Source organism: Alexandromys fortis, unplaced genomic scaffold (genome assembly GCF_014885135.2).
Source record: "Alexandromys fortis isolate MF-2015 unplaced genomic scaffold, M_Fortis_MF-2015_v1.1 scaffold_32, whole genome shotgun sequence".
In the NCBI taxonomy this organism is placed as follows: domain Eukaryota; kingdom Metazoa; phylum Chordata; class Mammalia; order Rodentia; family Cricetidae; genus Alexandromys; species Alexandromys fortis.
The window spans coordinates 6,358,545-6,429,740 of NW_026067938.1; the positions used below are offsets into that span (position 1 = coordinate 6,358,545).

At 43.3% G+C, this 71,196-nt stretch overlaps 2 protein-coding genes across 3 annotated transcripts; one reads left to right on the forward strand and one right to left on the reverse strand.

The window, feature by feature from the left end:
- Positions 1-4,016: 4,016 nt before the first annotated feature.
- On the reverse strand, positions 4,017-16,090 carry Rwdd4 (RWD domain containing 4). Its single transcript, XM_050147271.1, has 8 exons — positions 15,789-16,090; positions 13,544-13,624; positions 9,552-9,661; positions 9,322-9,472; positions 8,237-8,354; positions 5,788-5,837; positions 5,653-5,655; positions 4,017-5,062 (listed from the first exon to the last, which is right to left on the reverse strand). Exons 1-8 carry the CDS (start codon positions 15,810-15,812, stop codon positions 5,030-5,032), a joined length of 570 nt encoding a protein of 189 aa, XP_050003228.1. The 5' UTR covers positions 15,813-16,090; the 3' UTR covers positions 4,017-5,029.
- A 164-nt stretch (positions 16,091-16,254) lies between these two features.
- Trappc11 (trafficking protein particle complex subunit 11) lies at positions 16,255-55,266 on the forward strand. 2 transcript variants are annotated; one of them, XM_050147269.1, is made up of 30 exons: positions 16,255-16,411; positions 19,133-19,358; positions 20,157-20,326; positions 21,563-21,633; positions 22,763-22,877; positions 24,752-24,851; positions 25,193-25,266; positions 26,556-26,652; positions 28,924-29,057; positions 30,121-30,268; positions 31,705-31,798; positions 32,459-32,538; positions 32,641-32,719; positions 32,795-32,849; positions 33,160-33,305; positions 33,926-33,987; positions 34,091-34,223; positions 36,011-36,141; positions 39,525-39,680; positions 40,985-41,172; positions 41,279-41,427; positions 43,317-43,438; positions 43,879-43,998; positions 45,483-45,548; positions 45,655-45,811; positions 47,925-48,036; positions 49,679-49,770; positions 51,355-51,488; positions 53,269-53,436; positions 54,337-55,266. In XM_050147269.1, exons 2-30 carry the CDS (start codon positions 19,155-19,157, stop codon positions 54,379-54,381), a joined length of 3,402 nt encoding a protein of 1,133 aa, XP_050003226.1. In that variant the 5' UTR covers positions 16,255-16,411; positions 19,133-19,154; the 3' UTR covers positions 54,382-55,266. The 2 variants fall into 2 exon arrangements, with proteins under 2 accessions (XP_050003226.1, XP_050003227.1); XM_050147270.1 differs by having other exon boundaries at positions 54,343-55,266.
- Positions 55,267-71,196: the final 15,930 nt, after the last annotated feature.

Below are 71,196 nucleotides of genomic sequence, written 5' to 3' on the forward strand. Positions count from 1 at the left end.
TGTGCCCAAGAGAAACACCTTCAGTCTGTACAGGGGAAGAACTTCAGTCTCCTGTTCACACCTACTGTTAATCCCACAGATGGCGAATAAAGACCCCTACCACAGTTCAATTTGAAATCAAGCCTTAATTACATGCACATTTGCAGCAAGCTTTAATTAAATACCAATCAGATGGATGGGCTCGGGCCAGGTCTATACCCAGGTTCCCAGGAAATGGCCCAGAATCAGTTTGCAGAGGCTTAAGAAGGAAAACCCATAATTCATTGCATTTCCCATCGGGTCCAATCAGGAGCAAGCATACATTCTGATGGACCTCTAGTCTACATCCAATCAGGAGCAAGCATACATCCTGATGTACCTCTAGCCTGCATCCAATCAGGGATAAACATACATCCTGATGGCCTTCTAGTCTACATCCAAGCAGGGGCAAGTGTACATCCTGTATTTTCCTGCCTGTGAACTTCCCACCCACATGTGATCAGCACATTAGGTGCCAATGGGTCAAACAAACTTGTCAGGGGAGTGAAAACCTGCTGCTTGAATCTCCCATAAACAACAGCCTCCAGCATTTCTGGAACTGTCTGTCATTGGGCAAGGGACTTGCAGTCCAGAGGCATTTTTTTGTTTGTTAGGCATAATAATTAAAACTGAAAATGTAATTATGGCTCGCACACTACCATCAACGAAAGTCTTTCCTCTTAAAAAATTATTTGTTTGCCTGTGCTGTTGGTGCACGGACTTGCGCAGGCCCAAAGAGTGCCTAAGATTCCTTGGCGCTAAAGTTCACAGGTGGAGAAAGGAGAGCCCAGAGAGTGCTCTTTAAAAGTCAAGGACAGAGCCTCAGTAAGCTCAACCCTGGTCGGGAGGTGACAGATGCAGCAATTGCTGCAGGAAAGCCTGCAGGATCACTTCCTGAATCCCAGAGACCTGGACCTCAAGGAGGAAAAGCAGGCAGTGTGGGGCCGGTTCCTGTCTGTCTCATCCACACCTTTGGCCCATTAGAACAACTTATCTTAGAAACTAGATTCACACAGGAAACTCAGCAAGTGGAAATGGTGGGAAAACGAAGCCCATTTTCTGATTTTTGGTTCTCACCAGTTAGAGACGAGAACAAAGTATTTATCTGCCTTCGCCCAGAGGTTCCCTTGGGTTCCTCACATCAGTAAAAATCATCACACAAGGACTGTCCTCGTTATGATTTTAAAAATCAAGTCTTTGTGCCTTCACGGTCAGTGGCTTTCAGGTTCTTTATACCTCTGCTTCCCTAATAACTTTGACATCTTGACTCAGCCACCCCCCCCACTTCCCCCACCCAACTCCTGCCCAGCACAGAAATGCAAACAGGCTTTCACAAGGAAGAAAACACCCCCATAAAAGGTAGAGGGCATGATGGCATTTTCCTGCCCAGTCCAAGTCTTCCATTCCTTAAAAAAAAAAAAAAAACACCCTAGCAGCTCCTCGATGGAGGAAAAGTGCTGGGTGAGTCCATGCAGTCCCATGCTCCAACCCCAACCGCAGAAGGCCAGGCCTACCAGGAAACACCTCCAAAGCCCTGTGCATTGAGCCCTCTGCTCTCCAGATTCAGCATGAGATGCAGCCTTGGGGGTCTGTGCAGTGACTGCCCCAGACTGGATCCCAGGGGCCCATTTCCCTAAATGAGAGCGGTCAGCAGGTGAGGCCACTTGCCACCAAGCCCTGAGGATTGAGTTAGATCCCTGGGACCTACAGTTGGAAGGAGAGACCCGACTGCCACAATTGTCCAGACCTCCACAAGTACTGTAGCAACCTCCCTCGTCATCTTAAACAAATGTTTAAAAAGGAAAAACAGAGAGCCAGGTGGTAGTGGCAGATGCCTTTAATCCCAGCACTCGGGAGGCAGATCTCTGTGAGTTCGAGGCCAGCCTGGTCTACAAGAGCTATTTCCAGGCTCCAAAACTAGAGAAACCCTGTCTCATAAAACCAAAACAACAACAACAACAACAACAAAAAACGAACAAAACCCAGTAAATAAATAAATAATGCTAGCAAAGCCCCTCCATTCTTTCCTCATGAATGTATCATAAACTGCAGTTTGAAACACTCTGGATTTTGTGGCTTAATGGGAAACATTGAATCCTGGAATGTAGTTTTCCTGGGCTATCATTCTTGTTCTTACTTTCTGGAACAAAATAATCTCCGCTGATGGCAGGAGTTTTTAGCTTCTCTTTTCAGAAAGGCTCTCCGTAGCCCAGATTGGCCTCAGGCTCTCAGATTCTAGTGCTCCAAGGCAAGAGCCTCCAAACCCAGCTTAAGTTTGTTATTTTGATTATCCCTCAGTCCTGGGGAAGCACACACCAAATCCTGGTGTACTTGTCTTTAGAAGCAAAACCGAGGCTTGGGCTTATATCTAGTCATTAGCAGAGTTTGGGTGAGTGGGGGAGCGGGAGGGAAATGGGAGGAGAAGAGGAAGTAGAAATTTTGAATGGTATTATTTTTAAAGCAATAAAAAAAGAATAAGCCACCCACCCAAAAAGGTCTACAACCTTACAGAACAGCGCCACCAGCTGGGGAACAAGTGTTCCAACACATGAGCCTGTGGGGTCATTTCATCCTCAAGTGGGGACAATCACCAGAGGACAGGCGGTACTTTTGGAGAGACCATGTAAATTCAAGATGGGAGCTCTTCCTCGGGGCCTTGCTGGAGAAAAGATCTCAGCTGCTAAACACACACAGACAGGTCTGGGATAAGTGTAACTGACCCTGGCCTTGGCCTCTTTTCTTCTGAGGCCGGGAAGTTGTGGAGGTGCAAGCTGTTTTTAACTTCCAGATAGTAATCCCCGTCTAGGAATCTTCGGGAATTCCTTCCCTTCTCCTGAGCTCTTTCGGGATTTCTCCTCTTTGAAGATGACACCCGCATGGCCCCCAGCAGGAGCACACATCTCGCAGCGTAACATTATAATGCAGATTTATAAAGTTAGCGATTCTTTCTCAAGTGATTTGAAGCAAAACAAATAGAAAACAATCACTATGATTCCGACTTTATTGCTTCTCAGGCATGTCATTCATACAGTCTTAAGGAAATAGACTCTGAGAAAATATACCGGGGGCATATCCGGTAACGGCAGCATTGACGGAAGAGTTCAAGTGTCCACACAGGTAACGGGAGGCACCGCTGCCACCAGCTGCCCCAGAGATTTGTACAATTCATAGAAAAAGAGTAAAAATAGTTCATTGGCATTTAACTAGATTATTCTTTGTGATCTAAGACCCACAATAACTTTGACCAGTGTAATAGCTTTAAAACAGAACTAAACACTTTTTTTACATTACAAGATGTTTCTAAAAAAAAAAAAAAAAAAGAAATCAAGATGACAGTAAAAACTACACAAACAGAACCTTGGAAATAAAAGATGTCATAGTCTGAGTGTCTTCATTGTCAATGTTAACCCATGAAGCCACACGGGAGTCAGCTCTTTCAAGAGCGAGCAGACGCTTTCAGTGTAGGAACACTTACTTTAGAGCTCACACGGTTTACCTGAAGCCAAGGGTAACTCTGGGAAATCCATGGACACCTCTTAGGCTGTTCTCATGCTGCGCCAAGTTCTTTAAAAGTTAACTGTCGGCTACACTACACGGTACAACTTGGCATTCTGACAACGTTGAAGCACACACAGTCACCACACCACACAAACACACACACACACACACACACACACACACACACACACAGTCTCCAGGCGAAACTACCGTAGGTTTCCTTTCCTAATGAGTTTAAGAACCAAGCATGTCCAACAACAGTTCAGCATGTGAAAGACTTGTGTGTCAATTATTAAAAAGACACAGAGGCTGGGGAACACATCTGGATATTTGAAAAGACACTATAAAAACAAACCCACTGAATAGCAGTGGTTTAAAAAACCCACTGAAAAGCAGACCCCCCCTTCCCCCACAACAACCAAGCAGTACGCCCAGGACTGGAAATGTGTTTTATGCTGAATCCACTGAAAGACTTTAGTTACCAACAAAACATCACAATAGCAGATAATAGGAATTTATTAAAACCACCGTCTCCAACAATACAAAAATTAAATATTAAGGCATCTTCTACTCATCCTGGCATTTGCAGCAAAGAGAAGTATTTGAAACAAGAGCTAGCACTTATCCAAATGCCTTCTGAAGTATTTGGCAAACCTGTTGTTTTTGTTTTGTTTGTTGTATATCTATATATTTGTGTGTGTTGCCTGTTGAGGCCCGAGATCTGTTATGTGTCTTCTTCCTGTATTGCTTTCTACTATTTATTTGAGATAGCGTCTTTCACTGAACCGGGAGTTCAGGGATTCCGCCAGACTGGCTGGCCAGCAAGCACCAGGGATCCTCCCGTCCCTGCCCGCCCAGCACTGGGTTTCAGGCGCATGCCCGGCTTTCTCCGTGGCTGCTGGGGACCTGAGCGCGGGTCCTCGTGCTTGCACGGCGAGCCCTTTACTGACTGAGCTCCTTCCCAGGCTCTCCGTTTTCTTCTTATATTCTTTCTATTATTCATAGAATTGGAAGATCTCATGGTCAAACACCTTCACCCAAGCTAAGAGAAAAGTAGAACTAGATATCAGTTTATTAAGGGGAAGCAAGTGACTGCTGACGAATGAGGAACTACAGAAAGAATCAGAACCCTCAGCACCAGTGCTGAGATTGCTCTGTAGCAGCTTTCTCTTGGTTATCCAAGCAGAAGGAGATGGCGACTTACGGGGAGACGCCTGTTGCTATGGTCATGCCATGGAATACCAGCGATGCTATCCCGGGCACCACTGACTCACCCCTCAGGGCCATCCACTGCCGACGATGCTCTCAACGGCTACACTTTCACCTTTCACGAAGGCGAGCTTGTGAAAATAATTTACTACAGCCAGATCTCGTCGTGGACTTTCCACTTCTATTTTTAAAGACACATACAAAAGAGCTATGTCTTGTAAAAAGCCACTCGGTGCCAGAAAAGGTAAGGAGCCATGTTGATCCGGGCTGCCTTGCAGAGATGCTCTTGCTTCTTCTGCAGGGGCTACTCATCGTCTTTAGAGCCAGTTTTGCTTAACTTTTAAAAAGAAAAAAAAAGATCTACGTATTAAGCGGAAGTGATGATAGTAGCTGAGGTATTATTTCCATCAGAATCAAAAAGTAAATAAATAAACACTCGGAAATCAAGTTCAAGTCATGGGAGTTTAAACTGTAACCATTCAGACAAGTACTTTCTACCTCTAGGCTGTATTACTTCCAAGAGGTTTAAAAACTTAGGAGTTCCTTAGTTTAGCTAGGCTTGCTGGGCGATGAGTCCTGATTCCCCAAATGCATGCCAAAGAACCCGGCTTTTTATGAGGACGCTGGAGATCTGAACTCAGGTCCTCATGCGTGCACAACAGGCAATTTACGGACAGAACCATCTCTCCATCCCTCAATAAGAACTACGTTTTCTGAAAGAAGACTTGGCACAGTGCCAGCTCTCCATTTCTGCAGCTCTCTTTAGGATCTAGCTCGACAGGAGATGTCTAGATTCGCACACATCTATTCTACAGTGGGGCTGACCCTGGGGGACATGGCAGCAGAGACAGGAGCTACGCTTCCTACTTAGCTTTAATGCTCTAAGACCGAGGAAGCAGAGAACGCGAAGGCTTCAAGAATACTTACATGCTGAGTCCAAAAATGTAAACAGATATCCGTGAGATCCCAAAGGAGGCAGGAAGGAAATGGAAAACAGACATCTCATTATTTGATGGCAATAACTGTAACAACTTTGAAGACTTGAAAGTAAGTAAGCTGTACCTTCACGACATCAACCCAGTTCCAGCCTCGAGGGAGCTCCCCTTTGTGATCTAGAGGACAAAAATCAGTAACCTTAGTAAGACCGACCGCTGGTTGTAAATGAATCGACATCCTAGCAAATAGTGTTCTTTATACTACTGCACACAACAAGTAGATGAAAGTGTGCAAGACAAACCTGTTACCAAGGAAAAGTGAGGGGTGCGATGCCACACTGCTCCGACGCAGGTGGAGAGTTTTACCTCCTACAAGGCCAGTGTTTTTGTGGGTAGGACGCGGGACTAGCTCTGTTTCAGGATTCATATCAGGGCACTTGGCTCCAGACAAGCAAGATGACACTGATAAATGTTTGGCTTCAGGACTCAAGGGGAGTGAAAGTTAACTTATGGACAGCTTGACCACGCGCTGGTAAAACGTTTTTCAAAGGGAGCTTCACCCTATTGCGGTGTTCTCAACCTGTGGGTCATACCTCCACAGGGGTCACTTACCAGATATTTTAGATATTTACATTATGCTTCATAACAGTAGCAAAATTACAGTCATGAAGCAGCAACAATAAATAACTTTATGGTTGGGGGTCACCACAACATGAGGAACTGAATTAAAAGATAACAACAGCATTAGGAAGGTTGAGAACCACCGCTGTATTGAGAATGTTTGGATCAAAGCTTATAAGGACTCATATGAAAATGCATAGTTTACAAAATGCTTTCATCCTTTTAATATTCAAATTTAAAGAACAAGTTAACAAGTAAACGATTTACTTAAAAATTCTTCAATATTAGGGCCAAAACGATGGCCCAGCAGGTGAAGGTACACGCTGCCAAACCTGACCCCTGAGTTCATCCCTGGGCCCCTAAAATTGTCCTCTGATCTGAGGACAATTTTACATACATGCCATGGTACACATGTGCCCACACATGACACATATGTGCACAAAGTAAATAACATTTAAAATATAATAACAAAAATTCTTCTATTTCAAATGGCTTAGCTTTCTTATTCTTCATGTAGGTGGCTAAGCTCATTTTATGGAGCCTTAAAAAATTGATATTTGAAACAAGTTCTATACAGATCTGAAAAAATGCTCCAAAATCGGAAACTGTTTTAGATTTTGGAACATTTTAGATCTTGAATTATGGCTGTTCAATCAGGAACTATGACAACATTCCTGAATCTGGAAGGCCGTGAGCTCTGAACACTTCTGGTCCCAAGCACGTGGACAAAGGGTATTCACCTGTATTGACTGTCCAGCAAAGCAGTCAGAAACCAATGGTTCTCTCAGAGAGAGGCAATTATAGGAGCCCAGTCCCTGATGCTCACGGTTCTGTTCTCTTTCAGATCAGCAAGAATCTTATGTCACAGATTCTGAGGGTACAGTGCAGATGCCCAGGCTATCCCATTAAAGTTAGCATTAAAGTTATGCTAAAATACTCCAGAAAGACAATAACCAGAATTCTAGAGAATAGACCGCAATAGCTAATATTTTTACTTCAGGTATTTATGCATTACTGCTGCCTGATCTGAGGTGAACAATGCGGAGACTTTTAGACCACAAAGTTGCAGTTTCAAACTGTTGTTTATGAAGACCAACACAGTGTTGGTTTCCTTTTATTCTACCATCCACAGACATTAAATAAAATAACCCTAGTATCCCTTCACAAAAGAAAGGGCGGGGGCCAGAGCACTTGCTGCCCTTCCGGGATGAAAGACAGATTCCCAGCATCCACATCAGCAGCTGCCTGCAATTTCAGGTCGAGGGGCTCCAACACCTGTTTGGGGCCTCCACGAGCACTTCACAGACACGGTGCACATGAGCCCACGCACATCTTTATGTAAAAGTGTGTGTACACCAACATTTTCCTTTTCCTTGATCGGGAAAATTCAAACTGATGTCTATCTGCAAATTTCCAAGTTAGAGAAAAAGGAGCAAAAATGACTGTTGATTGAGCTGGAGTTGATATTCCTTTTCCAAGGAGTCTGCTATCAGACACGTGGGAATTCTTTTCTGAAATCTCATTGTAGAATGAAGTTAACAACAGGCAAAAAACATTAACTGCCTGTGCTCAGATGGTACTGATGCACCAGACTGCAAGTGAAAACTTTTTATTTTACACAGCCCTTAAACATCCAAACCTGTCACACAGGTAAATAAAATCCCACACAATGTTACAGCGTTCAAGTGGGCCACATGTTTTGTCCATTTTTCCAATGTTCCTCAGTGGGAATGTTTATAACTTCTCTGTGACTCATTGTCTTTTTCCAAATGATGATGTCACGATGGAGCAGCAATAAATAGCAGTATTTTTTACTGTGACTAACAGGTCTCTGATTCAAATGTTCCAAGGATAGACTAAGGAATTAATCCTGTAACCCTAAACATAACAAGCACCCCCACCACAGTGAAGTTCACCCATGTCCCATGTTAAGAAAGACAAAGAACAATGCATACCTGTCTTATCTGCCAGCTTGCGTTTCTGAGCTTTGGAAAGTTGTTCTTTCTTGTCTTTTTTCTTACTTGATGGGGCTGTGCTGGGAGTTTCAACCGAGATGATATTGGCTATGGATGTCTATAAGAACAGAAACAGATCTTAGACTTGCACCTTAAAACTTACTGGATCAGACTCAACATAGCTTCTTCTCGAAGGGGGCGGCGGTGGGTTTCTAAATTGACAAAAACCAAAGGTGTTACTGCTGTTATTCACTTATTCAGTCAGGTGTCCTTATACCTCACTGGCCTTGCTCATTTTCAAGGACACAACAGTGGGGTGGCAGTTCAACTGGGACCCCGAGAAGGAAGTCTGATCACCCATGTTATGTTGAAGATTCGAGGTTCCCACAAAATTGTCTAAATTACCGAACTTGCTGTCATTATTGGTACATCTTTAGAAAACTCATACATTCCACCCAGCTCTTTTGGTTTCCTGAAGAAAATCTTTAAATTATTTGGACTTGCATAGTTAGCAGCTATGATAGCTAAAATCTAAAATACTTAGCACATGATGAGTATTGCTGTGACTGCATTATACCATTTATTTGGGCCTTACCACAATAATATAAAGTAGACGCTATTATAACTCCATTTGACAAATGAGATTCTGAGCACAGAGGTTAAGAAAGTTGGCCAAAGTCACAGGGTTAAAAAAGATGGGCAGGGAAAATTTGAACACGTGTTGGCCTCAAATGGAACTAAGATGTGACGTTTTTCTTTCTTCCTCTTTTAAGACAGTATCTTACTTACAGCCCAGGTTGGCCTTGAAATCACAGACCTGGCCTCTGCCTCCTCAGGACACATTCAATTTTAATGGTTAGAAGTATTTTAATCTTTGCTGAAGGGTAAAATGGACAGAACATAATTCCGTTTTCTCCACAAAATAGAAGAAATCTAAGATTCATTGTTCTTACTTAAATCAAATGTAATTCTCTGTTTAAATCTAACACAAAGTCTTAAAAAAAACACACACACACACACACACAGCAAGAGTTAATTAACACGCCCAGACCAAAACCAGCTGGCAGAACCAACCACACACTCACTGGCGTAGAATTCCCGGGATGGTGGTTCTCCATGAACTGCTCTTTATTGTCCTTTGCATACTCGAACAACGTGTAGGTCATGGCGGTGCCAAGGTTCACTTCTACCGCTTCCTGTAGCTTGGCTAAGATGCTCTGCTTCACAGCCGAGGAGCTACAAGGCAGAGATATCAGACTGTCAAAGTGAGTCAAACAGAAGGCAAGGACCAAGCAATGAAAACTAAACTACTCACATGGTGTTGTTAAAAAAGGCGTTCATAGATATAACCGGAGGCGTCTGGGGATAGGTCTCTGTCCAGGAAATCTCTATTAGGAAGGCTTTGGGATCACCATCTTCACCTATCTGAAGAAAAGGGAATCTTAGGCTTGTGGAAAGTGACCCAAAGACCTAAATTACGACCTGCAAAATGATTCTTTCCAACATTCGCGTTCAGACTCAGAAGCACATACGCTGAGAAGTTCAGAGGTTCTGGGGAGGACTGGCCAAGGTGAGGGGACTAGATAGAGTTTCAACTTTAGTCCTCTGGGGCTTCAGGGAGTTCCATTGCTGCAGAGGGCCCATTTCTCAGTCAGCGGCCAGCTGGACAACGCCAAGGATACACTTTACATGTTTTGTTTCTGAGGCTGCAGTTAAGACAACAACAATAAGGAACGCGATGACAACAGAGCTGGGGGTGGTAGCACTGGGAGGCGGAGGCAGGTGACTCTCCTGAGCTTGAAGCCAGCTGGGTCTCCAGAAGACATACACAGAAGAAACCATGTATCAGAAACAAAACAAAACCTAAGCAGCCAATGGACAAAAGTAATTACCCACAAACTTGTAACAGATTGTCTTTCAGCTTTCCAGCTGCTAAACAGCAGCAGGCACAAAAAACAGGCCCGTACAAGCTGTTCAAGGGACAGGAGACCAGAAAACACAGTGGAAGGCTGAGACAAGCAAAGCAATGGACTCGGGGGAGGATGCCTTAGGCCAAGAGAATTCTTGGTAAGAAACTCCTGTTAAAAGTTCCGGGTCAAGTTTTTAATTTAAAACAGTTTTAACTCTTAAGGAAAAGCTAAACAGGCATGATGCATACTCACTGATACGCATTTACTACACACGCGGTCATTTCCCTGTCTTTCCCGTTAGCACAGAGGGCAGCACTTACTCCTTTAACATGGTTTTCCCCACTCTGGTTTTTGTTGAAGCATTTAGAAGTAATGAAACATCTTTAGTTATTAAGAGTGAAAAAAAAAAAAACCTTAGGATATCTTTTATAGCCCCAAGACAATCATCCCACGTCCAACAACTCAACATTGATATAAAAAACCTCATCTAATATATAATTTATATTACATTCCCCAACTATACCCAAAGTGTCCTTTAACAAATGTACTTCCAGCCCAGAAAGCTGAAATTCTCTGAAGGTTTACTCTGATTGGTTGTCTACCTTAATGGAACCTTTTCCCTGGCTTTTGAAAGTCTGTTATGACATTAAGAGCTTAGGCTGGTTTTTCTGACTAACATCCCCAAATATAGACAACTACTTCCTCTGTTCAGGTTCAGATGGGGCATTTTGTGCGGAGAGGAGGTGTGGGAGCTCGTGGGCATCCTATCAGGATTCGCCACTGGGGCTAATTTCTTCAGCGGAGAGGGTAATAAAGAAAATCCATGCAGTAATAACACACAAATACGTCACTACCCTGTTTCTTAGCAACCTTTGCCTGGAGATTTTAACGTCTGTTAATAATGCTGGCCTGAATCAAGCTTCTCACTCAAGGGGCCTGCGAGACAGCTCAGAGGGGTAAAGAAAGGCACCTGCTGTCAAGTCAGATGACCTGAGTTTGATCCCTGGAACCCACATAGTGGAAGAGGACGACCAACTCACATGCATTGTGGCATACATGTGCCTCTCCCTGAATACACACACACACACACACACACACACACACAAACACACACACACTACATCCAAGCAAAATACTCATATACACAAAATAAAAATAAATCTTTTTCAAAGTGGACTTGGGTTATGGAACTAAGAATAGAGCCATCACTCTACGGGCAAGAGAAGCCCAGGAAGAAGCCTCTTTAAACAGGCTATTGCCGGGCTACTTAAATGCTTCAGAGTGTTAAATGCTCTGAACTTGTGGTTCCATGTAAGAGGGAAGCTGAAAAGGCAGAAGTAGAAGCGGGGTGGGGGTGGGGGAGTCATTTAGGAGCCTACTAAACTGTTCTATTGGAGAATAGAAGGTCAGACGGGAGGATCCCTGACTCTCCTCCTTTGACTGTGGACATGCGCTATCCAGTTCTGTGTTTTGTTCTATTGCAGAGTGCACACGCATATCCTGGACCATTCTGCACACTGTGCTCAGTAGATAACTGACGCTGTTACTGGAGACAATTAGGAAACCATATGGGAATTCTCAATGTCCCTGGTAAAGAAAAGGCGGCAGTGGCTGGGGAAATCTCAGAAGGCAGCTAGCCGGATTTAACCAGAAGGACCAGGTCTTAATTCCATCATGAACTTTGGCCCTTAAGAGTTCCCTAGTGGTTGTGATGTTGATAGTGACAACTTGATGGGATTTAGAGTCACCACAGAAACATCCTCAGGGCATATCTGTGAGGGATTTTCTGGATTGGGCTAAGTGAGGTGGGAAGGCTCACCCTGATGTGGATACCATTCTATGGGCTGGAGTCAGGAGAGACAGAGAAGTGGGCAGAAGCAACGTTCTCTGTCTCCCGACTTTGGGCACTGTATAAGGAGCAGCCTCCCACGGGACCCTCCTTCTGTCATGGCTTCCACTAGTGGGCTGCACGTCCAAACTCTGAGCCCAGGGAAACTCTTCTTTCCTTAAGTTTTTAACGTTTTAAAAAGATGTATTTATTTGTTCCTACTGTGGGATTTGTGTGGGGCACACGTGTTCCCCAGTAACAGAGGACAACTTCCCGGACTGGTTCTAGCTCAGGCCGTGGAGCCTATGAGGTAGTGTTCCTATCTCTCTGGCCTGGCCCTCAAGTTGCTCTGTCAGGAATTTTGTCATGGCAACCAGTAAAGTAACAACTATAGTTGTCACCCAGATGGAGGCAGTACAAAGATGGTGGGCCTGAAGAACCGGGGACTGTCATAGAGCAGTGGTTCTCAGCCTGTGGCTCTCCCCCCCCATTTTGGGTCAGATGACCTTTGCACAGGGGTCACCTAAGACCATCAGAAAACAAAGATGTTGACATTATGATTCATAACCGTAGCAAAAGGACAGTGATGAAGCAGTAGTGAAAATACTTTTCTGGCTGGGAGTCACCACGACATGAGAAACTATATTCAAGGTTCACGGCATAGGAGGAAGGCTGAGAATCAGTGCTTAGAGCATGTGTTCCCTAGTCACACTTGGGAGTCTGAGATAAAAGAAGCAAGAATTCAAGGCTAGACGTGGGCTACGTGGTGACACTCTGCCCTAAGCAAACGAACAAAAACCCATTTCCCGTTAGAGTCTACAGGTCAAGCAAATTTGAGGGTTCTAGAGCACCGTCAGCTGTGACAGAGTCCAGGAAGCTAGAACTCAGGGAAGCCATCTTTAAGAGAGAGGCACCATATAGTACTTAAGATTTCTTTTACCTCTAATGTTTTATAATCAATTAAAACATTTTTTAAGGTTCTAAATTAGGTTGGAAAGATGGCTCAGTGGTTGCCCTTCCAGAATACCTGGGTTCATCCCGCAGCACCCACATGTCAACTCACAACTGTCTATGAATCTATAGAGTTCAAGGGGATCCAGTGCCCCCTTCTGGGCTCTGTGAGTACCTGACAAGTACGTGATACACTGACATGCTTGCTGTCAAACACCCAGACACATAATAAAATAATATCTATGTTAAAAAGGTTCTGTATTAAGTTTTCAAATGTTACCAATAACAATGTCATAGAGATAAGTTTCATTTAACTGTGTCAGGAGGGCTGGAGAGATGGCTCAGTTGTCAAATTACTGGCTGTTTTTCCAAGAGCCCAGTTTGGTTTACACCATTCATGGCTTACAACCCTCTGTAACTCCAGCTCTAGGGGACTGGATGCCATCTTCTGGGCCCCCAGAAACACACACAAAACATTTCTAGAAAAATAGAAATTTCAGAAAACACAGGAATATAATAAAGTTAACTCACTAAGTTAGAAGATGGAGCCAGACTCTGCAGCCTCCACATCCCCTTCCCTAGCAGAGAAATACATGCACTGTACATGCTGTGTCTTACCCTGTACTGAAACGAAACCGGACTTAATTCCCGGAAGCTTTCATCTCCTTCATAAATAGAACGTAAAGCTTCTAGTTCCATCTGAAAAAAAAAAAAAAGGATATTGTTTAGTGGTGTATCTGGATTAGAAAGAGATGTCTTTAGCTTGCTATTCGAAACCACTCAACTTTGTAAAACTTATGGCTTAACTTATTGGTCCTAGCCGCTTATGACATATGTGTATATACCAACACAGAACAATTATACTAGCAGCAGGTACCAACACAGGACAACTATACCAACAGCACATACTTTAAGACTATCTGTTGGGAACTGCTAAGGGTTTTTACATTGTATCAGCTCACTTAATTCTCACATCCACCTGTGAAGAGCTGACTACCATACTTCCTTCTCCCTATTGTGGAGGAAAGATGTGGATTAAAGCAGTTTGAGAATATTTTGTGTCCCTCTCCTGAACAACTCACCTGAGGTATAGAAAATGCACTAATCGTGGAAAGGAGAAGTAGGAGGCACAACAATTTCCCATTTTTAAAAGGACATCGGTTGCTGTGTGGTGGTGGAACAAGCCATGAATCCCAGCACTCGGGAGGCAGAGGCAGGCAGATCTCTGAGTTCAAGGATATCCTGACTACAGAGTGAGTTCCAGGACAGCCAGGGCTACATAGGGAAACCCTATCCCAACAACAACAATCTCTGGGAGTTCGAGGCCAGCCTGGTCTACAAGAGCTAGTTCCAGGAGAGGAACCAAAAACTACAGAGAAACCCTGTCTCAAAAATCAAAAAAAAAAAAAAAGTGTACCTATCTATCACCTCAAATTTTCAATCATTTATTTGAGAAATGCAGAAGTTGCTTCTCTCTCTCTCTCTCTCTCTCTCTCTCTCTCTCTCTCTCTCTTCCTCTCTCTCCCTCTCTCTCGTTTTTTTGAGACAGGGTTTCTATGTGTAACAATCCTGGCTGTCCCGGAACTCACTTGGAAGACCAGGCAGAACTCTCAGAGATCGGCCTGCCTCTGTCCCCAGTGCTGGGATTAAAGGCGTGCACCACCACTGCTGACAGAATGCAGAGGACACTTTTAAACTAGCCGTGCTACTGTGTGGCAAGACACCAGACCTTGCTCGTCTCTTTTTAAGTTTGTATCCACTTACTAGTCGTTCCTCTTCCCTTTCTCTCTATCCTCGCCCCTGAACTCATTAATGCTTTGGAGTCCCAGAACTGGCAGGAGTGTTTAGCGGGTTATTCAGACACCAATTAGTTTGTTGGATTTGGGGGTTCTTTACAGAGAAAGAGCTTTTATTAACACCCACGCCGTCAGAATGCTAACTTTTAAGCAACACACCCAAAACAGTAAATTACTACATTCGTCTTCCAATCAATCCTTAATGCATCACGTTCATTCACTCTGGGACACTCTACAACGGCAGACACGCTTCCTCACCTGAACACATTATAGAGTTAGAAAGGTCGATGACACGTGATTAATAGCATGCATCCCTTCCAACTCTATATCTACATGACATTTTGCAATAAAAAGATCAAAACACATACTATACAAAATTCTGAGCAAAAACTGCCCCAAACAGATTTTATATTCCCTTAATAACTGATTGACAAGCGATTTCACTAAACATTCTGGACAGAAAGTGAGACATAAGGGCCATTCATTTCCCTCCCCAGAAATTTTACTTTCTCAACCCCCTCCCTATGAGACCACAGGTTTTTCGAGACTGGATTTCTCTGTAGCTTTGGAGCCAGTCCGGGAACTAGCTCTCGTGCACCAGGCTGGCCTTGAACTCACAGAGCCCCGCCAGCCTCCGCCTCACCGCCAGCCTCCACGAGAACTCGGATTAAAGGCGTGTGTGCGCCACCACCGCCCAGCTAAATTTTAAAATTTAAAGGATTTTAAGACAGTATAACACGTAAGCGCTTAAGCCACACGCGGGACTTAAGGTCAACCAAGTGCACCAGGGTCGTGGACCAAGGACACTCATCTTAGCTAGAAAATCTGGGGATATCCCCGGGGTTGCAAAAAAAAAATGAGGGGAGCGGGAGGCTGGGTCGCACGTGACCCATTCATGCTCGCTGGCCTCGCTGCTGACCGGTGCCGTCTGGCAGTGGATCCGCCAACGTGGGGCACCCGACTGGCCAGGCTGTGAGGGCTCTCAACGCAAAGGACACGCGAGGAGTCCCGGGTGCCCCACGTTGGGACCTGCGCCGGGACTGGGGTGTCCAGTCCTGGGTTCTCACCTCCTGGTCCTCGTTGGCACCCATCGCGCAGGGCGCACAGCGTCTGCGACCGCGAAGATCAGGCGGAGAGCCGGCGGGAGGCCGGAGCACCCCGTTTCCGCGCCTCGGTCTGGGGAAACCCTCCTCGCAGCCGTGGGTACGAGCTCGCGCCCTCCCGACCCTCGGCGGCACCAAGCCGCTGGCAGTCGGCTGCGGGCCGGGAACCCAGGATCGCGTTAGGTGGGACCGGGAACCCCGACCGCGTTAAGTTGGGGGGGGCACCCAGACCTCTGATCAGCCGCGGAGGGGCGGTCACGAGAGGCCCCGCCCCTTCACGATCGCTTCTCCTATTGGCTCCTCCTTTCCCCGCCCCCACTTCTTTCTCCTCTAGGAAATGGAGCCCCTGCCGTGCTAGGTGCTCCGTTCTGCTCCAGGACTGGTTGCGAGTACTGTCACTCAGGCTCAGAAAGTGCTTCCTGTGCCAGCGGAGGCGGGGAAAAGGAAGTCTCGCCTTCTGCCGCCGGCTGTGGGGCTGTCGGAACTCGGTGGCCGCGTTCCGTGACGCCCCTGCCTGGCTCTCCCGGTGCTCTCGGGGCTGGCGGCGACTCGCCGCTGCTGCAGCGGACCCAGGGCGTGCGGCCTGGGTGAGTTGGGCCCGGAGACTCTTGCTGGCCAGACCAACCCGGCTGGCTTGGGAGGCCTGTGTTTTCCCTTGGCGTCCACGGGTGCAATCTTGGCAGTTCTCTTTCAGCTGCAAAGAAGAACGCGCTTATTTCTAGATAGAGAGCTTATTTCTGATAGGGGAAGACGGAGTCAGTTTCTAGACCTGTGAGGTTACTCTCCCTTCCAGCTGTGGCTACCAGAGCCGAATGCTGTGACCCTGGGGACGGTGTCTTTTCTCAGGTTGTGTTGCTTCTCTTCCTCTGCAGTGTCGATCATGCACCCAGCGATCGTTCTTTGAGCTTTTTGCAGTTGGACGTCTCTGAGTCCTTGCTGCTAGCCGACGTCTTGTTCCCTGATCCATCTGTCCATTGATAGCCGTCTTCGTTAGTAGCCACTTGATTGGGTTAGCTTGTTTCTCTCCTACGCTAGCTGACACATTACTTCCGCTGCACTAACCAGGTGACCTGGTGCTGAGTGAGGTCTTACTTTGTGCTTCTGCCTGTCTCCTCCCTGTCCATAGTTTGCTTGGTTTCTCCATTTATTTTCCCGGAAGTCAGGAAACGACCCCTTTCCTGCGTGTCATTGAAATCTATTCAGCTGGTAGTTGTCCTGTCCCATCCCTTTGAGATCCACGGCGGCGTTAGCAGGGCCATTGCAAGTGCCAAAGCTCGTACGGCAGAATGTGGCAGGGGTTGCTGGCGCAGTTTCCGTGATGGTGTTGGGACAGATTTGCTGTAATTGAGAGCGGCACTCTTATTTGTGGTAGACAGTAGCCATGGGTGACTATCGAGCACTTGAAATGGGCTAGTCTGAACTAAAGTGGTCTGCGAGTATAAGATACGACACCAGAGTTTGAAGACAGTGCACAAATAGGTTTTGAAAAGTTCATCGATGAGTTATAGGCATGTTTGTTGGAGAATATTCTTGGGTTACAGTTTCTCTTTTTTCTTTTTCTTCCTTTTTTCCCCATTTTTCTCTTTCTTCCTTCCTTCCTTCCTTCCTTCCTTTCTTTCTTTCTTTCTTTCTTTCTTTCTTTCTTTCTTTCTTTCTTTCTTTCTTTCTTTCTTTTTTTGAGGGGAGGAGGGGTATGAGGTGCCATAGCCCTGGTCCCTGAAGACCAGGCTACTATGGAATTTGAAGCTATCTTCCTGCCTGCTTCTGCCTCTGCCCCTTGATTGCTGGGTTTTACAGGAGTTTGCTTTCTGAGCCTGCTTCTCTTTTACTTTCCGATGTGACTGCAGGGAGTTTTCACATGATTTATGTGACTCGTACTGTAATCCTCTCAGGCAGTACTAATTTAAAAAACGTCGTCAGTCCTTTCTGCTTCCCTTTATGACCACGCCATATCCAAGGGCCACAGCTATTTCTCCCGGAGCCTCTGGAAGTATTAAGGGAACTGGATTTTTCTCCCTCTTGTCTAGATTGTCTGGTATTACGGAGCCATATTATGTTGTGAGCTCTCCTGGGCTATTTCACTCTTGGTCCTGAATTCTCTGGAAGCAGTGTGTTTCTCTGTCCTCACAGCACAGCCCTTCCTATGAGTCTTTGAGAGCAATTCTGCAAGCTTGTGTTGTAGATACGCATCATTTCTGGCAAGTGTTCCAAATCACTTTCTGATACCCCTTGTTCCTTTAGTACTTAAGCATGTGATAGTTAATTAATTAAGATGATTAACTTTTCAGTTAGAAATAGTCCACAATTTTGGGAAAAGTGGCGTTTTGCACTTCAGTTTTCCCAGGGACTGCATTGTGTTTTGTATAATGTGATAATGCCAATCACTTTAAAGGAGCATATGGGAAATCCTTTTGGAAATAAGGAATCATTTTAAAAATACGGTGATAATTTTGTTTGGAATAAGAATATTTTTATACAATTGTTTCTTTTTTTGGTTTTTCGAGGCAGGGTTTGTCTGTCTAATAGCCTTGACTGTCCCGGATATATAATCATTTTCTAAAGTCAGTGCATATCTGCATCCAGTGTCGACTTAGCTACAGGACACAACAGAACCATGTTCTGTATGTGTTTCTACCCATTATTAGTGTTTCTCTTACAGACTTTCCTTTACCTATTGCATCATCTTACATTATGAAAACTGAGAAACAGCTCTTAGGTAATACACACATTGTTTGAATTATCTTCTAAGCACTGAGGAATTAGATATTTGCAATTCCAGAGAAATCAGAGGAAATTGGATATGTGTGTGTTACATATAAGTCAATAACTTTTTAATTTTATTGATTATGGTTGGTATAGAGCACATAACTTGAATTAAAAGAAAAGCATTTTTAAGACAGTCTTACTATTTTGCTACCAACTGTCCTGAATGCTTTATCCTCCTTTTTGGCCTCCTGGGGGCTGGGATTGCAGCATGTGCCAGTCTAGACCTATTTTAATTTCATTTCTTCTCTGCTTTCTTAGCTTGTTTGGCCCAAACGTTGCTATACATTTTCAAAGATAACTGTGAAGGTAGCAAATCTGTCTAAAAGTTGACTACAACCTCTTTTGTGAAATTTAAAAGAAAAAAATGCAACACAATTAGTAATTTTAATAAATCTAATTTAGGAATTAAGGTTTTTATTTTACTCTCTTCTGTATGCGTGACTGTGTACATGCAGAGCCGTTTCTCTTTTTATAATGTTTATGTTAGATATTGTTGTCGGTTCCTTTAATTAACTATGAATATCCTGACATTTGTATTTCAGATTTTTCTGTGACGTCTTAAGCATGAGCCCCACACGGTGGGACTTCCCTGTGGAGTTATGTTGTCGGCCTATGGCTTTTGTTACACTTACTGGCCTTGACGTAGTTTATAATGCTGTGCATCGAGCAGTCTGGGATGCTTTCTGTGCCAATCGGAGAGCTGATCGGGTACCAATTTCTTTCAAGGTGCTCCCAGGTGACCATGAATATCCAAAATGTAGATCTAAGGTAATGGCATTAGGATTGCTCATACTCATTCATAGTCCCTGTCCTTTTCCCACCCCACTCCCCACCCTGTTCAGTGTGTGTGTGTGTGTGTGTGTGTGTGTTGGAAACTTGGGAACCCCCTGAGTGTATTAGGGCAAAGGTTACTGTTGTGTCTAAGGAAAAGCAGTGTTTATGTACTATGGGGTATATGCATATATTTAGTAACACTTCTTCACTGTGAGCCTACATTTTTCTTTAAGAATTTTTTATTTGTGTATTGTGTTTGTGTGTGTGTGTAGGTTCACTGACAGCTCTTAGTGTCAGTCTCTTCTTCCAGTGTGTGGGTCCTGAGGACTGGACTCAGGTAGTCCCAGGCTTTGCACAAAGTGCCCTTTCCATCTACCCCCATCCCTTGTCTTTTCATAAAACAACCATGGCAGTCTGTCTGTAAACAGATGAAGTGCAGTGGACTCCCGATTGTTGTAACATTTTACAGGAACAGAGATGGGTGGGGTAGAAGTAGACCTGGGAAAGGCCGAGTCCCTCTTTACACATAGCTAGACCTTGGCGTTTTTAGGCTCCTTGGTTTTGGCCGTTCTTCCTCCCATGGAGGGGTAGCGTTCGTGCGGTTGAGAGTCCGTTCTAACACCTAGACACTCACAGCTGTTACTAATTTCTGATGGCTGTACCGTCCTCATCTTAGACAGGGCGGCATGCATAGTGAACGCAGCAGATGTGTATAAAGTGCCTGGCACTCCGGAGACGCTTCCTGCTGCTTGCTCCTCTTACCACCTAACTCAGTTTTGTCACCGTCGGCAGAGAACGTCGTACGAGTGGTACATTCCCAAAGGGATCCTGAAGACCGGCTGGATGAATAAGCATCTGAACCTGGTGCCGGCTCTGGTGGTCGTCTTCTATGAACTGGACTGGGATGAGCCTCAGTGGAAAGAAAAGCAGTCTGAGTGCGCGACCAGGGTGGAAATCGTCAGGTACGACGCTGCTGGGCCTCTGGTACTCACAACTGTCTGTCGTTCACTGCCTTACTTGTTTGTGACATCAGGGATTGTGTCCATGGCCTGTGTGTGCCAGGCAAGCAGTCAGCCCTGTTTGCAAACACTTGAAAGTAATTCAATACTGTTTAAACTGCAGTGGTTACCTTGGAGACTGTTAACCTCATTCTGTTTCTAATAAGTATTAACTATATTGTACTAGGAATGTGAGGAAATTTAGAAGGCACGTTGGCCTGGTATTCCAATTTTTTGTTTATACTATGCTTTCTTTGGGAGATAACAACTTACTAGCAGACCTCAAAGATATATTTTATTATATATTTATTGTGTGTGTGTGTGTGTGTGTGTGTGTCTAACCCTTGTGCATGCATGCTGGTGCTTGCAGAGACCAGAAGAAGGCATCACACCCCCTGGGCTGTAGTGAGCTGCCCCACAGTGGCTGCTGGGAATTGAACTCTGGTCCTCTGGAAGAGCTTCAAGAGCTCCTAATTGCTGAAGCATCTCTCTTGGACTCGCATAAGCACTTGCCATCTCTCTAGCACTTACGAATTATTAATAATTTGTTATTGTGTGTACACAGTTTATATTTTTGTTCATGCATGCTATGACGCATGTGGGGGTCAGAGGACAGCCCTGGAGAGTTGGCTCCTTCCTTCAGCTTTTGAACATATATTCAGGCTCTAACTCAGGTTGCCAGGCTTGCGTAGCTGACATAGATGCTCTGCCCGTCTCACTGGTCCCCATAATGCTTTGTGACCGTGTAGTTCTAAGGCAATTATTCTGGATGGCTGATATGTCACTATGAAGAAGTACATTAACTGTAATTTTTATATAGAAGTATATGTTAAAATTTCATGTTAAAATCATCTTCACACTTATTTTGTTTGGGAGGCAAGTCATGTGTGGGTCAGAGGACAACCTGGGGGAGTTGGGTCCCTCCTTTCAAAAATTATGTGGAATCAGGGAATCAATTTAGGTCATCTTGCGGGCCCTTAGTTTCACTTTTAGAGCAGATTTTAGTAAGATAGTAAGCTTGATGTACATTATACTCTGAAAATAGAAGTCATTATTTCCTTTGTAGGAAATACTCTGATCTTGATGTGTTTTAGTTGGAATCTGTCTTCGGTTGGATGGTGTGTTTATGTGAAGCCTGACATAGATCTGCTAAAACAAGCTAACTGCTTTAGTAACCATGTTGTTATATTTCCATTGCAGACAGAGTTTGCAAGGGAGAAATACAAAGGTCGCAGTCGTCCTGATTCAAAAGAAAGCGCCTTTGCCTCCAGGTATCGGAAGGTCATCAATTGCTTTATGCCCCATTACTAATACCAGGAGGCAGATTTTTTTTTTATATTTAAATGTTTTGTTTGTTCATTTTGGGGGCTGGTAGTATGCCAACTTCTAAAAGGCCAGAAAGGTGGCTCAGCAAGAAAAGGCACTTGCCTACCACCCGAGTTCTGATTCCCAGAACCCACGTGGTGGAAGGGAAGAATCAGTTCTGAAAGTTGTTCTCTGACCTCCACAGGTGTACTGTGGCTCAGTGCAAACATGCGTACATGCATGTGCACATACATATGTATACACACACAAAACAAATAAATACTTAAAATGTCAGTAATACGCAAACTAATATTTTTTATAAATAATAATAACAAATGAAGTTTTTTAATTTATTTATCTACTTATTTATTTATTTATTTATTTATTTATTTATTTATTTATTTATTATGTATACAATATTCTGTCTGTGTATATGCCTACAAGCCAGAAGAGGGCACCAGACCTCTTTACAGATGGTTGTGAGCCACCATGTGGTTGCTGGGAATTGAACTCAGGACCTCTGGAAGAGCAGGCAATGCTCTTAACCGCTGAGCCATCTCTCCAATCCCCAAATGAAGTTTTCAAATGCTCAGACTTGCTGTTTTATTTCTGCTTAACCCCTCACATATGCATGGATCAATTGACTAAAAATAGTGTTATTTACTTGTCTGATTCTATTTAAAATTTGCTCTTACATAAAGAAACATAGGGTTTGTAATATTGTCCGGAGAAATGCTTCATTTAAATGACTCTTCCTTTACCTTCCCAGATTTTCCTGAGTTAGACTAATTTTTGTTGCCATGTTGGAGCTTGTAGCATTCTGAGGTTTTGGAAACTTCCTTCCTAAATAGTTGCCCCCATTTTTATTTGTCTTTTCAGGCAGCCATGTGATGTGGTTTGTCCTGTCTGCCCTGCTCAGGAGGAAATAGGAATGTAGTCACTTCTGGGAGCCCTAAGCCCTTGGGGAGAGCAGGAATCCTACTCACATGGTGACAGGGGCTTGCAACTCTATTCCTGATTACAAACTTGGGTAAATTTCACTACAGAAGTCTAATGCCTTTGCTTCGTTTCTCTCTGTCTGGGGCTTGCTGACAGGAGAAGACGTCGTCGCCTCAGAGCGGGCTGCAGCTTTGTGCAATGTGTGTGAACTCTCAGGCAAGTCTCTGTTTGTGCTGCCCCACACTGACCACCTTGTGGGCTACATTATAAGGTAAATCAAAGTTTTCTTGTTCCTCAGGAATGAAAAGTTGGTGGCTTAGACCCTTTTATTTACAGACAGCAACGAAATGTTCATAATATAAACATCATGGACAGTGAAGTTCAGCTAGGCAGACCACTAACTGAAGAGTCACAGGAGCTAGTGGCCAGCCTGGCACAGTAGCAAGTTCCAGGCTGTCGGGGGCTGTGCTGCGTAGACAGGCCCTGACTCAAAACAAGCAGTGAGGCTCGTATTGCATTTCTCTAACTGTTTAACCTGGTTTCCTTAAAAGCAGGGAAGGGCTTAATTCCATGTCTTTCTCTAGGTTTTTGTTTTAGAATTACATTTATTTATGACTCACTCAGGGGAGAGGGCCATGCCCATGCCGCAGAGGTCAGAGGACAACTTACAGGAGTCAGTTCTGTCCTTCCACCATCTGGGTCCCTGGGGTTGAACTCAGGTTCTTGGGCGTGGCAGCAGGCACCTTTACCTGCTGAGCCATGTCACCAGCCCAAGTCTAAGCAGGTCCATTTGTTCTCAGGTCTCTTCTACTTGGTTGTCACATGTTCTGAGTGCACAGCCTGTTTGGAAACTGAAGCAAGCTTACCTTTGATGTAGTCAGAGCTGATTTCTTAGGGAAGGTTATCTTTTCATCTTTAGAGTAACCTATAAAAATATTTCTCACTATAGTTAGGTGTTTCACAATCAGTCCCTTATTGTTCTCTCTTGTAAAAATTTAAGGACAAGTTTATATTAATAACATTTGTTTCAATATTAGAATCTAAACTTTATTTTTATATTTTAACATTTTCTAAAACTATACTTTTGAAAATAAAAGATTCTGCCCTAGAAAATGCAATTTCCCAAGCATTCAGGAGGCAGGGTCAGGGAGGAAGATTGCCAATTTGAGGCCAGTCTGGGGTACACTAGTGAGTTTAGAGTTTTCCAAGGCTACATAGTAAGATTTTGTCTATAAAGACGTGAATAAAATATTTGATTTAAAATTTTACTTATTTTCCTCAGATGTGGTAAAAAATCTTTTGTTCTGTTTTGTTTTTGATTTTTAGAGATAGGGCTACTTTATGTATTCCTGGCTGTCCTGGAACTTGTTCTGTAGAGCAGGCTGTCCTTGAACTCACAGAGATCCCCCTGTCTCTGCCTCCTGAGGGCTGAGATTAAAAGTATGTGCCATCACAGTGGTAAAAATCTTTTGAATATAGGTTAAAGTTATGTTTTATTCTGAGTAGGAGAAGCTTGCAGTCACCTGTTATTGCCTATGAATTCCCTTTCTGTTGTGCCCTGCTCTTGGTCTTGCAGGCCCTTCCTTTCTCCAGAAGGGTGCGGAGTGCTTACTGGTCCCTGCAGCTCTCTTCTGTGGTGTTCATGTAACCTCAGAGTTGTTCAGGGAAGCAGGACCTTAGTAAAACCAATTCTATCTTGTAGACCAGTTGTTTCTAATCTCCCCATAAGTTTTCTTATTTATTCTTTTAAACTCAAAATACTAGAAGATTGAAAAAAAGTAAAATACAATTTAATTTGAAATCTTTTTTCAGATGTTTTATAAAATTATAGTAGGGACGAAAGTATTCTTAAAGATCATCTGATATTTATGAAGTCCAAGTATTTCATCTGTTGTATTCAGTGCTGTAAATGATTTTCAGAGGCCTTAGGGCGGGTCTTGATTTTAGACTTTTTTCTTAGAAATACAGTGCTTCATTTTTCACCTTAATTATCAGTAAAGCCCAGTGTTGATGACAAATGTCAGTTCTCAACAATGCCATTCTTAAAAAGAGTTTGGCTTTGAATAACTGTGTGTGTGCGCGCGCGTGTGTTATATATGTATATACAAATACATATTTGTGTGTACGTTCATTGTTTCTTAACAGGTTAGAAAACGCGTTTTATGAACATGCCCAGACCTATTACTACACCGAGATCAGAAGAGTGAAATCTCATAAAGAATTTTTGAATAAAACAACACACCAGGTACTTTGAAAAATGAATGAGAAGCAGATTATTCGTTTCTGGTTGCTTCGTGGATGGTTCTTATTTCTGCAGTACTGATATTTTAAGTTGTTTTAGTATTTGAAAAGGTTTTTTTTAAGCTCTTAAAAATGGGTTGGTTTTCAAATTGGAATCTTTTCCCCTTAAAGGAGTTTCAAACTCCTTTACCTGTGAGAAGAGCTCTCGGGAGCCTTTTCAGCTGTGTCCTTGTTGGAATCACTGTGAATTTAATTTTGAATAATTCTCTTTGTACCTTAATGCATCATAAAAATAGCATTTTTGCATTAACAGTTTCTATATAATCATTCTTTAATCTCTTTCAGCTCTTGTTTGTTAGGCATCAGTTCAAAATCGCCTTCTTCAGTGAGCTGAAGCAGGACACACAGAATGCTCTGAAGTAAGTTTCTGTCTCAGATTAAATCCTCATTACCTCAGTGCTAATAACCAGCTGTGAATCTCGGTCACCTTGATTTTAAGGTATTCATGTTATATTCAGATATTTAATAAGTAGTTTTTTTTCCCATCTTAATGCTGGAAATAAGTTGTCATAAACTTCCTGGTCTAATTTAACTACATTTCATGATCTAAAAAAAAGAGTTTCACAATTCTCTTAATTTTTCTGTTTTTATTTTTCTATTTGTATATTCAGTAAAATTCTTGAAACTAATTTTCAAAGTATAATAAACATGAAATATTCATTTATTCAACTCAAATAGGCTTTATCATTAATTGTTTAGTTTATTGCATCATTTTTCATTTAAAGACCCTGCTGGAGCCTTGAAGATTAGTTGCAGGTGTGTTGACATGCTCAAACATTTTATTCCTTTGTTTTTACCAACTGCGGTTTAATAAAACGCCATCTCTTTGTGCGGTAGCTCAGAGTTTTGGATATACATTGGCAGTGTGGAAAGGGATTTAAAAGGAATCAGTTATTTGTCTTATTATTGGGGAGAGAATAGCAGTAGATCAAAATAATAGCTGGATTTAATGTAGTTTATTTTTATTGGGGGATGGGTGGTGTCAGTTGACACCTTCGGTTTTAGGTTTTCTATAAAAACTAGTGCTGTAGAGGAAACCATTTGCTGGAGAGGATAAGACCAACCTGGGTTGAATAACGAATTTCTGGCCAGCCTGGGCTATCTAGTGAGGCTGTCTCAAAAGTACACACATACACATGTATGTATTTATTGAGAGTGCTTTTGTTTGAGACAATCTCTGTAGCCCTGGCTGTTTTGGAACCCACTTAGAGCAGATTGGCCTTGAACTCACAGAGATTCTCCTGCCTGAGTGCTGAGATTAAAGGAGTGTGCTACTACGCCCAGCAAACAGTGTTTATTTTTTAGTGTGATTTTAGATAACCATCCAATTTACCCTCAGTTTTCAATAACTACTTGTTATTGACTGGCTAGTTAATTATAGAAAGAACAGTGTACATGGGATGGGTTTTTCTGTTCTGAAGTCATTGATTAGTGATCAGTAGATACTTCCATATACTACTGGGGATATATATGGATATATATAATATATTAACAATATTAAGCACTCAGCAGCTCAATAATAGCATATATTATAATATTTAATGTGTAATATTTGCTGTTATTGAGCTGCTGAGTGCTTAATATTGTTCTTGGGTATCTTAAACGTTAATTTATATCATAATTAACCACCTTCCTCATGTTTACTTAGGAATTACAGGACTGCCTATAACCTTGTACATGAATTGAGAGCCCATGAAACTAATATTCTGGAAATTAAGACGATGGCAGGATTTATAAACTACAAGGTATAGTTCTACTTTAAAATAAAGGAGATTTACCTTTCAATATTACCTTCTTTAAATGCAAAAATCAAAATCAGTTTCTTGATACGGAAAGTTGGTATTTGATGAATTATGTTCCTTTTTTTGATGTTCTTTACTCAAAAATGGCCTTGACTCTCAGCAGCCTCATAGTAATAGCTGTGTTTTGGGTTTTTAGGTACTAATTATTGAGAGTCTTTCAGTGTTTGTTTCTGAGAAAGAGAAAGGAGTAGTCGGGTTGTTGAATTTAAACGATGCAGCATATTGGAATTATGTAAGCATTTCCTGGAGTAATGACTCAGCCATAAAATAGATACATCTATTTAGTATAGTGGGTTTATTTTTGTATTTTGAGACTTGCTCTCACTGTTGCCTCAGCTAGTCTTGAACTCTGGGGCTCAAGTGATCTTCTTGCCTTAGCCCGTTGAGTAGCTGGGCCTGCAGCATACACTACCACTGTTGGCTCAGTTCACTTTAGTTAAACCATAGCTATTGTTTGAGCATTTTAAGATTGAATATTGTACAAATAATCCTGTTTGTCCCATCCCTGTCCTGTTCCTCTTCCATCCTTGTGTCGGGACCTGTTCTTCCTCCCTGGCTTCCAGCAGACAAGCGAGGCTGTTATTGTTTTCCCAGTCATTTAACAATGCCTGACACTGGTGGGTGATGTGTGGCAGAGAACTTTTTAGTGAACACAAATCTAAAAGTGAATATTTCCTGATCTGGCAATCCCCCCTTTTTTTGGAAATTTATTTGCCAATTATGGGAGTATATGTAACTCAAAATCTATGGATACTTACTATATTTTCTAATAGGAAAATATTGGAAATAACCTTACAGTGGGTGATTGTTTAATAGCTATACATTTATGAATGTGGCAGCTTCATCAGTCAAGATGAAATGGTAGCTACAGGTCTTAGTTTGGTTTCATAACGAAAAGCAACTTGGGAAGGAAAGCGTTGATTTGACTTAAATGTCTCAGGTCACAATCCATTGAGGGAAGCCGAGGCAGGAGCTGATGCAGAGGCCATGCAGGAGCTCTGCTTATTGGCTTCCCCTTCATGGCTTGCTCAGCCTGCTTTCTTACAGCACCGAGGACCATCAGCCCAGGGCCAGCACCACCTACAGTGGGCTAGGTCCTTCCCATATCAATCATTGCTACTGGTGATCTGATGGAAGAATTTCCTCAGCTAGGAGCCCCTCTTCACAGATATGCCTAAGTTTGTGTCACGCTGACCAAAACCAACTCTCATATTTAGGATTAGATAGATAAGCCACACGGTTCCTAGTTTGTAAATGTGAATACTCAGACACTTGCCTGTCTGTAGATTGTACTGGCCGTGTGATAAATGCTGATTGCCTCTGAAAACAAAAATGAAAGGACTGAAGGACACAGATGGGTAAGGTGCCTGCTGCACAATCATGAGGGCTTTAGTTTGGACCCCTAGAACCCACGTAAAAGCTGGATGTGGGGGCATATACCTATAACTCTAGCACTGACTTGGGTGGGGTGGGTGGGGCCCACAGGCAGATCCTGGAGCTCACTGGGTGCCTAGTGTGGCTGTAATTGTGAGCTTCAGGTTCAGTGAGAGACTGGTCTCCTAAGTAAAACGGACAGTAATAGAGCAAGATACTATGGAGTCTTCTAGCTTTCACATGTGCACACAGGTATACTTCATACCACACACATACACACAGATTTTTTTTTATGTATTTCTTTGTACCTAAACAGTAAATTAAAAGTTGTTCTAAGCTTATGGAAGTAAGTATAGGCTTTATTTCTGTTGGATTTCTGTTTACCACCAGCTCATGTGGATTGTGCCATTTGGGAACTATGTGTGTCTAGTGTTCCAGGGAAAAGACATTTTGAAATTTCTGTAGCCCTCGGTGATGTGTAGGCAACTAACCCTTGATTATGCAGGAGAAATGTTTAATTTCCTGACAATTCTAATGCTCAAAGTCAGTCTCTCCTCTATAAATTCCCATTGGAAATATTACAGCTCATTGTTATGTTCTTCCCTGATTATAATTTTTTAAAACTCCATCTTTTGGAGAGCTTTTCTAAGGCATAGGACAGATTGAGTGTACTGAGTCATTTCTTCATTTCTCAAAGTGTTCTAATGAGGACCACGTTCCATAGGAGTAAAGGCTGAGATTGTGTGCTCTTTTAAAGTTACTCCTAGAGTTCGCATATTTTCAGTGCGTATGAATGTGTCTTTAGGCTTCTTGGAGATTGACGTTTACATTTCCCCGCAGATTTGTAGGCTGTGCTTTCAGCACAACACCCCACTGGATGCAATTGCTCAGTTTCGGAAGCACATTGACTTGTGTAAGAAAAAGATTGGAAGTGCGGAGCTGGCGTTTGAGCATGCTGCGTGGATGTCTAAACAGTACGCTGAAGTTGCATTTTCTTAATAGTTTAAACATAGAGTGTCGGATTTGAAGAGATGACATTAGCAAAGGCTTTGGCTGTATACAAAATTTGGTGGTTTTTGTTTTCCTTATTAAATAGGGTTTTAATAGTATGCCCCAGGTGTGTATCCAGGAATAGCATGTATTGATTGGTATGATTACTTAATGGAAGTCAGATAGTTTATGGTATCTTTTTTGCGTTCAACATGTATTTATTGGGTTTCCACTTTGTGTTTGTGTCCTGAAAATATAGGAAAGCACAAAACAAAATTCCTGCTTCATAGAGCTTAGTGTCTGTCTTAGAGTTAAGGTTTCCATTGCTGTGATAAAACACCATGACTAAAGACAGCTTGGGGAGGAGAGGCTTCATTTCATCTGACACTTCCAGGTCTCAGGAATCACTGAGGGAAGTGGGGGGGGGGGGCAGAAACTCAAGGCAGGAACTGAACTGAAGCAGCCACCGGAGAGGAACCCTGCTTACTGTCTTGCTCCTCATGACTTGCTCGGCCTATTTATTACCCATCCAGGAGCACCTGCTCAGGAGTGGCTCTCCCGACAGGGGTGGGGCCTCCCCCATTACTACTAATTACTGCAGTTACTAATCCAGATAGTGCCCACAGACTTCCCACAGGCCTCCAATAGAAGCGTTTTCTCACCTGAAGCTCCTCTCCCAGTTAACTCTAGCGTGTGTCAGATTAACAACAAAAAAAGACCAACCGAGACTGTGTTTATTTAAAAATTACCTAAATAAAGTTCCTTCCAGAAAGTTGGATTTAATTGAAGAGTGAGGCCGATGCTAAGGTCTGAATGGTGTAGTCATGGGCTTGAGTTATCACAGATAACGTAAATAAAGAACTGTATTTGTAACTCATCACTACCGTACATTATTATTTACAAATCAATTAGCTGTTATTCAGTAGTTTTATTTTAATAAACAGTGTGCTGAGCTTACGGTTCCCAGAATGAATACTATTAGAAGTAAGCTGCTTTTCCTTCCTTTTACTATCCATTCTTTTCATTCCTTGGTTTGTTTTCTTTAAGATTCCAGGCCTTTGGAGATTTATTTGATGAAGCCATTAAGTTGGGGTTGACAGCTATTCAGACGCAGAACCCTGGTTTCTACTATCAGCAGGCAGCTTACTATGCGCAGGAGCGGAAGCAGTACGCCAAAGCCCTCTGTAGTCATGATGTAAGCCCTGGCCCGCACCACCTCGCACTCAGGACACTGTAACCTTTCCTTCAGAGAAGCTAGGGCTCAGAGTATTGATTTTTTTTCCCCCTTTGTCTTTGAATGTCTTTTAAATTATTTTGACTTTTCAGTTTTAACCCAGGTATTCTACTTTTAAACTTGCTTCAGCAGGTTTTGCATGTATTAAATTTTTAAAATTTGTCTTATTGTGATTTAAATATAGTATTTTAATAGATGATTTAAACTTGGTTTTGTAAAGAATATGTCGACTGGGACATTTACAAGTTCGAGTCAATAGAATAGAAAGTAAATTGAGGAGCTTTAAAGCTAGGCATAATCTCTTGACACAGAATTTCATTTGAAGGGTCAGCACCAACCTTTAGTTATGAAATTCTCATAGGCTCATTGGTTGCAGTGTAAAATGGGAATTCTTTTTTAAAAAGATTTATTTACTTTTATGTGCATTGGTGTTTTGCCTTCATGTGTGTCTGTTTGAGGGTGCCAGATCCCCTGGATAGACAGTTATAGACAGTTGTGAGCTATGGGTGCTGGGGTTTGAACCCTGGTTCTCTGAAAGAGCAGCCAGTGCTCTTAAACTGTTGAGCCACCTCTCCAGTCCTGTAAAATAGGAATATTATAAAGACTTTATTAATATATGTAACAGCAAGGAAGCACGAGAAGGCAAATGTTTAGAAAAATTTAGTGTTAAAGTGATATGGACAGAACATATTTAAATGGAAAAAGTAGCTTGACAAATGGTGCTGATTGGTTACAACTAAGTTTTTGTGCTGCAGTAGAGAATAATGTGTATCTTAACAAGTGGCAGGAGATTAGTAATTTTACCTTTTCCCTTTGGGTGTTTTAGAATTTCTCAATAATGTAATTATATTACATTTGGTTTTAGATACACAAAAGAGAAAAGGAATTGTAAATATGTTCTTTCTAGTGCCAGAAAATACCCTTTCCACCAATACCAGAATTAATACAGACGTAATAATGAGAAAAAAATGGCTCTTTTTGTCAGGAGTCCATATAATGTCGATGATTTGTGAGTGAAGTCAGCATCACAACCAATGATCTCTCTCTCTCTCTCTCTCTCTCTCTCTCTCTCTGTTTTTGTTTTTTGAACAGGGTCTCATGTGTAGCCCTGACTGTCCTAGAACTAGCTCTACAGACCAGGCTGGGCTTGAACTCCCAGAGTTCCGCCTGCTTCTGCCTGAGTGCTAGGATCAAAGGCACACACTACCACACCTACTTCAGGTTTATAGGATTTCCAAATGTTAGTAAAGCATGTTAAAATATGTATAATGGTGCTTTTAGACAGGTTTTTGATGCTTATATTTATGGATATTTCTTTATTCAGTCAAAGATTGGCCGAGAATTAATTTGGGATGAATTCTATAAGCTCTTCCTTAGCTCTGCTTTTTGGATTGCAGGCCTCTGTGATGTACCCCAGTCCCGATCCCTTAGAAACACAAACAGGTGTTCTTGACTTCTATGGACAGAGACCCTGGAGGCAAGGAATCCTAAGTAAGTAATTTTTCTTCTTTTCCTCTCATCCTCAAACAGACAGACAGCTCTCCTACTGTGTAATGGCAACAGAGCCAGGGAAAACTATATTCAAATTCATAGATATGCTTTTTAAATTTCTTTTAAAATGTGCTTTCCTAGTCTGGTTTTTGTTTGCTTGTTGGTTCATTTTAAGATTTGTGCTCTTAGTTTTTAGAATGGTTTCTTTCATCATATATTAGAGTAACTTAGAGTTAAAGGCATTGATGTGACTAAAACATTTGAGTATTTAAGCATTTTAACTTTGGTGATTTTATTTAACATTTTAAAATGGCATTACCATGTATTGCCTTAAAAAGAGTTTGTGTTCATATTTTTGCATTCGGTGCACATTTGACTGGGCAGCATCTGTGGCAATGGCACCTTAGGTGCTATGAGTCACACACTTCAGTTGTCCATAGAACATGACGGTGTGACGGAAAGAGAACACCAGGGTTAGGAACGCTCTCTCAGAACAGAGACTCCGAGAACTCTCCATGATAATAAAGCTGCCTCTGAGAATCTTTAAGATTCCAGAATGTTCGCAGTCTTAAATGCGCTCTGTTCTGGTGAAGGCTCCAGGAGTTTGTGTGAAGAGTTCTGTTCAGTGAGCTAAGATGGATTGCTTTTTGTCGTACATAGGCTTTGATCTTTCTGACCCCGACAAAGAGAAAGCGGGCATTCTCGCCATTCAGCTGAAGGAAAGAAGTGTTGTCCACTCTGTGAGTTGTTCCCCAGCCCCAGTATAAACCATGTGGGCACTATGCTAGAAAAACGGGAGACAGTTTTGACTCCAACGCCCCACACCTTTTCTGTCCCAACAGGAAATAGTAATCACTCTTCTGAGCAATGCTGTCGCACAGTTCAAGAAGTACAAGTGTCCCCGGATGAAGAGCCATCTCAGTACGTACCCAGCACACCCCGCCCTGTGCTGCTCGGAGGAGTGCTCAGTTTCTTAAGCCTTCTTTTCCTTTGCAGTGGTTCAGATGGGAGAGGAGTATTACTATGCCAAGGACTATACCAAAGCTCTGAAGTGAGTCAGGTTTGCTGTTTATTTTCACAAGTACTGATCGCCTTACAATGTAGTTGGAATAGACGCTTACATTGCAGGATTTGTCATTACTGTGCCTATTTTTATTTAATTCCAGTTATGAGATATCTTCTCAAGTGTCCTCTGCTACATAATTGGTTAAGTTTTTAGGTAACATCAGCTGTAGCCAGATGTGAACGGTAGCTGCTGAGGTGTCCCAGTAGGACTTGTGTGTTTACGTCGTGAGAAAAGCACATGGAGTTCTCGGAGGCCTTTCCACCCTCTGGAGAGCCCGTCTTCCTCCCTCTCTTAGGCTGCTGGATTACGTCATGTGTGACTACCGGAGCGAAGGGTGGTGGACTCTGCTCACCTCCATACTGACAACAGCTCTCAAGTGTTCCTACCTCATGGCCCAGTTAAAGGATTACGTCACTTATTCTCTAGAACTCCTTGGAAGAGGTAACGATGCAATTGTTTGCATCATTAATATTTTTTAAGTTGGAATGATGGTTTATTGTCAGGTATTTGGAAGTACTTTTGTGCTGGGCGTGGTGGTGCACACCTTTATTCCCAGGAGGCAGAGACGTGGGGGGGATCTCCTGAGTTCAAGGCCAGTCTGGTCTACAGAGTGAGTCTGAGGACAGCCAGGCTCACACAAAGACTCTGTCTCAAAACAAACAAGCAAAAAAGGTACTTTTATTATATGAAATTCACTGAGCTTAGTCATCTTAGAAGTATTGACTCAAAAATATCTTAAGTTGGTAAAGTGCTTGCCCAGTTTCCACTGCCAGCTCCCAGGTGTATGCCAGGCATGGTGGCCCGTGTGTCTGAGCCCACTGCTGGGGCTGTGGGCACAGGAAGACTGGGGCTTGCTGACTAATCGGTCATAGTTGGTGACCTCCAGGCCAGTGAGCAGCCTCGTCTCAAAGGAGGTCCACACATCAACAACATTTTAGCAGGACTGAAGAGGTGACCTAGTTCTTGGCACCCTTGGGCAGTTCGTAGTGGCCTGAACCCTACAAGTAGGGGGACGGACCGAGCTGCCTGCCTTACCGTTCTACTTTCTTTTCCTATCTCAGCTTCAACTCTGAAAGATGACCAGAAGTCTCGGATAGAAAAGAACCTCATGAACGTTTTAATGGTGGGTTGATAACTCTTTGACGGAAGTGTAGGAGTGTACACAGACCTGCGTCTGTATGTACTTTTCCTCAGCTAATCGCGCAAATTTGGAACTCTCATTGCAGAATGAAAGCCCTGACCCTGAACCTGACTGTGATGACTTTGCTGTGAAGACTGCTCAGAAACTGTGGGCTGACCGGGTCTCCCTGGCTGGAAGCAACGTTTTCACTATAGGCGTACAGGACTTCGTGCCATTTGGTGTGTAAGCAACACCCGCAGTGTCTAGAGAACCCTTTGTCTGCAGTGGATAGAGGGAGAACAGTCAAAATGACAGGTGGTCAGAGGACAGCCGTCTAGTGGATAATAATGAATTATTCTTCTCCTCAGTGTCATAGCAATAAGCTAGCAAATACTTTAAGTTAAACAAGTGTTTATTGAATAAATACGTGAGCGATGAAGGCCTTTGTCTAATTCATTATTACTGTAAAGCACCACGAGGGAGAGCATTTTCCAGTTTTGTCTTTTTTCTTTTTAAAAAACTGTGCTATATGTGTGACAACATAGTTGACATCAGGGTTCTCACCCTTCTGGATGGTGCAGCCCTTTAATACAACTGCTCAGGTTGAAGTGACCCCAGCCATAAAATTATTGCTGGTGCTACTTCATAACTGTAATTTTGCTGCTGCTGTGGATCATAATGTGGATATTTAATATGTGAACCCAAAGTGGTTGCAACCATAGGCTTACATATTAAATAACACTATAATAAAACAATTTGATGTATGCGTTTGTTAGGGTGACCCACTTAGAAAAAGTGAATTCAAATTTCTTATTGTTCTGGGAAGAGTGGTTTTACAGTTGAAATTTCCCTCTGCTCAAATTCTTTTTTTTTTTTGGTTTTTCGAGACAGGGTTTCTCTGTGGCTTTGGAGCCTGTCCTGGCACTAGCTCTGTAGACCAGGCTGGTCTCGAACTCACAGAGATCCGCCTGCCTCTGCCTCCCGAGTGCTGGGATTAAAGGCGTGCGCCACCATGGCCCGGCCCCTGCTCAAATTCTTTACTTATCAAAATATACTTTGCTTATTTGTAATTCAAGTCTTATATGAAGTATTCTTGAATAGATACCTATTTTAAATAAAGTTTTATGCTTTTTTGGGCTGGAGAGATGGCTCAGCCATTAAAGGCTAGGTTCACAGCCAAAAGTATACTTTATTGTCTAGGCAGGAGTTTTGAAATAAGCTAATTCAAAACAACTCCTTTTCCTTTTAAGTTTTGGTACCAACATTTTATCAACAAGTGTGTTTTTAAAATTAAAAATGTTTATGGAGCTGGGCAGTGGTGGTGCACACCTTTAATCCTAGCATTTGGGAAGCAGGGGCAGGTGGATCTCGTGAGTTTGAGGCCTGCCTGATATACTGAGTGAGTGAGTTCCAGGACAACCAGGCCTACACAGAGAAAGCCTGTCTCAAAACAAACACACAAAAAACAGCAAAAGTTTTTCTTTCTTTTTTTTTTTTATTTAAGATTTCTGTCTCTTCCCCTCCGCCGCCTCCCCTTTCCCTCCCCCTTCCCCAATCAAGTCCCCCTCCCTCGTCAGCCCAAAGAGCAATCAGGGTTCCCTGCCCTGTGGGAAGTCCAAGGACCACCCTCCTCCATCCAGGTCTAGTAAGGTGAGCATCCAAACTGCCTAGGCTCCCACAAAACCAATAGGTGCAGTAGGATCAAAAACCCATTGCCATTGTTCTTGAGGTCTCAGTAGTCCTCATTGTCCTCTATGTTCAGCGAGATGGGTTTTAACCCAGGCTTTTTCAGACCCAGGCCAGCTGGCCTTGGTGAGTTCCCGATAGAACATCCCCATTTTACATTTTTATTTACCCTTGGTTTCTTAATCAGAGAGAGTTGTTTTGTGTTTGCTGAACACTGTAGAGCACTGTAAGCAAGAAGGCAGTAAGACTGCAGATGAGCTGTTTCTGTAGGGAACTCCCAGGGTGGTGTATGCTGGGTGCCTGGCCCTGCCTGACTCTGCTCTTCTTGTTTGATTTCTAGTACAATGCAAAGCCAAGTTTCATGCTCCGAGTTTTCACGTGGATGTTCCTGTTCAGTTTGATGTTTATCTGAAGGCTGACTGTCCACACCCCATTAGGTTTTCCAAGCTCTGTGTCAGCTTCAATAATCAGGTAGTGTATCACTTGATGTGTTTCCACCATGTGCATGTGTGTATGTATGGACATGTCAGTGTAGCTCTCAGTAAGCTGTGTAACATGAGTTTAGTAAATTTTAGATCTTACTGATTTTATAGTTATCAAGTGACTTTTGGCAAGGCTTATTTAAAAATAAATGTACTTGTATTTCCAAATGCCTTTCAATTCCAAAATGTTTTTCCTGCTCTTAATTTTTATTTTCTTTTCAGGTTTAAGAAAGACAAGAATACTATTCTTAATTTTTATAATGTGTAACTTTAATTTCAAATAAGATATATTCAGTGTGAAGATAGTCTAACTTTTAGAATTATTTGCTGTTTTAAGAGCCACTTGTTTGTTCCTGTCTGCTCAGCCCCATAATATTTGCAATACTGTTCGGCCAAAAGCTTAAGCTATTATTTCTGGATAACTCATCTTAAATTAACCCATATCCATTAATCTGTGTATCGTCACAAGGCTGTGGCTTACCAGGTAAAGTTCCGGCATGTCTGTCTCTGAGAGTGGCTACATGGCTTCTTCTGACTTTGTCTTCTTTCTCCGAGCATTCAGTTTAGTTTTCCCCACCTACCTCTAGTCTGCCCTGCACAGGCCAAAGACAGTTTATTAACCACTGGTATTCACAGCTCTGTATGCTGCGAATACCATTGGTTAATAAATCAACTTGCTTCTTTTGTTTTATCATTATCAGTTTTTGGTTTTGTATTTATTTATCGTTTGATGCAGGATCTCATAGTCAAGCTGGCTTCAAACTCACTATATAACTTGAAATGGCCTCCAACCAAATTCTTTTGTTGGTTTTTGAGACAGGGCCTGTCCTGGAACTCACTATGTAGACCAGGCTGGCCTAGAACTCACAGAGATCTGCCTGCCTCTGTCTCCTTAGATCTGGGATTAAAGGTGTGCACCATCATGACTAACTACTATGCATTTGTTTTTGCTGTAATCAGGTGGAGTAGATGGGCACGTTACACAGTGAACACGTGCTCCTGCAGTGCTGCCCTGCCATGGGTCCTCTCTGCTAGCTTCTGAAACAGTCTAGTGTTGTCTGTGCACACATAAGCAACACTTCTATGCTGTGTGCATATGAACATTTTAAAGTGTAATATAATAAAGTCATGTGCTGGAGTCTATTCTCGTTCATTTTTATGCTTACTTGATAGTCATCTCCTGGTCACCTAGAAAGTATATTAAGCCTTTAACCAGCACATTTATTGGGAGTTATAATATTCTTCTCGTTGTGACCCTAAGGAGATTCTGTGTATCAGTCCCATTAAATGTAAGAATTTTCGGGACACCGAATGAATGGCAGATTTCTCAGTAAGCCGTGCAGCTAAATGGTGTCATCTCGACTGGAAACCTAATTACAGTAGCTGTGACAAAGAAATGAGAGGTCAAATTAAGTATAAAAAGGTGGGACTGGGAACACATTAAGAAAATGGTATACAGGAACAGGAGCACATGTGTATTTATTTCTTGATGAGTCAAGACAGCAGCCTTAGTAGAACAGGTGTGGGTGGGGGCTCTGAAAACGAAACAGGCCAAATAAATTTTTTTTTTTTTCGAGACAGGGTTTCTCTGTGTAGCTTTGGAGGAAAAAATTATTTTTTGGATGGTGGTGGCACACACCTTTAATTCCAGCACTCGGGAGTCAGAGGCAGGCAGATCTCTGTGAGTTTGAGGCCAGCCTGGTCTACAAGACCTGTTCCAGGAGTAGAGAGAAACCCTGTCTCAAAAACAAGCAACCAAACAAAAACCAAAAACAACAGGAACAAAGCCTCTTAAGATGTATTTATTGATTGTTTTATATATGTATACATGTTAAAAATAAAATACACTTACTTTAAATTTATGCATATTTTTATATATTTCATTCTGATAATGAATTTTGTCTGTTTTAGTAGAAACTCATTGATAAAACCAGAGAAATGCCCTGTAATTGAGATATTTAGGTAAATCTAGGTCTTCTGAAGATCATTTTGTTTTACTGTCCAGCCCTTACCCAGAGATTGCTTCTGATTATTTTAATGTTGTTAAAACAGAACCTTGAGAAAGTTTATTTTAAAGAAATGATATGGAAACTAATTAGACATTAATTCTATCTATTGCAAAGTGTGAGGATTGGCTCAGGATGCTGGTTGTGGGAATGGAGACTTTAGGATACAAAGGCATTTCACAGCAGATTAGTCTAGGCTGGGGTGATACCTCAGTGTGTCAAAGCATGTGAGGACCTGAGTTCAAATCCCCAGCATACACACAAAGTCGTTTGAGCATGACCGCAGGTGCCTGCAACCCAGTGTTGGCAGAGAAAAGTGGACTCTGGAAGCTTGGAGGATATCCTGAGTCACTGAGAGACCCTGACTAAAGGAGCTAGGGGCGAGTGCTCAAGGAAGAGCCCAGGGTCATGTGTGCAGCACAAAGTAGGCTAGCCTGGGTTGGTGAGAGAGTGGGAGAAGGGATGGCGTAGGCTGGATGAGGGGCAGGAGCTCTGTGCATGCTGCTGCTTTGGCCTGACTCTGTTTGCCTTCTTCAACCAGCTGAAACCTCCCCTGACTGCAGTGTCTCCTGTAGCCCTCACTGTCTTCCACAGCTAAGACTCTTAGGTTCCGGGACAGATTGCTGCTGTTGTTTCCAGTCCCCTTCATTGTGAAATCCTCAGCGTGACATTAGAGGGTCAGTCCAGGGACCGTTAACGTTACTTCTCCTTGAATTGCCTCCAAGTCCATTTCTCTTCTAAATAGGAGGCATGAGCTTCTTCCATAGTTAAAAACTAATAAAAATGCCATTGTAGAATAAAATATCAACTTTGAATTCTTGTATGCTGATTGTATCTTATTTGAAATTCAAGCTGCAGACCGCAAAGAAATAAGGAAAATGGGTGTTTGATAATCGCCAGCCAGAAATGAGAATTAGAGTAGATAAGGATTTCCTGTGACGGTGATTTGTCCACTGTGAGAGGAGGCGGCTCTTAGGAGCTCTTGGGCTTATTAGCAGATGGGAATGGTGACTCTGTTACACACACACAGAGAGCACCCATGCACGCGCACACACACACGCACACACACACATACACACATACACAGAGGCTCACATAAATAGTAATGGAAAGTAAGGAGGTTTTTTGTTTTTAAGGAAAGAGTGATAGATGGTGATCCCTGGTGTAACAAGGAATGCACCTTTTGTTTTTCCGTGAGAATCAGTGCTTCCAGAAGTCGAGTCGTGTGTACTAAATGCTTTTTTTCTTGGTGTGAGCACTGAGTAGGTAAACTCCTGAGTCCAGGATCATTTGGGCTGGAACTAATATGCTTCGAATCACTCGGGTGTTTGATGCCTGCACATGACTCTGCTCACCTCTCTCCAAGGGCTACAACCAATTCTGTGTACTAGAAGAAGCGTCCAAAGCAAGCGAAGTCTTGGAGAATCTGACTCAAGGAAAGATGTGCTTAGTTCCTGGCAAAACAAGAAAATTGTCATTCAAATTTGTTGCAAAAACTGAAGATGTGGGAAAGAAAATTGAGGTTAGTTATAAATTTGCTCAAATACAATTTCACTGACAAAAGCAGTATGTTTATGTTAAAAATTTAAATAATATGGTAGTTTAGTAGCTTTCCTTCCATATGCTTTATCAACATATTTGTGCTTTAAAATTATTCAATTAAAGAATTGAGCCCCATGGATGTAGAATGAATCCTTCCTAGCATGCACAAGGTCCTGGATTCAATCCCCAGCCTGATAGACAATAGGAATATACTCTATATGTTCCTATATATTATATACACAATACTCTAGTCCTAGCTTTTTTTCACTCAGTAGTGTAATTAGACATTGTCTACATAAGACCAATCTCATTTTTTAATGAGTAAAATATCAGTTAAAGAGTTTTCAACAATTTGTATTATATAATACAACAAATTTATATAATAGGACCTAATTTAGAATTTATCTTTTGTTTGTTTGAGACAGCGTTACTCTGTGTATAGTTTATCTTTTTAATGTTCAAACATTGCTGCTTGCATCTATCTAGAGACAATGAAGATAACTATTTTAGCAGGTTGACATAGTATCAGCAGCTGTGTGATGAAAATGATAACCTTGTGTTATGTATCCTCTGGAGCCAGCTGCATCTGCTCCAGTTAGGAGACTCATTCCTATCCACTATACCCGGGAGGGGCACAAAAGCATAATCCAAGAATAATACTGTGGTCTTGAAGAAACTGAGGTCACAAGACTCTTCTCTAGTTTTCCCACAAACACTAAGAATTCCCCTACCACAACTCCATTCTTGGACTATGTTCTGACACTTATAACTGTATTTTATTTTTTACTTGGTATCTGAGGAAACCTATCATTATAATTAATAGTCTTATGTTGAGTCCTTTTGGTAATGCATTTATTTGAAAGTGATATTCAGCTAATAAAACATTTCATTACTAATGCTATAAGTACTTTAAGCAGAAATGCTTGTGGATTAGACACTAGGTCGTGAATGTGTCAGCAGTACTTCCTTATTTCCGTCCGTGTCCACCAACGATCGTCTGTCTGTCAAGTGCTGGCAGCATGTCTACACATCCACACATCACATCTGTCCATCTACGCATCATAGCTATAATAACACCTATATACCACATCTGTACATATCTTTACATTACTTGGATGTCCCAGGTATAATGAGCACCTGCCCAGAGTGAGAGGGTTCTGTTCTTTCCCATCCTGCACGTGGCGAGGTGAACGTAGGCGTGATGGTCCTCACTGTGATGTCGTTGACAGGGGACGATGATCAGCAGGCATGTGATTGGACTTCTGGTTCATCTTCCTTGTACAGATTACCTCTGTGGATCTGGTTCTGGGCAGTGAGTCAGGCCGGTGTGTGGTTTTGAGCTGGCAGGGAGGAGGAGGAGATGCTGCGTCCGCCCAGGAAGCCCTGCAGGCTGCAAGGTCTTTCAAAAGACGACCAAAACTTCCTGACAATGAGGTTCACTGGGACAGCATCATAATCCAGGCAAGCACAATGTAAGTGTGCTTTGAAAACACATCGGAGATCGTCTTATTTCCTTTAAATGCTGCCCTGAATTACTTCACTTCTTTAAGTTGATTACTGAGCTGTTTCTTTTCAAAGGATCATTTCGAGAGTCCCAAACATTTCTGTACACCTGCGACATGAGCCTCCTGCCCTAATGAATGAGATGTATTGTTTGGTTGTAACTGTTCAATCCCATGAAAAGTCCCAGATCAGGGATGTGAAGCTCACTGCTGGCTTAAAGCCAGGTAAGCATTCAATTTTTAATTTGGTCAGCGTCAGTATATTATGTTGGTGCAAAAGTCACTGGATTTTTTTTTTGCATTGTTGAAATTTGCCATTTGATATTTGAATTATTAATAATGTGGCTATATTATACATGGTTTTAATATGGGTTTCTCCCTTTATGTCTTTTTGATAATTACTTATTACTTGCTATTTATTTTATATTTCTGTTATACTATGGAAATTGTGTTGCACAAAGAACAAATTTGAATAATTTTCTTTGAAAGAAATTTTTGGTTGCATAAAGTTTTACTTATTTGGGAGTAGGTTATATGCACCATAGCATACATGTGGAGGTCAAAGGACAACTTGTGGGCATTGATTCTCTCCTTCAGTCATGTGTGTTTGGGTGATTAAGCTCAGGTTATCGGGACTGGCAACATGTGCTTTTACTTGCTGACCCATTGAGCAGTTTTCTTACACAAGTTAAAAACGGATAATAAAGCATTGGCAACAGCTTGCAACATCAGCAAGACTTTCGACTGTAAATGGAGACTGCTCTATCGTTTCCTAGCCAGACCCGAATAATCACACAGAAACTATATTAATTACAACACTGGCCAGTGGCTCAGGTGTATTTCTACCTAGCTCTTACACTTTAACCCATTTCTATTAGTCTGTGTATTGCCACGTGGCCATAGCATTACCTCATTTTCTACATGTCTTATTTCCTTGGCGGCTGACTGGCGTCTCACTTGACTCCGCCTTCTTTTTCTCTATCTCTGCTTGTATTTCCTGCCTGACTTTACTCTGCTAAGCAATTGGCTGAAATAACTTTATTCATTAACCAATAAAAGCAACACGTGTACAGAAGGACTTCCCACATCATTTGACCTTTGAACAAACAATGTGGTGGTTGTTCAAGGAGTTTTGGAAAGTCCTTGAAGATGCGGAGCGCAGTGACCATTTGAGGGCAGTCGTCAGAGCTGATCTTTCAGATCTATACAAGAAGTTGCCAAGGAACTCACCCTGCTCTGTTCTGTGATGGTCAGCATCTGAGGCAAGAGGAAGAGGTGGAAAATGCCATAAGTACATACCTCCATGAGCTGACTGAAAAGGAAGAAGGAATCATTTCAACTGTTGCTCTCATATTTTGTACAATAGCAAACTGTTTTTCTGACCCAATGGTGAGGTGACAGCTGGCAATGACCAGCTCAGAGAAGGGTTAAGAGGCAGCTCCAAAGCACTTTGCGAAGACAGACTTGTACCAAAAAGCTCACCAAACAGCACCAATAAGGTCGCCGTCTGCTGTCCTGCTGCTAGTTTGACTCATGGCGGCTTTCTGTGCCCCGGTGAAGCTGTCAATAGGAGAAGCATGCGCAGCAGATCAGTGAGGTGCGCTGAGAAGGCGCGGCGCCTGTAGCCGGCACTGCACACCGAAAAGCACCCCTTTCTCTGCAACACTGACCGCATTGTACAGCTGGTGCTTCTGACACGGAATGAACTGGACTGTGAAATGCTGCCCCATCCACCATGCCTACCTGGCCTCTTGCCAACTGACTTCCCTTCTTTAAGTATCGCTACAACTTTTTGCCGGGAAAACACTTCCGCAGCCAGCAGGGTGCAAATGATTGCCAGGATTCTGTTCAGTCCCAAAGCATAGATTTTTTTATACTATAAGAATAAAACTTCTTTCTCATTGGCAAAAATGCATTGATTGTAATAGTTCCAACTTTGATTCATAAAGATGAATTACAGAGAGATAAAATGCACTGTGAGACCATAGTTCCCTTCGCACCAGCATAGTAACAAGACAGGATATTTGTTTAAAAGATGGTACAATATAGTGCGCTTCGTATAGTAGTCATTGTTACAATAACGTCCTAAAACACCACTGTATCAACCGTCATAGGGCAGGATGCCAACCTAACTCAGAAAACTCACGTGACTCTTCATGGAGCAGAGCTGTGTGATGAGTCCTACCCCGCCTTACTCACGGACATTCCTGTGGGAGACTTACATCCCGGGGAGCAGGTGAGCATGCTCAGCAGAGCCCGGAGAGGATGCCGGTGGGTCTGGAGTTCCTAGAGGAGCATCGCAGATCCCTGGAACAGTGGCCACTAGCCCACATCTCTCACGCATTTTCATATTTAAGTATGTAAAATGTCATAGTTTCTATGCAGGGTTTTAGAACAAGCAACCCTCCTGTGGATTGTTGCTGGTGAAATCACTGGTGTCTGTAGCTGCAAGAACTTCTCAGTCAATTTCTGTTTTCTGGGAAGTCGACAGAGAGAGTAAAAGAGGTGGAGGATCGCGTCCTGAGAGTTGGCTCAGGGTTCTTGGTGGCTGGTGGCCGTTTTCATCAGTCACATCAGCCACACTGTAACAACCTGTGTAAAGATGTAACTAGGAGTCTCTAAATGGGAACCTTGTCTTCTCCGTAACACTAAATTACAGTGCTTACTGTGTTGCAGCTGGAAAAAACAGTGTATGTTCGCTGTGGAACAGTGGGCTCCAGAATGTTCCTTGTGTATGTTTCTTACCTGATTAATACAACTGTTGAAGGAAAAGAAATTGTTTGCAAGTGTCACAAGGTATTTTTTTATGATCACTTTTCATGTATGAAGTACTTCCATTTTGTGTTATTTTAATATCTTTTTAATCTTGGCAGTAACATGTCACCTTATAGATCCCCCTTTCAGCCCAGCAGAAGCAAAAGCCTGGGAATTGGAGGTTATTATAGTGTGGGTTTTGTAGAGGTTGTGGGCCATGAGCTGTTTATAAGTTATTGGAAAAAAAAATGGTTGTTGAAAGGGTGAGCAATGCTTCCTAGTTAAGAACAAGGCCAGTAATACTGTCAGGAACTTCACATAGCCTGGTGTGAGCAGAGCCTCTTAGACAGAACTTAGGAAATGGGCTGCCAATCTCCACGCTGGTTTTTTTTTTTTTTTGAGATAGGTTTTCCCTGTGTAGCCCTGGCTTTCCTAGAACTTACTATGTAGATCAGACTGGCTTAAACTTGGAGAGACCTGCCTGCCTCTGCCTGCCGAGTGCTGGTAGTAAAGGCGTGTACCATCATGCCAAGCTTGCACTATCTCATTTAATTCTCAATACCTCTGGATATTAGGAAACTAAGCCCTGGGGTCTAGGTTTAGTGTGACTTTCCTAAAGTCACATGACAAACATCTGTCTGACATTACAGCCTGAACTTCTAAGCAACACAACCTTCTTCCATTTCCGTTTGTGTATTTTACACGTGTGTGTATGCTCGTGTACATACGTGCATGCCGTAGTGCGTAATGAAGGTTGGGGAACAATTATGGGAATTGGTTCTCTCCTGCTGTGTGGGTTTCAGGAACTGAACTCAGCTTTCCAGACTTGGAAACAAGCATCTTTATCCTTGGAGCCATCCCACTGGCCTAACATGATCTTCTGAAAAGATTTCTCACCAGTGTGTTGGGCTGTTTGTTTTCAAAGGTAGAAAAACGCCGTGGCTTCTCAAACAGTCTTTAGAGGGGAGATCCAGCTGTCAGGTTAGAGTCGAGCTCCGTGATCAGACGTTCACCTTTGTCATTCCCATTGTAGCCATGTGACTTCCATCTTAAAACTTAGACATAGTAGATTGGATGGCTATGAGCTTACATTATATACACATGGCAATTATATCAGTGTCTGTAACATTACTCTGAGATTATTTCAGTTATTTTGAGCCAAAGTAAGGTAAAGAATTTGCATGAGAAGAGGGTGCAGATTCTGGACTTGGCCACATTTGTGACATTGGGCAAGTCCCTTTATCTTCTTAACATGTGGCTCGTCCTGTGTAGAGCGGTAGTGATGCCTGCCCTGCCTTCTTCACTCCATCCTGAGATGAGGAATGCAGAAGGAAGCGCTTTACCGGGTGACAGCAGGTGACTTACTAGACAGAGCAGGTCGCTGTGTAGGTTTCTACAAATGCTGTCTAGGAAAAGGCCCTTGCTTCTTAATGTGTAACTTAGACTTTGTATGCGTTCTAACTTTAAAACTTCACGTTAAGAGATATTAAAAAGCCATCGAATAAGTGCCTGCTGTTGTCTTGCAGGATGAAACTGTAACCATAGAAACCGTCTTTCCATTTGATGTTGCAGTCAGATTCGTCTCCACAAAGGTATGCTCCTTGGGGGCATCCTGGGACTCACGTCAGTTAGAGAGTTGGAAGGGAAACGTGGAGTGGGTTAGAGCAATCGCTGACTTTTTGTCTTGCTTGGTGGCAGTTTGAGCACCTGGAAAGAGTCTATGCGGACATCCCCTTCCTGCTGATGACGGATGTTTTAAGTGCCTCACCCTGGGCCCTCACAATTGTGTCCAGTGAGCTGCAGCTTGCTCCATCTATGACTGCAATGGATCATCTGGAGTCCCAAGTGGATAAAGGTGAAACTTTGCATCATTCTCCCATAAGGGGCAGAGGTTGCCTGTGTTGGTGTGTGTGTGTGTGTGTCTGTCTGTCTGTCTGTAAGTTAGCAGTATAATAGTTAATTTTTGCCCAGACTTTTGAAGAGGTTAACAGTTTTGTCCAAAGCCTGCTCATCTCTTTTCCTACATGTTGCTCCTCTGCTTGCTCCTTGTGACTCATGAGCTTAGACTTTATGATCCTCCTGTGCAGTGATTCCTACTTCATCTTCACACCCACAGCACTGGCCACGCTTCTGTTGTAACAGCCCGCGACACTGCCATTATCCAGGGCTAAGTATGGCTCCTTTAGAGTCAGAGCCATGGCCTTTTCTTTATATTGTCCATGTCTTTATATTGTGATGTCATTTAATGAGTGTAGGCTAAATTGAGGGATGATTTCTAGTTGGAACCTCTCTGGTGTGTCAGTGACCATGAAGTTAGTATGGTCTTAAAGTTCTGGAGGTCAGAAATCCTAGAAACAGTGTGTTGGTGTGGGGAGTTACTGCTCAGATGCCAGGGAGACTCTGGCTAGTGGCCTCTCCCAACTCCTAGGGGCCACCTGCATTTTGCCTCATGCTCCTTCCTTATTCATAACCAACAGTGTAGCACTTCTTTGCCATAAATTTACCACATTGGTATTTGTTAATAGACATCATGATTATTTTGGTTAACTTAGGATTTAGGGAGAACCTCTGTAGCCTGTGTTATCAATATCCCAGGTTTTTGTAAAAGCCACCACCAAAGGCTTGAACCCATGCATTTCTAAAAATGTATCAGGCTATATTACTGTTACTCTTTAGGTTTACTTGAAACAACTTAAGAAATAAACGAACCCTTTTTCTTTCTCACTGGGGACTATTCTACAATCAGATAGCCATTCATGTAGTACAGCCTGTTTCATTGGACAGCCATAAACTACCAAGCGGGTGAGGAGGGCTGTTGTTGTTTCATAGTTGGTCACAGATTTGTTAAAGTTGTGTTAACTAGACTCTTGTCAACCACTTGCATTTAAAGACTGACGTTGTGGCTGTGAAGGTAGAGACTGGGGTTGGTTAGATGTTTAACGTCAAGATATTTGCTGTGATTTTGGTAATAGGACACCTTCTCGTACAGAGGTGAGCACACCCAGGGAACAGTGGAGGACGGTGACTGCGGGTGTTTGAGCAAGAGTTTAGTAGTGAGGAAAGAAGAGTAACCATGTGGATAGTACCACAGTAACAAAGGTTTTTTCTTACCTCAAAATGTTTTTCTTTCTTTCTTTTTTTTTTTTTTTTGCAGAGGAAAGTAGGTATTTATTTAGTGGGTTATGGAGGGGTAAGGGAAAAGGGGAGAAGGGGAGATGGGGGAAGAGGAGAGAGAGAGAGAGAGGAAGTGGGGGAAGGAACCATGGCAGCTACCTCTTTGGGAAATAAACGGAAAGGAAGGGAGGGGCTTGGGCTGCAGGCAGGAAGGAAGATATCTGCCTGCCTCAGTCCTTACTTTTTTTTTTAAAGCCATAATTTGGAAAAAGGAAACTAATAACCATAGCATATCATTTTTTCTTCAAGTTATCTGTCTTCATTACTTTTCAGTAGGACTTTGTTGTTGATATATGGATGCCCCGTTAGTGGTAGTGGTGTGTGTGTGTGTGTGTATACTCATCTATGTACACATGCAAAAACCAGAAGAGGATGTCAGGTGTCCTTTATAGCTACACCTTATTCCCTTGAGATAAGGTGTCTCGCTGTACCCGTAACTAGACTGGCAGCCACCAAGTACCAGTGATAACTCCTTTTTCCCCCTCCCCTCGATACTGGGGTTACAGGTGCATGTTCACCGATACCCAGTGTTTTGGAGGCGCAGGAGATATGAACTCTTACACAGCTATGTCCCCAACTGCCTCCCACTGGTTTTCACTATAAAGAATATAGATAGATTAGTCCAAATACTGGACTTTTTATGACCTAGAAAATGTCACATGGCAATTCTGAGCTCTGGTGTCTGTATTTCTAAAACGGTTAGTGTGTAAGATAAGGATACTGCTTTGCTGTCTGCCTGGGGTGAAATCTCATAGATGAGTCATGGCGTAGGCTGTAAGGGTTCTGTCTTGCAGTCGTCCTACAGACAGGAGAGAGCGCCAGTGAGTGCTTCTGTCTTCGCTGCCCGTCTGCCAGGAATGTGGAAGGTGGAGTGGCAACCGGACATTACATTATCTCCTGGAAGAGGTAAATCCACATCGGCCCCTCTCTCCCCTCCTGTGTCTGCTCTGATGTCTTTTCTGTTTGTCATCACCCTTCATCACGCTGACGTGCAGGGTAGAAGCTGCGGCCATACGTGTGATTACCATGTTAAATCACAGATGAGGAAGATAAATCCAGCTTTGTTTGTCATGATTCCTGACCGAAATGCCAATAAAATTTTAGTCACACTAAATCTGAGCCACAGAAAGCACTAGGTGAAGCGCCCTCATTTGCAGTCAGTGAGATTGTTTACATAAAAACTCAAGAGGGGTTGCCAGCAAGATGGTTCAGCAGCTAAAATTGCTTGCTGCCAAGCCTGACATCCTGAGTTTGATCCCCAGAACCCACGTGGTGGGAAGAGAGAACCAGCTCCCACAAGTCGTCCTCTGACCTCTACACGCATGCCATGGCACACACGTGCCCATATACATGTGTGTCTATGTATACACTTAAACGTATACAAAATAGTTTTTTACAGAGAGAGTTCGAAGGATTAAGGATTAAGCAAGGTTACTGTATAAATGTTAGTATACAACGCTCAGTGGCATTTCTGTTGGTCAGAAAAAGGCTCTTACCAGTGCACGGGAGGAAGGGTCATTTGGGGCTAGAGAGATGGATGACTCAGGGGGTAAGAGCACTTTTTACTCAGACCTGGGTTCAAGTCCTAGCGCCCACATATCATTATTCTTATGTTATATCAAATGCAAAACAAAGCAAGAAAGTGCCCACAGATTGTTCCTGGTCTTGTTTGCAGTGCTGGATGGACTCGTGGCCTAGCATGTGCTAAGCAGGCGCTGTCCTCCAGCTCCCACCCACAGCCCTTCCCGCAGCTCTCCTTGAAGACGCTCGCTCTGGGGTCTGACGACAGGACTGTAGGCCATTGTTAGCAGCTCGGAAACAAATACTGATGAGGTTATTTATGTTGTAGGAGTTAAGCACCACTGAAAGGCAGTTTTTCTCCCATGCTGCTGTCTGTCTGTGGGGTCACCTGGTTCCTGCGCCTTGCTGGCTTTGCTCTGTAGTGGGTCCCACATGTCAACTGCTCTGCGTCTCCATACAAGGGGATCTTAGAGATTTCCCGGGGAGTTCTGCAGCCTGCTCTGTAGTTACCACCCAAGCCCTAACACAAAGGAAACATTGAACAGTCTTGTTTTATTACTTTATCTCAGTAAATCTTAGAGTACTTACTGTACTTTTTACTGATAGTAGAATGTTCGGATTCTTTGTTTCTACTGTGTTCTTATGATGAGTTAACCATGCCCTTTGAAAGTGGTCTGGGGCCCATCTCAGCATCCCTCAAGAGAAGAGGGGTCTGTATCACAGTGTAAATCTGCAGTACTTTTGCCCTGCAAAAACTCCTGCTCCAGACGCAGCGTGCTTCCCTGACAGCCAGGCAGAGCTCCTGTCTTGGCTCCCAGTGGGAACACATGGCCGCCCTGGTTATACTCTCTGCTTACTAAACATTCACAACAAAAGTTGGGTTCAGAAAGCTCCTTTGCACAAAATTCAATTGATGGAGCTTGGAAAATGGATAGGTTTTCTATTAAAGCTAGTTGGTAAAAACAGACCTGTATCTGGTTGTCGAGTGTTTGGAAGTGTGAGTTCAATGCTGCCCTTTGTGCCGCAGGGCCTCGGGCATGGACAGCATCCCAGTGATCAGCACCATCATCACGCTGCCGCACGTGATCGTTGAGAACATCCCTCTCCACGTGAACGCAGGTGACGGGTTTCAGATGTTACTTGATAAGGGGCTTTTCAGAGCTTGGTGTTTTCACAGTGTGTTGTGTAGATGGCTAACATCTATAAGCTGTACATGAGAACGCTCCACGGTCCTACCCAATTATTGTCAGGCAAATCCCACCTATCATTTCATCTGAAGTGCTTTAGTATGGCTGCAAACATGGCTTTTGGTGGACCTAATTGTTTCATTATTACGACTTAAAATGATCAATGGATTCTTTGTGTAGGAGGGTGGTTGAGGCAGGATCTCACTATATAGCCCTGGATGGCCTTGTACTCGCTCTGTAGACCAGGCTGGCCTCAAACTCACAAAGATCCTTGCCCCTGCCTGGTGGGTGCTGGGATGAAAGGCTGTGCCACCATGCCCAGCCTATGCCCTTAAGCTCACTAGATTCTGATGTTTAGACTGTGGTTGGCTGAATGTTCCTCAGCTTATTTTAAGGACTTTACATTGCAGTTAATGGATAAATCTGAGTCTCCATCTAAATCTCTAGTAGGCTCTGTCCTGTCTCCCGTATCCTTCCCTCTCTCCTCACCCCCACCCCACCCCACCGTCTCTCCTAATTCCAGCTTTCCCTCCCCCTCCCCCTCTTCCTGTTTATTTATTGAAGAACCCAGGTCATTGGTAGAATCTCTAACAGATTGTATGATATCATTTTTAACCATTTCCCTGTCTCTGTAAATTGACAGTCATCTGACCTGGTCAGATTCAGGGCTAGAGTTCTGTTAGAATGCGTCACAGTTAATGTTCCCTTTAATGGGCACATAGCCAGCCCCTCGCCTTTAACATCCGATCTCATATGGTCCAGGCACATAGTTTTTTTCAGATTTCCAACCTGCCTCCCTCTGTTGCTCTTCCTTGGTCTTTTTAAGATAAGATGATATGTAGTTCAGGCTAGTCTCAGACTCCCTGTATAGCCAAGGCTGGCCTCTCCCTTCCAAGTGCTTGGCTTACAGGTGTGCACCACTCAGTGCCTGGCTCGTTTCTCATCTCTTGGTTGCATACTTCTGTCAAGAGAAATTTTTCTTTACCAGCTGCTATCGTGTCTATAATGGTTTTAAAAGTAGCTTACAGTGCTTGCCTCCTGCCGTGCCGCCTCCCGCAGTGCTTGCCCGAGCAGAGCTGCATGTGACTGGAACAGGGCAGACGGCTTTAGCATAGCCTCCGCAAGGATGGTCGCAAGTTCATGAAACATTCCAGTTTTGCAAGTCGGTAAAAACTAGTCTGCAGAACTCCAGGAAACAGAGCATCTGCATGAGGGGATGAATGTTTTGCTTCTCTCTGTAAAATACAGTGCTGGCTTTTTTAGTGTAGGAACTTGATTGATATTTTGAGAGAAGTTTTGCAGATTTGTAATGTTATTTGTAAATTCCGCTTCTGTAAACAGGCTCTCTTTCTGTGTCAGGCATTTTCAGACTTCCTTCCTTCTCAGCCTGTCCTATCAGCATCCAAATAAAAGATCTCGTACTAGCAAAGCCATAACTCGATAACACTGTGTCCCCGCAGTATGATCCCACGAGTGATGAGTTCTGTCTAACCGAGAACCGTGCCTCTCTCTCTAGACTTGCCCTCATTTGGACGCGTCAGAGAGTCGCTACCTGTCAGGTATCACTTACAGAATAAGACAGACTTGGTTCAAGATGTGGAAATTTCTGTGGAGCCCAGTGATGCCTTCATGTTCTCAGGTCTCAAACAGGTACGGGTTACCTTTGCGGGAGCTGCTTGTGTGACCACAGAAGTGTGACCAAGAAACTGGAAGCTGGGGTTTGTGTTTTGATAGTAGTAAATTTTTAGGCCTTTTTAAAGATTAAGTTTAACTAACTTCCTGCAGGGGTGGGTTTCCCTTTCACATCTTCAAGATCAGACAGATGGGATCTTTCTCCTTATAAAGCACAGTTGTCTGATCACTGGGCTCTATTATAGCAACACATTAGAATTCCCAGGAACCGTGAACCTCCTCTTTATTTGTCTCATGTCTTGGTTGAGGCCTGGAGCACAGCCATCCTGAGGTTAAGCCTGCCTTTCTGAAGAGCTGTACGGGTTTTGATCTTGCATGGAATTTACTTTGCTATGTTTGGAAACAATTTTTGCCTGTTCAACCTTTCTTCATTGTTCAGTCAAATCAGTTGGAAAAGTTTATCAGCTTTTGCAATGAATCAGTACAACACTCGGTCAAAAACATGTTCCAGAGAAGAGTGTGAATGTTAGCAGACACCCCATGTTTGTCAGTGAACACCTTTATTAGTGATAGTAACAATATAGGAACAAACGTGTCTTCATGCACAAGTGTCTACCCTGAACAAGTCAACCAGTTAGCTCTGCATATTCAGAATTCTGAGTTTGTTGTTACATACACAGTGGAGGGCTAGAGAGATGGCTCAAAGGTTAAGAGCACTGGCTGCTGGCTGCTCTTCCAGAGGTCCTGAGTTTAATTCCCAGCAACCACATGGTGGCTCACACCATCTGTAATGAGATCTGGTGCCCTCTTCTGTCGTTGGACTTACTGCATGCAGGCATACATGCAGGCAGAACACTATACATAGTAAAAATAAATATTTTAAAAAAATACACAGTAGAATTATGTATGGATTAAGCAATACAGCTGTGCACCGTTATAAATTTATGGCATAAAATATTACATATCTTAGCTTTTGTGCATCAGAAGCCCGTGCTGTGGCCTCTGGCACATTGTGTGCACATGCACACTTGTTTCTCATTTGCACATGAGTAAGCTGTTTCCAGGTATTGACTTACAAAACTTCATAAGTTTATATATTTCTAAAGTAAAAAACATTTTTTGTTATGCTTATGTATTTATTGTGTGTCTAGGCACCACATGTACTTGTGCACCAGGGTGTGCCTGTGGAGGTCAGAGGAGTTGGTTCTCTCCTTCACCATGTGGGACCTGGAGACTGGGCTCAGGTCATCAGACTTGGCAGCAAGTGCCTTCACCTGCTGAGCCATCTTGCTGCCTCTCAAGTATTAGCAGAATTCCAACACCCCTCAAGCTGTTCACCTTAACACACAGTATAAAATCCCCAATAATGCAGTGTAAAATCTCAAAAAGAAAATAACCCAAACCAAATTGTTTGTATTTTGTTGAAAGATACTATAAAGAGATACTTTTTCACAATATTTTTTGAGGATTAAGATATTCCTGGTCTAAGACACAAAATGATAGCGTGCAGAAGTTGCCCTTCAGGCTGTGGTAGACACCGAGCAGTGCCGCCTGTGTCGTCCACCGTATTGTACACTGTATTGTATACTGTGTCGTACACCGTGTCCTACACTGCACACAGTACGTCTCCCGTCTGCCTGTCGTCCTGTCCACTTGCTCAGCCGTACGTCTTAGAAGATGGCTGGAAGAGAGCATGCACGCGTCACCAGGAGGATTCGCCCATCATAGATAACTGAGTACATGCCTACTCATAGAGCAAGCTGTGTGTGACTGTTTCTCTCTGGCTTTCTGCAACTAGATTCGATTACGTATTCTGCCTGGCACCAAACAGGAGATGCTGTATAATTTCTACCCTCTGATGGCGGGGTATCAGCAGCTACCATCGCTCAACATCAACTTGCTTAGATTTCCCAGCTTCACCAACCAGCTGCTCCGGCGTTTTATACCGACCAGCATCTTTGTGAAGGTGAGGCTTGGCTGTTTCCCGCCTTTTAACGTTGGCCTCTTAGAATTTCACTTTCTTCCTGTTGATGGGCTCACAAACACGTGCCGCCATGCCTGCTTTCCTCCCATGGCTTCTGGGGGTCAGACGCATATCCTCATGCTGCAGAGCAAGCGCCTAACCCACTGAGCATCTCTGCTCTGTGATGTCTGTGTTCTTAGCACTGAAGTCTGTGCTGTCATGGTTTACATTTTATTGTCAGCAGCCTTAGAAAGGGAAAGGATGGATGGGTGGGTGGATGGGTGCGTGGATGGATGGGTGGATGGATGGGTGGATGGGTGGGTGGGTGGGTGGATGGATGGATGGGTGGGTGGGTGGGTGGATGGGTGGGTGGATGGGTGGGTGGATGGATGATGGATGGAAGGGTGGATGAATGGATGGCTGTGCGGATGGATGGGTGGATGGGTAGATAGGTGGATGGATGGTGGGTGGATGGATGGATAGATGGTAGGTAGATAATAGATAGATAGATGGTAGGTATGTAGATAGGTAGGTAGATGCATGTGTCTATGCATGCATACTTTGAAGTTCGTGTAAGTCACATTTTTCTTAATTAGGAGATTAGAAGATCTTGAATCCCCCAAAAGAGCTTTCTGTAAGTTCAGATCTTGAGCCATAGGAGGGCCTGAGCCTGCATGGTGGGCGGGCATGGTAAGTAGCTCCCGTTTTACAGGCAGCTGTGAGGATCTGTGGGTGCGAGAGCAAGGGTTAGGAGAGACAGACCGACTGGAGCGGACCTGCAGGGGGAAGCACATGGCAGCTGGTGTTCAGCTTTGTAAGACTTAGAGAAATCTCAAGATGCTTTCGGTAGTAGAACCCCTCTGTTAACATTTCATAATTCCATTTTGTTGTCCTGGTGTAAAGCCACAGGGGCGACTCCTGGATGACACCTCTGTTGCTGCTGCATGACGCCCAGGACCAGCCCTCGGCGCTCTGACAGAGGATCCAAGACAGTGCCTGGGAGACCATTGTGACTTGTAGCTTTGATCATGGTGGAAGTGAAGCTTGCCTATTTTTTAATGGATATACCAGCTATTCAGAGAAAGTCATGCTTAAGGTATTAAGAAAATCATCATCTCATATCGTTTAACTAATAAAATTTGAAGTCTGTCAGTGTGATATGAGAGGACGCCAGGTCATTGCTACCGTTAGAAGTCATGTCGTGGTCAGCACGATGTCTCCACGGGAGGTGACTTGGCTGTCCAGCATCAGTGGAAACAGATACCCAGCTGTGATTGGACAGAGGAGCTGCATCACACCTGGCTCTGCTGGAGACAACCCATCCCATAAATTCCCTGTGTGCTTAGCACGGCCCCTCAGCGAGCATTGCAGGTCTGAGTGGTGTACAGACCTCCAGGGCTTTCGGTTGCTGTTTTGTTTTATTCCAGACAGGGTTTCTCTATGTAGCCCTGGCTGTCCGGGAACGCGCTGGCTCTGTGGCTGTGGAAAGGTGCCAGTTTTTTACTTACCATCAGGGAGTTTCGAGCTATTCTCTCATGTTCATCGTTTATAAAACAGGTTTATATTCTTGAAAGTACCTGATTATAAGTATCATTCCTAAACTAAGTTTTTGAGAATGACTCAAGGTCACATTGAGTTCTCAGTCACTTTACATAATTTCATAAGTGCTATTTAAAATATCTTTAAATTCATGTAAATGAGAAAATTATATGGTGAACATTTGCTTTGTAACATATTTTAATTTAAAACTAATTTCTTGGAAAACTTTATTATGTAGACTGGGCATATTGTAAAAAGGAAATAGTGATGTAAATAAATACGCTCTCTTTCACATCTGCTTGTAGATAGTTTGATTTCAGCTGTGGGAAACAGCCTTTACCAAGAACACGCCGTGAGGGCCCTGGGAAGCACGGTCAGGAGCCTTCTCTGCGCTCTAGGACTTGCTCTGCTAACCCTGCTCGGGCAGGGGAAGGCTGTATGGGAGACATGAGTTCCTCATGTCACGGGTTTTCAGATAGAGGCCATCGGTGTGGCTCTGCATGGACTGCGACCAGATCTCTCCTGTGTCACTTGCTGGTCAGGTGACTGCGTCTGTGTACCGAGTTTTCTGGACGAGGGGCTGATGAGGCCTGTCCCACAGGCTTCCTGTGAGGATGTAGCTGGACGCTGCCAGAGCCAAGGTTCACGCTTAGCTGGCCTGACCCTCTCACTTCATGTCTGTGGACTTGTCATGCGTTGTACATAGTGCAGTGTGTAAATGAGATACATGTATATGCACATGCATACCTAATATAAGCATGTTTACTAAAGTACACCCTCTTAGTCCCTGTCTTGTATCCTAGTGTTTTCTCTTGATTAGTCACTGTAACCTGTCAGGTTGATCCCATGACCTCTGGTGAGTTAAGTGGAAATTTCCAGATGGGGGCGTTTAAGGTCCCCGTGGACTCTACAGTGCTTGAATGCAATGCACAAACAATAAAGTCCCATCACGCACTGACACTGATGTTTTCAGGTGTAAGCTGCGTGCTTGTAAGACAAGTCACTCATGAGCTTAACTTTGACATTAGTGTGAGTTACTTAATTGTGTTTGCTTTACTAAATAAAAAGTCTTTTTTTTTTTTTTTTTTTTTTGGTTTTCGAGACACGGTTTCTCTGTAGCTTTGGAGCCTATCCTGGAACTAGCTCTTGTAGACCAGGCTGGCCTTGAACTCATAGAGAGCCACCTGGCTCTGCCTCTGCTGCAGTTAAAGGCAAGCGCCACCACCGCCCAACTATAAACAAGTCTTGTTTTTAAATTTTCCATACAGCTAGTAATGCAGAATTGTAGCCAAGAATTCTCCCATATCGTAAATTTTGTGTCTATATTCTATTGGCCTGTTTTGAAACTGATATTTTTTTCCTTTTTTTTGGGGGGGGGGGCGTTCAAGACACAGTCTCGCGCTCTCTGTAGCCCTGGCCGTTGTGGAAATCCCTTTGTCCCTTTGTAAACTCAGGATGGCCTTGAACTCAGATCCGCCTCCTTGGTTTCCCTAGTGCCGGGATTAAAATGCCTCTACTGCCCCTATTTTCAGCTTTTTTGTTTGTTTTGAAACTGAAATTTTTTTATTGAAAAACCTTAAAATCGTGAGTATCTTGGGCTCAAAAATCAAACTGTCATAACGGTGTGAGATCTGTCGTTTCACCGTCTTTCCTCCCCCTTTCTTCACCTGGGACACCTGCCCCTCGTGAACACGTCTGCCTCCTGGCTCGTCCTGTGTTACTTTCACTTCCAGAACTGCTGTTTGCCCGCGCACACCACCGTGGTGGTTTTTAACCACGACAGCATCAGTCCAGATGCTGCTGTTAGCACCAGGGCCCTAGCCAGAGGTTACCACCTGTGATCCTAAAGGAGCAGCTGGTAGCTTTGATCCCTCAGCTCCTGTTACCTATACCATCTTGGCCCCCTTATCCTCGAATTCTCAGAATGAAAGTATTTTAAAGAGCACGACCGCTCTGGTGAGGTCTGAAATGTCCCTGTGTTATCGGAAGGGAAGAGTTTTGCTTTGTTTTGAGGTAGTCACTTTTTCATGTTCCCTCCACCAAGAGTAGCGTTCCTTCCTGCCAGCACCCTTCAGAACAATGACTTTGGGTTCTGAGCTGTAATTTCCACATTAGCATCGCAGTGGAAGAGCTGCTGCTTCCAAAGCTAAAGCAAAGGCCAAAAAAAAAAAAAAGAGCAGCTGGAAGTTTTAAACTCCACCCGGTGCCGATCCATCGGTCCATGCCATCTGTCTTACAGTTGCTGTGATCAAACACCATGACCAAAGTGACTTGGGGAGGAAAAGGTTTTTTGACTTACATAGCCTAAAACCTAGTTCACTGAGGGAAGCCATGGCAGGAACTCAAATTGGGTGGCTACCTGGGGGCAGGAGCTGATGCAGAGGCCATGGAGGGGTGCTGCTTACTGGCTTTCCTGCTCTGGCTTGCTCATCTTGCTTGCTTAGAGAACCCAGGACCATTAGCCCAAGGTGGCCCCACTCATAATGGGCTGGGCCCTCCCCCATCAATTGTTAATTAAGAAAATGCCCTCCAGGCTTGGCTGTAGCGTCTGTATGAGTCATTTTCTCACTTGAGATTCCCCTCTTCCAAGCTGACAGCCAGCATATGGTCCCAGCAAATACCTTTCTATAGCTGTCTCTTGACCTCAGAACCCCGAAAAAGCACCCTCTGGTCCGATTCTTAATTTATAAACGACTTAGTGATGGATGGGTTATATTATTTAATGAATAGATTGTAATGACTATAATTTTCAAGAAACAGTTATCTATACCATTAATGACTGGAGACTTCCAAACAAATACCCGTTGTCAAATACAAATGCAGGCTTTATCTTATTCGGTCAGCTTATCCCTGGCATGTGGCTCCCGCCTGTGGGGCCTCATGCTCTCCATCCTGTGTGAGGGTGCTGACTGAGAACCACAGCCCTGGGCAGGAGGAGCAGCAGAGCAAGTTTTACTGTTACACTCCGCTTTATTGTTACAGTACTCTGAAGTAGCCTTTTACTTAAAGATGAACCACGTTTTTGGAATTTTCTAGAGTGAGTTCTTTGGTGCTTCGTAGCCATCCGACTCTCAGCAAACCTCCGCCCTCAGATGTTTATAGAGAGCGCCATAAATACAAAGTCCCACTTTTCTGAATGACAAAGAAATCTTAGTTATATTCAGTTTCTGCTCAAAGATCGCATTAATGAATGATTTTCCTTTCCATTCAGTTTACTTGAGCCAAGTACAAAAGCCAGGTAGCACAAGGCTTTATTGTCCCCACTTTCTGAAGCACATTTTTTACCTGAGGGAAAGATTAAGTCACAACTGCCAAGTGGGCCTGCACCTCAGGTCTTTGTGCCATGCAAACCATACCCTGAGAAATGCTTAAGTTTTCTTGTCTGAGCATTTGGCAGAATGCAAAAGTCAAAGATGTCTTGTGTTCAGAGGACTCCCTCACCCACCATGTTTCAGATGACAGCCACCCTTGGTAGGCTCCTTGAAACGCCCTAAAGTCGGGCGGGAGGGATAGTTCAGTAGTTAAGGGCACTGGCTGCTCTTCCAAAGGATCCTTCCTGGGGTCCCAGCGCGAATATGGGAGCCCACAGCCATATGTAATTCCGGTGTCAGGGGATCTGATGCCCTCTTGTGGCGTCTTCCTGAAACTACAGGAAGAACAGCTGTACACAAAAAAATTAAAATCTAAAATATTGCTAAAGTTGTGTATTTTGCCAAGTGGTAATTGCTAAGACTGAGTGCTACAGTGTTCCAGGTGGGGTGTGTTTCTCTCAGCCCCCCCCCCAAATACCTGCCATTGTAGGCGGGTACCTCACTCAATGTGGTGTACGGCTTTGTTTTAAAGACAGGGTCTCACCTGTGACTCTGGTTGTCTTGGAACTCACTTCAAAGCCTAGGCTGAACCTTCCTGGGTTCCATGCTTTGTACTCCTGCCCAATCCTAAATTGTTTGGAGTTAAATATGTCTCTGATGATCAATGCACCATGCGTTCTGAGTTGAAAACCAGCCTTAAGACTGTGGTAGTAGCCAGGCGGTGGTGACAAACATCTTTGATCCCAGTACTTGGGAGGCACAGGCAGGTGAATTTCTGTGAGTTCAAGGCTAGCCTGGTCTACAGAGTGAATTCCACAACAGCCAAGACTACACAGAGAAACCCTGTCTTGAACCAGAAAAACAAACAAAAAAAATACCGTGGTAGCAAATTTGTATCCCTACATCAATTCTAAATGTTCATTGTGGGTTCCCTATGAGCCACTTCCTGTGCTGATTCCTAAGCTATGGGAGACTTAAGACCAGTGGCTAGTCAGAGAAACTTCCAGGTAACATAATTCCAGGTAAGTACTTCCAAAAATTAGGGCACTTCTATTGTCCACAACTTGAGAGGCAGAGGCAGGAGGATTACCACTAGTTTGAGGTTAGCCTGTTCTACATAGGGCACTCCAGACAGAGGGGCTACACAGTGAGGCCTTGTTGGAAAAACAGACTAAAAACCCTAGTTGGGATGAGATTGTAAAATCTGGAAGATTCTGTGGAGTGTTAAAGATAAGGAGGGCACGGGGGGGGGGGCACGCTGTGAAACTCTTCGGATTCCTTTTGGGGCTGAGCTAGAAGATTTCCATAATAAAAACAAAAGGGAGGAAGGAAACCCAGGGGGAGCCTGAGGGCCAGGTGGGAGGCAGGGCTCTTCAAGGAGTGACAGGGAAGTTGTTTTAGCCCTCGTGTTCATAAAGAATTATTCCATGTTTTCGTTATACGAGAATGCATCTCCATCATCCACAGACAGATGATAGCGGGCGAGCCGCGGTTCGGAGCACACAGAAAGACTTGTAGAATAAACAGAGCAAGGAGAACGTTCCAGGTGATGAAAAGGAATGCTGGCATCCCCTCCTGGCAGCACCGAGGTCTGCGAGGGCTTCCAACAGAGGCTGGTCCGCCCAGAGTAAAGCCAGTGTTTCCTCCTCCGCAGATTCCGGTTCCCTGATAAGGCCGCTGGGCAGGCAGATGAAACTCACTTAAAACCCAGAGCTCTGGCAGCGGCCCTCACCTCCCAGCTCCGGAGCTGCAGGGGAAGGCTCATTTCTGGATTTGCGTCGTGATTTGTCTGGTTAGCAGTAACAAATGAGCTTGTATTTGGAAACCGATCTGATCTCTGGCGATAACGGCAGTGAAAGGACTAAATCCGCGTGCCCGCCCTAACCGGAAGAAAAGCCAAGACGTCCACCGTTGAGGGGAAACACCCAGTGATTGAAGCTCAGGGTGGGAAAGGTGTTACCATAGCTGGCTTGGTGTTTTTATTTTCTGATTATTTTTTAATCAGATAGCTGATGGTGTGTCGTGTGTTTGAGATCTAAACTCTGTAGTAGTTTCGACTGGCCTGGAACTTGCCGCATAGCTCCAAGATCTGCCTCCACCTGGCTAGTGCTGGGTTTAGAGGCGTGAGCCACAGCTGTTGGTGCTGGGGATAAAGGTATGAGCCATAGCTGTTGGTGATGGGGATACAGGCATGAGCCATAGCTGTTGGTGATGGGGATACAGGCATGAGCCATAGCTGTTGGTGATGGGGATACAGGCATGAGCCATAGCTGGGGATAATGAGCCAAGTTGACAATGTTGCAAGTGAGAGAAGCTGGAGACCATTGGATGGCCAGACTACATTTATCTTATTCCCTTCGGATTGCTGTCATTTTATTTTAATTCTTTGTAAGTTTTTCTAAACACACAAGATACTTTCCTTGTCGTCAGCTTCAGCCGTTAATATGGTACTATTTACTGTGCCTTATGGTTAAATCATGTCACCTATAAATAAATACGACCATGTATTATTATATTATTAAATTTATTGATTTTAATTTATTAATTTAACGAACATATTAAATCATGTCACCTGTAAATACTTAAATATAACCATGTGTTATGTTATATTAAATTGGTTACTCCTAACAAATTTATCAGTAATTCCTTGAAATTGTCTAATGCACAATACATATGCAGTTTTTCCTGATTGACTAAGGACTGATATTATAGCTGGCTTTTGTGAATCAAGATATTTAATTCAGTCATACTTAACTGTGCCTGACACTCCACTTAAGTTAGTCTTTTGTATTCCTTATTGTGGGCTTGATCATCCCCTGGTCCTGGACGCTAATAGCATCAATCCAGTTGAAGAAATGGAGTCCCTTGTAGAACACCCAACATTGTAGATTTGGCCGCTTCTCCAGATACATTTTATGTAGCTGGTTTCTTTTCTTTTTTTTTTTTAAATTTTTTAAAGATTTGTTTATTTATTATGTATACAGTATTCTGTCTGCAGGTCGGAAGAGGGCACCAGATCTCATTACAGATGGTTGTGAGCCACCATGTAGTTGCCATGAATAGAACTCAGGACCTTTGGAAGAGCAGCCAGTGCTCTTAACCTCTGAGCCATCTCTCCAGCCTTGTAGCTGGTTTCTTTACCTCCAGTATTCCCAGTTGACTGGGAAAGAGAGCAAGAAGTTGGTGAGTCTAAAATGGTTAGTAAACTCCTGTAATCCTGGCACTTGGCAAGTGGAGGCAAGAATCTAAGACATAGCCAATGCAAGGCCAGCCTGGACTACATGAGACCCTAACCCCCATTCCCCCCCCCCCCCACACACACAGAGCAGCAAAATCAAGATTCTTACACTCAACTAGAATTCTACATAGAAACGCCCCCCCCACCCATAAGCTAACTATATATTCACTTGCCTTGGAATGCATTTCCTATGAGGGACAATTTTTCTTTGTCATTTGCAGGAGAGAGAGAGTAAGCTGGTGCCCCTGTAGACTCCAAAACTTTGCATGGTGGTACATGCCTTTAATTCCACAGCTTGGGAGGGACCTCTGAGTTTGAGGCCAGCCTGATCTACACTGTGAGCACCAGGCCAGCCAAGCCGATACAGTGAGACACTATCTCAAAAAAGAAGGAGATCGGCTCTTCAGCTTTTGTTCTGCGTGCTCCTTTCTCTAGGAAATGCTTCGTTCTATGAACTAATACCATAAATGACTGGCTGGCTGGCTCACCAGGATCTTGGACTGGTTGTGGTGACTTTAGGATGTGAGTTCTTAACTCTCTTTAGATCCCTCCCCTCTGAAAAGTAACGTTTACAAGGAATCTTCAGCCCTGGGAGTAAAATCAGAGCAGCTACATAGACAAACCTTTATTAATTATACACCTCATGTCAATATTACCTCTGCTGTTCCCTGAGAGTTCAGCGCAGGATCTGGCATTGGTGGAAGGTTATATTTAAAAGACACTTGACATCAATCACTCAGGAATGGAACTTGTGCCCCACACCAGCCTAACCACACACAGACTGCTACCTGCAGCTCTCTCCTTGGATTCCTTGCTGCTCTGGTGTGCACTGTGGTTACGGTCGCCTTTGCCCAAGTGTGGGGTAGCGAGGACCATTTTAAGAGACGCTTCCCCCTTTGATTCGTTGTAAGTTAAACTGTAGCGGCCTTTTTGCAGAAATTTACCATGTCACGCTCCCGTGCACAAATCATAAACAGTGCACCTCCCCTCCCCGGGCCGGTGTGGAGTGACCAGTTCCAAGTTCAACGGTGCATAATGAAATTTCCAAAGTGGTCCTACAAGCTGGGTGAGTTTAGGACAATGAGCTTTTATGTTTAAAACCGGGACCCCAGCTGTGATGGGCCCAGAAGGCTTTCTTGTATGCTTGTCTGTTGGGGGGCGGGGAGGCACTGGCTGAGTGAATGGATTACCTGCTGTGTACCATTAAGAGCTCATTCCTCTCCTGCGAGTCTGCAAAGGGTTCAAGCCTGAACCCTGTGATAGTGAGGACGTCAGGGAGTGTGTAAGGTGAGATGGTCTGTCCTGGGCCCCAGGGAAAAACCAGCCATCCGTAAGGAAGTCGCAGGTACGCCCTCCACTTTTCAGGTTGGTGTGGTCCTTGAACGCGTGTGTCCTTCATACACCCTGCTTCGAGCACAAGAAATGCTTGCCAATCTGAAGCACTGTGTAAAAATGTCTCACAAAGCTTTTGCAAAGCTGCCCTGAGAGGTGACTTATTTAGAAACTTCATTGAAATGCTTGAACCCTTAGGGGTCAGGCCTTGAGGGGTATGCCATCGAAGGGGCTACTGGGACATCCCTTTTGTGTGTCTCTCCTGGCTGCTATGAGATGCTAATGAACCAACCGGACCCCCCTCCACCCCGAGCTCAACACTGATACTCTGTGCTGCGGCTACCGGAATGTAGGGACCCCTTCATGGTCGTCAGATGACAAAAGGAAAATCGGGGTCCCCTCTGGGAACTCTTCGTCTTACTAAGAAAAGAATTTAAGACTGGACTCAAATGGAAGCGCAAAGACAATTTTTATCATATTTCACAGGAAAACCAACCAAACCAGGGGAGAACGGAAGAGAGAAAGAAAGAGCCATGCCCTTTTGAGTTGACGTGGATGGAGGTCAGACCCATGGCAGACAAGCAAACACATGCAGTAAGAGAATAAGGAGGGCGAAAAATGTTGGGGAAACTCAAAGTGTCAAGAAAAGCATCCTTGGGCTGGAGAGATGGCTCAGAGGTTAAGAGCACTGATTGTTCTTCCAGAAGTCCTGAGTTCAATTCCCAGCAACCACATGGTGGCTCACAGCCATTTGTAATGAGATCTGGTGCCCTCTTCTGGCCAACAAGCATACAGACAGAACACTGTAAACATAATAAATAAATATTTAAAAAAAAAAAGAAAAGGAATTAGCATCNAAATAAATATTTAAAAAAAAAAAAAGAAAAGCATCCTTAAAAAAAAAAAAAGAAAGGAAAAAGGGTGTGCTTTGGATTTGATTTTTAAGACAGGGTCTGTGTAGTTCCGGTTGGCCTGGAACTCTATGTAGACCAGAATGTCCTCGAACCCACAGAGCTCCACCTGCCTCTGAGGGGTGAGCCTCCACTCCTGACTACACTGGGCACTGTTGTGTGAGCCCTTGGGCTTGCAAGGCAAGCGCTTTCTTGGCATCAGCCATCCAGCCCCACCGAGGCCTTTGAGAGCAGGAAGCCAAGCACAAAGGATTCAAATGGGCTCCTTTATTCTATTGCCAACCATGTATAAATTCGAGACTGTGACCTACATAACACACCTTAAAGATGCCAGTGACTTCTGTCAACACAGAAAGAGCCATCTTCTTGGGTGAACAGACGTTCCTGTGTAATTCAGACCCCACAGGCAGACTGAGCCTACTTCCTTTGCAACAAGTCTTCCTATCAGCGAGCTGTTTCTGGAGACAGTGAACTGGGCATAGCAAGCTGTTTCTGTGTTTTGCCCACCAGAATGGACTGCAGTGTCTTCTTGAGGAGAAGGGGGTGACCTGGGAGGGTCCTTAAAACAGACAAAATACGTCATGTCCTCCTCTTCAGCAGTGTCTTCAGCATTTTCATCAACTGCATTAGGAGCTGAGTCTCATGCTCAAGGCCTGAAGCCCAGAGGCAGCTGGGGCTCTCGGTTCTGACCAATGAAATTCACTCTTTCTCCTTTGCTCACTGTGGTGGTTTGAATAGGAACGGGCCCCCATAGACTCCTGTGTTTGAATGTTTGACCACAGGGAGGGGCAGTATTAGGAGATGTGACCTTGTTGGAGGAAGTGCGCCACTGTGGGGGTGGGTTTTGAGGTCTCATATGCTCAAGCTATGCCCAGTGTAGTTCACCGTCTCCTTTTGCTACCTGTGGATCAAGATGTAGAACTCTCGGCTCCTTCTCCAGCACTGTGTCTGTCTGTAAGCTGCCGGCCTTGATGATAATGGTCTGAACTTTTGAACTATGTAAGCCAGCCTCAATTCAATGTTTTCCTTCGCAGAAATTGCTGTGGTCGTGGTGTCTCTTCACAGCAATAAAAACCCTAACTAAGACTCTCTCTCCTTTGGCTGGTATTTCTCGAACTACTCCACTGTGTGTATTTCATGCCTTTGGAGCCACCTATACACACACACACACACACTCTCATATGCAACAATTTAAAAAAGAGGTGGTGAATTTGAAAGCAAGGAGGGGACTATCGGAGTGGAGGAGGTAAGGGGAGAGGGAAACGATGCAATTACATTAAAATCTCAAAAAGTAAGAAAGGAAGAAAGACAGACAAGGAGTTAGCTGTGTTTTGAACAGCTTAGAATTGTGCAAATATTTACCCTTCTCCCCTCCCTGCCTGCCTGCCTATACTGCCTGGGATTACTGTCTCAATAAAGCGTTAATGTACTTGCTTTGACTTTGTTTCTGGTGTTTAGACCTGGGGTAGGAAAGGGTAATACCAGAATAACTTGGACTTTTTTCTCAATTTAAAAGCTTGTAAAAGCTCACCCTATTTTAAAACGTATTAGCATTTTTTTTTTACATGTATGTCTATCTCTGTATCAGGTGCATTATTGACCCCATGAAAGCCGGATATTTGGTTATGGGTCACCATATGGTTGCTTGGAATCGAACCTGAGTCCTCTGGAAGAGCAGCCAGTGTTTTTAACCACTGAGCCATTTCCCCAGCCTGTCCCCACCCCCGCCAATATTCTTATTTATTATCGTATGACTGTTTTGCCTGCATGTCCCCCACATGTGTGTCAGGTTCCCATGGAGGTCAGAAGAGGGCATCAGATTATTTAAGGCCATGAACTGCCACGGAGGTGCTGGGGATTGAACCTGGATCCTCTGTAAGAGCGGCCAATCCTAACCACTGAACCACCTCTCCCAGCACCCTTGTAAAAGGTTTTGATTTTGACCACTTGTTTTCTTATTTTTTGTTTTATGTTATTTCTAAAAGCCATGCATAGCTATAGTAGAAAATTTAGGGTAAATGCAGAAAAAAATACAAAGATAATGAAAATAATTATCAAATGATAAAAACCTTAGGCATGCTAAGAAGTTTTTATTTGGCTTTTATCCTTTACCAAAGCTGCCTGCATTTCTGTTTGCTGACTGCTTGTTGCCTTTGTTTTGTTTTGGTTCACGAGGTTGAGGGGCAAACTCACGCTAAGCCAGCCCTCTACTGCTCAACGGCATCTCCAGCCCACGTGTGTTCATTTCCTGCTGTCTGCTAGATGGATTATTTCTAAACACTCTCTGAGGTCCACGGTAGACCATCTGTGGGTTTGCATGTGCACCACTTACACGGGGAGGCATATAATGTGAATAATATAAAAACAATGCAAACATATAGGGTAAGAGTCCCGAGTGTATTCTAGAAACTGCTAGAATTTCCCAGCAGCCCCCACCATGCTTTCAGAACGCCTCTGTCTTTGGTAGATTTTCTGAGCACGCATGACTACCGCTCCTCCTCTTCACATTCAGTGGCACTAATAATAATCTCCCGGGTGATGCTCCGAGAACAATAGGCAGGGGAGGAGGGCTGATGAGGCGCCACTATAAATACCCCCTGAAATAAGAACTGTCAGGAGGTCCTCAGTGCTGAGCGGTGCTGGGTGAACGCTGTTCACACAGGGAATGCTCCTGCTGGCTGTGGAGGTGGCCTCAGCACTTTGGGAGACTGGTCTAGTTATGAGTCTCACAGACTTGGGATGAGCCAACCTTGACTTTTCTGTCTGTCTGCTAGGTGACCTTTGGACGTTATTTAAACACTATGGGTTCCTGTTTTCTCACCTGGAACATGAGGATGACAGCAGAAACCTTGATGGCTCTCTGTACCATTAAGGAATCTCTTTTTCTCTTCCCCTTCCCTCCCCAGTCCTCTCCCTTCCTTCTTTGTCCTCCACTCTCCTCCCCTTTCTCTCCCGTTCTCTCCCCTCTATCCTCAGGTTCCGCACCAAGCTGTTAGCCCATAAAGGTTCTGGACAGGTTTTGGATAATAGTGATTCTACTCAGAATTTCCTGGGATCCCCGAGGAAACTCCCACCTCTTACTTAAATGGAAAGCATTGAGAATTATGTAAATATTGCAATCTTAATTTCTGGGGATATTTGCAAAGCTTTATGGTGGCCTTGCCAGGATTGAAAGTCCCCAGAAATATTAGTGTTTTTCTAGTTTTTGAGAATTTCATGATGAAATTTATTATATCTGCCCTCAGTTCTCCTTCAACATCCCCCACTTTCACATAGTCCTTTCAACATATTCTCCCTTCAACGTCATTTTTTTTTTTTTTGATAACCCAGCAAGTCCAGTTAGGGCCACTCGTATGTGTGCAGGTGTCGGCCACATCTACAGGAGCCTGGAGAATCTCCTAGTGGCCACATCCTTAGAAAGAATGATTCTCCCTCCCCCAGCTGCTGTCCATTGCCAATGGCTCCTCAGAAAGGGGTGAGCCTGGAGATCATCTTTGCTTCCCTCTGTGCTGGGATTTGGGTTGGCTTGATTTTGTTTGGCTCTTTTGCAGGCAACCACCGCTGGCTATAATAACAATTTGTATCTTATGTCGCTTTCACTTGGCCCTCTTATAAAGCAGAACAGGAAACAGAGGGCAACAAGAATCAAGCGTTTTCTCTTTGTAGTTGATGAGGGGCAAAGATAATTCTGAACTGTTTTCTAGTTCAGATCTAATGACCTATATTAAAATATAATTTTATTTGCAAGAAAATGCTTCCTTTGAACTGATAAGTTGTCAAAATTGAAGGCAATATTTATATTCTTTCTTTTTTAAATTTGTTTGTTTGTTTGTTGTTTTTCAAGACAGGGTTACTCTATGCAGCCCTGACTGTCTTGGAACTTGCTCTGTAGACCTGGCTGATCTCAAACTCACAGTAATCTGCCTGATTCTGCCTCCTGAGTGCTAGGATTTAAGCCATCACTGCCCGGCGTTGAAGGCCACATTTAGGTTCTCAGCATTTTACAAACTAAATGTCCAGATACTTGACTTAATTGCTTAGCTATCTTTGCACTGAAATGACCTGTTTCCTTCACGGCCCCCTTTCTGCTAATCACATCTTACTTTTCTGAACACTCAGCCAGGCAGCAGGGCAAAGAGCGTTCTTCTAGGCTGTAATGCCAGAAAGCCCTTTTTTCCCTTCTCTCTACCCACCGCACAAATGCCTCCCAGTTCACTGATGTTTGAAATTCCATAATTTATTGTGTTGGCTGAAAGCCAGAAGAAGGAATGAAAAGTCAGTTTCTACCTGGCTTCTGCCCGGCACGATCTTGTTTATATCCTTGCCGGTCTTAAACCTTGTTATAAATGAGGGAACTGAGGGTCAGAAAAATTTAGCAAATTTTTCAGGGCCATGAGATCAGAAGAAGGGTTTCTAAGTAAACCCAAGTTGGATGACTCCAGATCTGTGATTTATCTATACTAAAGGCTAACATTTATCTGAGCCTAGCATTGTATCAAGTGTGTATCCCAATTCTTACTTATTCTCAGTGTAAACGAGTGTAGCCCAATGAATGCACCCACCCGTGTCCCCCCTGCTCTTTGTCGTGTATCCCACAGGGATTCAGACCGCATGAGGTCTTTAAATCCAAAGCCTGTTTCCCCCCAAGAAATTTAGTACCACAGACTACAAGTAAGGAAGTTCCTGACTCCAACTCCAGGAGTGCTCAGCCAGTGACTGATGGGATTGTCATATGGTCAAAGCTCCCAGTACCTACATCAAGTGACTCACAACTATTTGTAACTCCACTGGTCCCTTCTGGCCTCCATGCATAGACATGTGCACAAACACACACACACACACACACACACAAATAAAATAAACCTTTTAAATATAAATAACCTTTTTCCTTTTCTTTCTTTTTTTTGGGGGGACAGAATCTTTATAATGTTGCTCTGGCTGTCCTAGAACTCACTATGTAGATTAGGCTAGCTCATTGAGATCCATCTGCTTCTGTCTCTACAGTGCTACCATTAAAGGTATGCAAAACCACACCTGTCTATAATTAATAAACAAATGGTAAAGTTTTTTATATATTCATAAATAAGAAATATATGAGAATTGCATTAAAATGAATTTCTATGATTTATTGTCAGTAAATATTTGATTTATGTATGTATATACCTGGGTCTCTGTAAACATTTTTCCAGTTAATAAAAGGGGCATGGCAATGTTAAGAAACTCAATTTCAGTTCTTCCATGAGAGCTTAAAAATGGATACTGTGGAAATGGTACCAGTCAGAAAATTTTAAATTGGTAAGATAACTTAAGTGTAGGAAGACAGATGAAACTGAGGACAAATGGAAAGAAATCAGACTGAAGCACATACAGAGAAAAAAAGATCAAATAAGATGAACAGATCTTGGTTGGCCATGGTAGTTCATTTTTATAATCCTGGAACTTGGGGAAGTAGAGGAAGGAAGACCAAGAGTTTAAGGTTATCATCAGCTAGTTAGTGAGTTCAAGGCCAGCCTGGGCTCCCTGCTGCTCTGTTTCCAACAGCAATAACAACAACAAAATATCTCAGTGATGGTGACAATGTCTGACAGGTTGATGTGCAGTTAGAATCTCAGAACAAGAGGAGAGAGAACATGTGAGGATGCAAATTTGAAGAGGAGTATGCCCTCCAACTTTCTAAATTTGAAATAAAAACCCCCAAACTTGTTTCAGTTGAACCACTTAAAGAAGCTTAGAAAATCTCAACCAGGATAAATTCAAAGAAAAATACTATTAGGCAAAGCGCTGGCAAACTGCCAAAACCAAAGATAAAACAACAAGACAAAAGGTGCTGTAGATATGGGTGAGCAATGATCAAAAACCACAAAGAAAATAATGGGAAAATGAGTCTTTAAAGTGCATAAAAAAGGGGAAAAAAATCTGTCAACACAGAATTATATAATAATAAAATTGGTCTTAATTATCCAAAGAGAAGCCCAGAGACCTAAATAAAGCAGTGGAAATATGGTGTGGTGGATGAAAATAGTCCCCAAAGGCTCATACGTTTGAATTCTTGGTTCCTAGTTGGTGCAACTGTTTGGGAAGGATTAGGAGGTGTGGTTTTGTTTGGAGGAGGTGTGGCCTTGTTTGGGAAGGTGTGGCCTTGTTTGGGGAGGTGTGGCCTTGTTTGGAGGAGGTGTGTCTTTGAGGTTTCAGAAGGAGTCCATAGGATTCTCAACGATCTCCATTTCCATCTTGTGATTGAGGATCAAGACGTGAGCCCCCAGAAGTTGCTCCATCACCATGCCTGCTTTGAAGCTGCCATATTCTCCGCCATAATGGTCATGGCCTCTAACCCTCTGGAACTGTGACTCCTGAACTGAACGCTTCCTTTTGTAAGCTGACTTTGTCACGGTGCTTTATCACAACAGGAGAACATGTAGCTAAGACATGGGCCTGGATGATTTAAGTTTCTCAGTGTGTGGCAGAGCATCTCAGAGTCAGTCTCTGAGATCAGCTCATGGCGATGCTCTCAGTTGCCTGAGCTTCTTTATTATCTCCCTGCTTCACTGCCTCACTTGTGAAATGAGGAGGATAATAACATCTATTTGACATGGGCATTACAGAGAGATTAGTGCAACGTTAAATTTCTAGCCATCTGTGGATTTCCCAGCTCTCTTCCTGTTGAAGGTTGAGCCTCTATAATCAAAATACCTGAAATCCCAAATGTCTCCAATTCTTGACTTTTTTGAACACTGACACAAGTGAAAAATTCTACACCATTGAACTGTTTAACACATAACATTATTAATATATTATATAACATTGGTTTCGGGCTGTGTTTATATATGAATGTAGCATGAACTATTTCATGTATAGACTTAGGGCCTACATCAAAAAGGTTTCATTATGTAAAAGCAAACACTTCAAATAGAAAAAATTAAATTTGAAATACTCTCGATCCCAAATATTTAGGAGACACAGCTTGTATTTCTTTTTTTAGCTTAATTCTGTTATGGCCCAGGAACATACCTTGTGTGTTCCTTTGAGCCGTAAAGGTTCATGCAATGATACAGGATTAGTCTGTCTTGATGAATGCTTCCTCTTTTTCTACTTGGAAATATTACATATTCGCCATTGGGTACAGTGTTCTAGAGATGCCATCTAGACCCTGTTGATTGACAACACTGTTCAAATTCTACTAAATACTTTTGGGAATCTTCCTGTTCATGTTACAGTTCTGGGACTGAAACTGGAGTGTAAAATTCCCAAGTATAGCTATGGATTCCTCAGATCTCTCAGAGGGTCTCTCCGTTGTTGTTCCTGGGTCATGAAACTCATCTGAATTTAAATGTGCTTGCCTTTAGCCATGTTATTGTATGTGAGATGGGACATGAAAGATAAGTTACGTTAAAAAAATGTATTTATTTATTTTGAAGATTTATTTTACTTTTTT

Coding starts and splice junctions, on each gene's coding strand:
- Rwdd4 (XM_050147271.1), bottom strand. CDS start 15,812: ATGGGTGCCAACGAGGACCAGGAG. Junction 13,625..15,788: donor GTGCCAACGAGGACCAGGAG/GTGAGAACCCAG, acceptor TTTTTTTTTCAG/ATGGAACTAGAAGCTTTACG. Junction 8,355..9,321: donor ATCCCGGGAATTCTACGCCA/GTGAGTGTGTGG, acceptor CTGTTCTTATAG/ACATCCATAGCCAATATCAT.
- Trappc11 (XM_050147269.1), top strand. CDS start 19,155: ATGAGCCCCACACGGTGGGACTTCCCTGTGGAGTTATGTTGTCGGCCT. Junction 32,720..32,794: donor CCGGATGAAGAGCCATCTCA/GTACGTACCCAG, acceptor TTTCCTTTGCAG/TGGTTCAGATGGGAGAGGAG. Junction 41,428..43,316: donor CACTGCTGGCTTAAAGCCAG/GTAAGCATTCAA, acceptor CAACCGTCATAG/GGCAGGATGCCAACCTAACT.